At 41.0% G+C, this 67,609-nt stretch overlaps 2 protein-coding genes and 1 pseudogene across 3 annotated transcripts; all 3 read left to right on the top strand.

The window, feature by feature from the left end:
- The first annotated feature begins 8,502 nt into the window (after positions 1-8,502).
- Positions 8,503-13,173, top strand: LOC119062533 (small nuclear ribonucleoprotein F-like; annotated as a pseudogene).
- Positions 13,174-18,557: 5,384 nt separating this feature from the next.
- Positions 18,558-33,914, top strand: PRIM1 (DNA primase subunit 1). 2 transcript variants are annotated; one of them, XM_053662258.1, is made up of 13 exons: positions 18,558-18,727; positions 19,403-19,560; positions 22,272-22,378; positions 22,451-22,524; positions 23,338-23,474; positions 23,895-23,953; positions 25,459-25,568; positions 25,982-26,064; positions 26,245-26,386; positions 28,000-28,069; positions 28,953-29,044; positions 29,709-29,807; positions 31,476-33,914. In XM_053662258.1, the coding sequence occupies exons 1-13, from the start codon at positions 18,625-18,627 to the stop codon at positions 31,493-31,495; spliced, it is 1,254 nt and encodes a 417-aa protein (XP_053518233.1). In that variant the 5' UTR covers positions 18,558-18,624; the 3' UTR covers positions 31,496-33,914. The 2 variants fall into 2 exon arrangements, with proteins under 2 accessions (XP_053518233.1, XP_053518234.1); XM_053662259.1 differs by lacking the exons at positions 28,000-28,069; positions 28,953-29,044; positions 29,709-29,807; positions 31,476-33,914 and adding an exon at positions 27,361-27,745.
- A 357-nt stretch (positions 33,915-34,271) lies between these two features.
- On the top strand, positions 34,272-46,506 carry NACA (nascent polypeptide associated complex subunit alpha). The gene is made up of 8 exons (XM_037163539.2): positions 34,272-34,369; positions 35,212-35,283; positions 44,279-44,364; positions 44,537-44,614; positions 45,083-45,229; positions 45,718-45,846; positions 46,070-46,192; positions 46,378-46,506. The coding sequence occupies exons 2-8, from the start codon at positions 35,214-35,216 to the stop codon at positions 46,390-46,392; spliced, it is 648 nt and encodes a 215-aa protein (XP_037019434.1). The 5' UTR covers positions 34,272-34,369; positions 35,212-35,213; the 3' UTR covers positions 46,393-46,506.
- Positions 46,507-67,609: the final 21,103 nt, after the last annotated feature.

Raw genomic sequence — 67,609 nt, 5'->3', positions numbered from 1 at the left:
ATTGGACCCAAGGAGGAACACACTAAAGTACATCATCATTACATTAGCCAAGATTAAAATGGAGAGAATTCTAGAAGCAGCAAGGGATAAGGGGACAGTAACCTACAAAGGGGTTCCCATCAGACCATCAGCTGATTTCTCAAAAGAGACCTTATAGGCAAGAGGCTGGAAAGAAGTATTCCAAGTTATGAAAGGCAAGGAACTACATCCAAGGTTGCTCTATCCAGCAAAGCTTTCATTTAGAATGGAAGGGCAAATAAAGTGCTTCTCAGATAAGGTCAAGTTCAAGGAGTTCATCATCACCAAGCCCTTATTATATGAAATGTTAAAGGGACTTATTTGCCCTGGCTGGTGTAGCTCAGTGGATTGAGCATGGGCCTGTGAACCAGAGGATCGCAGTTCAATTCCCAGTCAGGGCACATGCCTGGGATGCAGGCCAGTTCCCAGCAGGGGACACACTAGAGGCAACCACACATTGATATTTCTTTACCTCTCTCCTTTCCTTACCCTCTAAAGATAAATAAATAAAATATTTTAAAGGGATTTAGCTAAGAAAAAGAAGATATAAATATGAACAGTGAAAGGACAGCAAACTTACAGTTACCAACAACCACACCTAAAACAAAAGCAAACTAAGTGGACAGCTAGATCAGGAGCGGAACCACAGAAATGGAGATCACTTGGAGGGTTAGCAATAGGGGAGTGGGAGGAAGAGAAGGGGGAAGAAGGTACAGAGAGTAAGTAGCATAGACGGTAAGTATAAAATAGACAGAGGGCGGGTAAGAATAGTAGGGGAAATATAGAATGTAAAGAACTTTAGACATGTGGACATGAACTAAAGGGGAGTAATGGGGGGCAGGGGTGTGCAGGGTGGAGGGGAATGAAGGGGGGAAATGGGACAACTATAATGGCATAATCAATAAAATATATTAAAAAAAAAGAGATTGCAAATATAAATAAAGAACATGTCTATTGAGTTTTCTGTCCATTTTGAATTGATTTGTTTTTCTTGCAATTAAGATATAAGTGTTCTAGCCCTTACCAGGGTGGCTCAGTGTGTTGGGCATTGTCTTCCAAAGCAAAAGGTCACTGGTTCAACTGGTCCCTGGTCACTGGTCCCTGTCAGGGCACATTCCTAGATTTCAGGCCAGTCTGGTTGGGGAGCATGCAAAAGGCAACTGATGGATGTTTCTCTGACACATCAATGCTTCTCTCCCTCTCTTTCTCCCTCCTTTCCCCTCTCTTTAAAAATAAATAAATAAAAACTTTTTAAAAAAGATATAAGCATTCTTTGTATGTTCTAGATACAGTCTTTTATCAAACATTTTTTAAATATTTTTTAATATTTAAATCTCAGAGCTCACCACAGATCTAGCAGCCAGTTCTCAAGGTCTTTTATTTATCCTCTTCAGACCTCACTGCAATAGTTATCATTTTCTTTTTTTTTTTTTTGCCTTTTTATTAGCTTCCATATTTTCTTTTTTTAAAATTTTAATTGAAAACAGAAAACTGTACTTGAACAGCATTTCTTATTTTAAGTGACTTTATCTGATTATCAGATTCCAACTTGGCCTTGGGTAGAGAAAAAGATTGCTTTCAGATTGTGCCATGCCTTTACTGGAACCAGTCCATGGCTCCCTGTCACCCATAAGACAAAATCAAAACTCCTCAGCTTGCTACGTAATAATAGTGAACAGCAATGCAGGACTTAGCTTGTGCCAGGCACTGTTCAAAGCAACACGTATATACACATGTGATCCTCACACAACAACCTCTTGGGGTATGTACAATTATTATGTCCATTTTCAAATGAGGAAACTGAAGCATAAATTAAGGTAAAAATTAAGTGAATTGTCCAAGGTCAAATAGATAGCAAGTAGTAAAGGCAGGATCAAATCTAGAGTATCTCCCTAAAGAAGCCTCTGTCTAAACACAGCACCAAACTACTTCCCCTGGAAGACCTTGTACGGGCTGACCCTGGCCTACTTTTCCCACCTTGGCTCCTGCCTCTCCCAGTCAGAAGCCACCATTTGATACTTCTGACTTCCCAATTTGGGAACATCTTCTGTTGAGGTCAAGGAAATTGAGAACATAGTCTGAGCACAGCAAAACAGGAATAAGGAACAGCTGCTGTGGCCAACAGGAACTGAGAAAGGATGTAGAGTGCAAACAAAGACTGAGCAAAAATCCTGCATTATGTGAGTGCCCTACTTAGAGCAAAATAGGCAGACTGTAATCTGTTTAGTTTTGAATTTTGAAATTTTCTACTTAGCTGTTAAGTTAGACCCCACCCCGTTCCCACTCGCGGTCTCTGTAAGCAAACAGCTAACTGCCACGTCTGCTTCTGTTTAACGCTTGCTTGCTTGCCCCTATATAAGGACTTAGCTATAAGTGCTCGGCGGCGCGACTCTCATCTGCAGCCCTTTTGGGCACTGTGCCTCTGGACACCGCAAGAGTTCTCCCCTGTGCAGGTTAAGCTTGGCCAATAAAATAAGATCAAAACCCTGAAAGGTCTTCGAAAATTATTCTCGCGTCCAGTGGATATAACACTTCCTCCCTTGACTTCTGAGATACTCTATTCTCCTGCTTCTGCTTCTGTCACAGGCCTTTCCCTTTCTCCCCCTCCACTCCTCCTTTCCCTCCTATACCCTACAGGCAACATTCTGTCCCAGAATCCTCCCTGCCTGCTCTACCCTCGCCAATCTCATCCCCTGTTAAGGCTTCAACTCTCACCTCCACATAGCTACCCAAATCTATACCTCTGACCTGACCATTTTCTAAGGCTGTCTCCTACATTTCAAATTTCCTTAAGTATTCTCCAGCCAGATGTTTAGCCAGATATTTAACATATGCAGGACAGAACCCATCATCTTCTCTCTTAAAACTGCTTCTCCTCTAGTATTCCCAATTTCTATTTGTATTACTTTTTAATATGAAGGCTGTGACATTTTTCTTCCTTGCCCCATTCATTCCCTCAGGAGGCAAGGCTGGAAAGTCTAGCTCTCTAGTATCTGGAGCACCTATCCCCTCCTCTTCATTCCTACGGCCACATGCAGATTTCAAGCCTTTAACACTCAGTACCTCTTGCCTGACCTGTCATGGACCCCCTCAATACCTCCTCAGTGGCAGTCTCTTGCCCTCAACACAGTCTTGTTAATTTTCCCAAAGCACAGCTCTGTTGATGTCACTACCTGAAAAGCATCTAACTTACTAAATAAAATCTAACTCTGAAACATTAGTTCTTCTTGGGTATATGTGACCCTCCATGATCAGGCCTCAACCTCATCTCCCCCGCTCCGCCCACTCACACAGCTTATGTTACAGCGAAATCAAACAGCTTGGTGCTTTCCATTTATTTGTGTTCTGCTCTTCGCACGCTCCACGTCTGTGCTCTCACTATTCCCTTTGACTTAAATGCCCTTTTGCTCATCTGCGCAAGTCAGATACTACCTGTCCTGCAAGGCTTGGCCAATCACATTTCCTCCATATAAATTCTCTGAATCATCAACTAGCAAGTCTGTTTTCCCATAACAATCTATTCATATCTCTCCCATGTAACTCATTCCTCCAACTGGACTGGTATCCCTGGGGCAGTTCTGTGATTGATTCATTTTTATAACTGACACAACCTGTACTACAGGGCTTTGGTCCAGTATATAATTGAACTGAGTAAACAATGACCACTTCTGGAAGAGCCTGTTTGTTTTTAAACACATGCTCAAAAAATGATGTCATTGCATCCAAATGATTGACTACAGTTATATGTTGCAGTTTAATTATTCTCTGCATTATTTTTCTTTTTCTTGAAGGTAGGGACTACAAAACAATATATAGTGTTTTTACAGACCCTTTCCTTCTCTATAGATATTTTAAAAGTGTCTAACTTCACAATGACATATGAAAAGTCTGGACTTATTCAACCTGACCATCTTCCTGGCAAAGCCTTGACCTGCCTTTGGCTCCCCCATCTCCCTCACTCTCCATATTCAATCATTTTCCAAACCCTACAAATTCATTAATATTGTCTCTCACATCTCTTCCCTTCTTTATATTCTACCTTGACTTTTACCTAGGTTCATCTCACCTGACTTAAAGCCTCCTAACTTGTCTCCCACCTTCCAGTTCATTCTACACACCACAGCTGGATTAATTTTTTTCAAGCCCAGCCACACTCATGAAACTCCCCTTCGGCAGTTCCCAGTAGCCAAGCAGATGAGGTATAAACTTCTCACCAGATAATTCTAGGCCCTGTAACTATAGTCCAAACGCACAGATGTCAGATTGTAGTCAAGTTGGGAAACTCATTGTTTCTCAAATCTGCTTGCTATCTCCTCTGCTTATTTACTGAAATAAACATTTATTAAATACCAACTCCGTACCAAACCCTAGGTAAGTGCTGAGGATACAAAGATGAAAAGAAACTAGTACCTATCCTTGAGGAGATCACAGAAGTAGTGGGGAATATAATAATAAAAATAAATTATTAAGAACATGCAAAGTGCCTATTTTTGCCTAAGGTGTCAGGGAAGAGGTCACATTAGAGGTGAACAGACACTCGACACACTAAGCAGAAGGAAGGGAAGCACAACCCAGGCAGTAGAAATGGGAGGTGAGAAGGCCTAGAGGTTTGTAAGCCTATCAACCATGGAGCAGCGAGAGGCAACGCAGGAAAGCCCTTAGATGGCCTGCTTAAGAACGTAGACTAAGCCCTGCAATTTATTATTCACACACTCAATAAACATTATTGCACACCCACTATGTGTCAGGCACTGTGTTAGGTGCTGACCCCTTATACACTGTCAGTAGGAATATAAGAATGGTGTTGATTTGGAACCTTAAAAAAACATTATGCTCAGTGGGATTATCAACGTGAACTGTAGAGATCATCTGGCCGTCCTCCAGCCTGAGATTCTCTTCCTTCTCTCCCCACCTAGTAAGGTAGTTTTTCTCCAAGGGAAGAAAACTGGACCCTATTTTCACCACTCACAAAAATTAACTCAAAATGGATTAAAGGCCTAAATGTAAGAACTGAAACTAAACCTTCTGGAAGAAAACAAAAATAATCCAATTAAAAAATGGGCAGAGAAACTGAATAGGTATTTTTCCAAAGAAAACATATAAATGGCCAATAGGTACATAAAGAGATGCATACCACTAATCATCAGGGAAATGCATATCAAAACAACAATGAAATATCACCTCCCACCTGTTAGAATGGCTATTATCAAAAAGATAATAGTGTTGGCCACAACCTTGACGTATTGGGACGACACTCTAACCAACTGAGCTACCCAGCCAGGGCAGATATGTATCATTTAGAATGCTAATGTATTAAGTTTTGCTCAGTGGCACTATCATAGCCAATGAGGTTTATACAAGGGCAGGGAGCAGGAAATGAACCCACACCAGCAGTGCCCAGGCAGAACAACTAGACAACCTGAAAGAAGTTGGAAGAAGTAAAAGGAAAGCCTGGGGGAAGCCTCCTGGGAAAATCTTGCAGGGAGATGGGCAATGCTGAGGGCTGGGCTCTGCTTAGCAGGTGTCTTCACTCAGCCACCTCCTTGGGCTAGAAATGCTTAAGTCCAAACATCACTCTGTAAGTGCTTCCCTTGAGCCTTTTCTTTACCAACAGTGCAGTCATTGGCCCCTTTTGTCCTGAAGTTATCAGCCTGAACTACAGAGGGTCATCTGGCTGTCCTCCTGGTTGAGATTCCCTTCCTTCTATCTCCACTTAGTAGAATGAGCTCTTTTCTAAAGCAAGGTTATTTATTTTTGTGATGGGGACAATGTAAGTATGGTGGGGGGAAGAAGGATAGGCTAGGACAAGAGGAAAGGTATAAAAATAATTATATTAGCCATCATAGGCAGCATTTTTCTTCTCTCTTCTCTTTCATCACTTTGATATATATATTTTTTGTACTTCTATTTTCAAGATTTTATTTATTTATCTTTAGAGGGGAAGGGAAGGAGAGAGGGAGAGAAATATCAATGGGTGGTTGTCTCTCATGCATCCCCTGCTGGGAACTGGCCTGAAACCCAGCCATGTTCCCTGACTGGGAATCGAACCACGATCCTCTGGTTTGCAGGCCCGTGCTCAATCCACTGAGCTACACCAGCCAGGGTCTATTTTCATTTTAATAACCTTATTGTATAAGTGTCTTTACTTTAGGTTACCTCAAACTCTTTTTGAAGATACTGTATTTGTCCAAGAATAAAGTGTAACACAATCCAATTTCAGCCTCATTCTAAAAGCTGACTCAAGCCCTCTGCCAAAGGGAAAAAAAATTGCAAATATTCCAGCAGTTGATTCCTTGTACTGGCATTGTTTTTAATATCACACTTCATTTCATATCATATATAAGATTCCACAAAAAGAAAGAAAAAATGTTACCTGAGGAATTCTTGTTTGGAAATATATATCAGATTTCACACACTGCTTGTTTAATTGCCTTTGGATTTTACTTCCTCTCTGTTCTCCGCAGGATTCAAGATGTAACAACTGGAAAGAAATAATAGGACTATCAAACCATTGTTTGCTAGCCACATGTGTAAAAAAAACTCCACAGACAAAGCAAAGCAGTCCCTCCCTAGTGGGATTTACTTCTCTTTTTTTTTCTTTTGAGACTCGTTTAACCCAGGGGTAGGATATTCAATAACAAGGAGTAATATTCAGGACTTTTCCAGGAAAGTGGTGGAGACTTCTTGGAAGAGCCCCATGGCCATTTTGTGCCCTTATATGTGCCTTCCGTTTATAATCATGGTGGCAGGAATGTGTCATTTATTTTATTTTATTTTATTTTATTTATTGATTTAGAGAGAGAAGAAATGAGAGAGAGAGTGAAACATCAATTCGTTGTTCCACTTATTTGTGCATTCATTGGTTGATTCTTGCATGTGTCCTGATTGGAGACTGAACCTGTTGCTGAACAAGAGGTCCGAGGGAGGGGCAATACAATATTTGGCCCACCTAGGGATGCCCAAAACTGCTATACAACAGGGGCCCCTCTCCCCAAAAACAAAATACTAATATCTACTGGGCTCTTTTGTCCGCCGCCAATTGGAAAGACATCTCTCAATGCTAGAGATTTGTGAAAAGGAAACAAAATGTTTATTTAATGCTATTCAGGCCTAATGCCTCCACTAAAATATCAAAGTCCTTTAGGGTATACACCTACACCCACACAGCGCTCCCTTCTCCCACTGTCCCAACTCCGGGTACCGTAAATCAGGAAAAGAGCACACGTCTGTGTTGCAGGCCGCTGGCACCGTCAGCTGTGTCACCATGCAGGATCTTGAGTTAATCCAAAGTACTGTGGTACCCTCTCACGGTCCACTGGCAAGAGTTCTTTTGTACCCAGTTCCAGTCAAAGTCTCTCCTGCTTTTCAGGCCGCGTGGCCAAGGGAGCACCCCAAAGCCGCGTGGGCCTCTTCTACCAAAGCTGCAGGGGTTCACACTCCACCAATAACATGTGGCTTTCTTCTTCACCTGGCTGCAGGGATCTCCATTCTGGCAAAGCTGCGTGGTTTTTCCCTTTTACCTGGGAAAGAGGGGGTCTGCACCCTGCCAAAACCACGTGGCTCCCTCTTTCACCTCACCAAGAGGAGGTCCTCACTCTACTGAAACCGCGTGGCTCTCCCTCCATCTGGCCAAACGGGGACCCTTCATTTCTTGGAGCCAGTCTTTTCCAAGCTCCCACGCAGGTCCTTCTCACTCAGGAGTGCAGCCCCTAGTTACCTCCTGAGTCCCAGCTACTCCCTTCTCCCTGGCTCCAAACTTGGCCACTGCTATTTAACATATCTATGAAACCAGTTAAGGTTATAGATATGTTAAATAATCATTCCAGAGGTTAGCTACAAAACTATTGCTATGCAAAACAGTTCTCAATGGCCCTGCTCCATTGTCCATTCCACCTGAGGGGGAGGTGTGAGGACATCTTATATGTCTCTCCAATATTCCTATACACTTTGAATTCTGGACACCATTCCAAATCTTTTTCTTGGGGGCCCCCCTGGCTGCACCCTGTATCAAACCCACAAACTTGATGTATCGGATGATGCTCTAACCAACTAGGCTACCCATGCCAGTGTGGGAAGGTGTCACCTAGAATGCTAATGTAGTAAGTTTTGTGTAGTGGCAGTATCATAGCCATTGAGGGCTATATGAGGTGTGATTATTGCTAACAGAATGCTAATGTATTACTGTTACCAAAACACGCCCAGTGGGAAAGGGGTCGTATCACCTGTTGCCTATCAGGCAAGACTCCAGGCAAAGTTTGATGGAAAGAAAAAAGAAAGTTTTTATTTTAAGTATACAATTTGAAATAAAGATAGGCAGTTTCTGCCCCAAAACCCATTCCCTGGCAAATAAGACACAATCAGAAAAACAAACACCCTACCACCCTCTGCTAGGCCGGGCCAGCCCTAGGCTGCACTCAGAATTCCCCTTCCCCTTAGAGTACCTTTTTGGGGAAAGGTGCAGGTGGCTGAAGCATGCTTACAGTCATGGTCATGATGGGTTCAAGGCCTCTGGTGCACGGGAAAGGTGCAGAGTTCTGCCGCCCCTGCCATGTGGCATCCAGGGTCCGTGGGTCTGGGCCTCCTCCCCTTGCCTGTTTTGTTGCACTCCAGGCAGGCCCTGGAGCACAGGGTAGGGCTCCAGGAACCTCCCTAGGCTATACGGTCTCTTGACAGCCTGGGAGCCTGAGCCTCCCATGTCCAACCAGCCAGGAGCAGGGTTTTAGAGTGCACGCCATTTAGGTGTGCCATACTATTTTAAGACTTCCCCCCACAATCCGCCAGCTCAGTAGAAATGGACAGGAGGAAATGTCCCTCCACCCAATCCCCTGCTCAATTCTAGCACGCTTCTGTCTTTTTTTTCCGAATGACTCTAGTCCCTCAAGTGGGACTGGCCAGGCAGTGCACGCTTGCACAGTTCAAACCGCCCTCCCCTTTTGGGGAGAAGTGTCCCCATTACATTACAATGAGCGTATAATGAGAATAGGGGTAACCGTAAAGTGAAATTAGTTGCCCTGTTGGGTAAGCTGGTCTCTGCCAGTTCTAAGCCATTAATCTGTTGGAAATTGATTTTATTAATTCCTTGACAGTCCCCGTAGTTCCCCCATATCAATAACTGCTGTTTCACCACCTACCGTATCTCACCAGCATTAACCCAAGAAAGCTGATTTTCCCCACTGTCAAGAATCCCAGCTTACAAAGCATATCCAGGGGGTCCTATTTGTAAATAAGATCACTCCCAACTTCTAAACAATACTTTTCCAAATTCTGTTACAGATGGGGAGAAAGACACCCAAGTGAAAAGGCTCTCTCCCCTGCCTCGGGTCTTGTCTCAAATTCAAGCGAGAGACAAACATGTATAGTGGAAATGAGATGCCAAGTTTATTTATGAAATAAACAGGAGCACAAAGCTGCAAGCAGGCACTTGGCAAGTCTAAATGCCCCACGTATAGAGGAAAGAAAGTGGTTAGTAAGTTTGTTAGTAAGTTAGTGAGTTTGTTCTATACACTTGGGCAGGGGGCTACAGGTGGGTACTTAAAATGTTAACTACAGCTAGGAATGAGCAGCCAGAGGGGAAATAAAGCTAGGCCTTCACCATTACATTCTAACAAAGAACTTAATACAGGAGGCTGGAGGCAAAAGGAAGACACGTCTCACCGATTAACTCAGCAGCCCTGAGTTCGTTTTGATAAGATTGCTGCGTGTGCTGAGCATTACAAGCAAAATAGCACAGGAGGAGGGGAGAGTCCTTGAGTCAGTGCTGAGAAAAGAGGTTTCTGTAACTATCCTCCTAAGATGCTGAGTGTTCTGAACGTCACAAGCAGGAACTGCACAGGAGAAATAGGGGGGGGCTATGTTGGGAACAAGGGCCTTTGTAACAATTTCACTTAGACAAAGAACCTTTACTAACTGAGAAAGAAAGCCTTTGTAGCTGTGCATTATTCCAAGGGGAAGAAGGAGGAGGGTACCTAGAAGCCAGCTAAAATACATAACCCCCAAACCCCAATAGTCAGTAAGCTTAGTTTAGCTAAGTACCCACTCGTAGCCTCGGCTCAGGTATATAAAACAGACTTAGTAACAACTTTCTTTCCTCTGTACATGGGGCATTTAGACTAGCCAGGTGCCTGCCTGCAGCTTTGTGCTCATATGTGTTTCATAAATAAACTTGATATCTCACTTCCCCTGTTTGTCTCTCGCTTGAATTTGTGTCTTGCAAGTGAGACAAGAACCAAGGCAGGGGAGAGAGTCTCTTGACCTGGGCCTCCCTCTCCCCACCCATAACAATTCCACAGGAATTGTGAATGTCAAAAAAACAGAAAACAGTAGTGGTGAAATTTCTTTCAGGAATCAAAGTTGAAGAATCTTTTAAGAAAATAACCATAATCATGACCTCTTTCCAAACAGACCTTATTTCCTACCCAATCCAACACACACATAAATAATTTGCTTAGGAAGATTCATCTGAAGACTTGAGAGGACTTCATGCATCCCTGTTAGTCAGCATCCCCTCCTCTGTCCCATGCTGCCCACCTCCACTCCCCCATGAGGGCTCCACAGCCCCCCCACACACACACCTTCCGCACTGCTTTCAAAACACCTCCCTCTGTGTAACAGTCTGGGCTGCTCCTCCCTGGGCCAAGCTGGCAGATCTCACCAGTGTCACCCTTGCTCATCTGGATGATCAGATGTTAGAGCCGAAATAAAAAGCAGAAATGAAGAAAAGAGCCGCTCTGGCCAGCCAAAGAGTTTCCTGTGCCCTTCATCGCCCATCCCCTGATTTAAGTTGTAATACCAGCATGCAAAGTTCCTGCTGACTTGAGAAGGGGGAAAGGTAGGGTAATTCTAACAGAACCTACCCCCACTACCAACCTGAGATCAACTGCTGCAAACAGGTTCTCAACCTTAATGCTGGCACCCCTTTCCAAAGGAGCTATAGCTGCTTTGTGTCTTGAACCCTGCAGCCAGGCTTAGGGATATATATGAATATGAATGACAGCTTTATTGAGACATAATTCACATACCATGCCACACAGCCGTTGACCTTAAACAAATAGGCAGGTATTTCTGCAGCAAAATGGGTTTATTTCGGAACCACAAAGAAGTGTTATTTGGAACATGGAGGCTAATGGCAAAATGTGTACAAGTCCAGAAAAACAAGGAGGGGAACATTCTTTTATGGACTTCAGAAGGACTGTTGTAAACAAAGAGTCCATTGGCAGAAAATGAAAATGCAAAGTATAGTGACTTTTCATTGGCTGAATTATGGCAGTCTCCCATTGGCAGAGCTGTTACTAAGAAAGGAGCAATCTTCCTTCTGCTGAGGAAGGAATGCAGTAGGACTTCCTGTGGAAGTTTCTTCCTGCTGGGGTCAGTAGTGTGTGGTGGTGACAAGTGTGTGAGAGCTCTCTCTCTTCTAGATTCCCGACCCCATTTTAAATGAGATTGTTTATTAATTTTCACACAATTCACCCTTAAAAAGTGTACAGCTCAGTGGGTTTTAGTATATAAACAGACTATTTAGTTTGAGAAACTTTCATCACCCTGAAAAGAAACCCTGTACTCCTTTGCAATCACTTATCATTCTTCCCTCCCCACCCCTTGCTTCTGGCAACCACTAATCTACTCTCTGTGTCTATGGGTTTGCCTATTCTGAACATTTCACACAACTGGAATAACATAATATGTGGCCTTTTGTGGCTGGCTTTCTTTCATTTAGCATAATATATTCAAAGTTCATCCATATTGTAGCATATAACAGTATGCAATATTGTGATTTATGAGAAATATATATGTGGTCACTCAGATGACCAAAATACATTTTTCATATTTATTCACTCTTACTTCACATTGCTGTCTCATAACTTCCAAAGCCTTTGGGATTTCCTGAGGGGCAAGAGCAATGGGAGTATCTTTTGCTATGATAGTTTTCCTTGTGTCCTCAGTTTCTGAGATCATTTCAGAACCATAAAGGTGAAATGAGTGTCTTGTTATTCATAACGAGCTCTTTCTCACCACAACTGTGTTTGTGTTAATGAGGTAACTTTTGGAAAGCACTTAAGGATGAGGGCTGTTTGCCAAAGAAACCAAGTATTGATAGAGGGTTGGAATTTTGAGTCCTAACCCCAGACCTCCAGGGAAGAGAGACAGGCTAGAGATCGAAATAAAAAACCATTGGCCAATGAGATAGTCCCTCGTGCCTATGTAATGAAGCCTCCATAAAAAAAAAAAAAAAAAAAAGAAGAAAGTTCAGAGAGCTTATGGTTTGTGAACACATGGAGATTCGAGAAGAATCTGGAGAGGGCATGGAAGTTCCTCACCCCTTTCCACATACCTTGCCCTTTGTATCTCTTCATCTAGCTGTTGATTCATATCCTGTTAATGCACTTATAATCAATTGGTAGTCTAGTGAGTAAATGGGTTTCCTGAGTTCTGTGAGCTACTCTAGCAAATTAGTCAAACACAAGGAGTTGGGGGACATTTTTATGGGACTGAATCCTTAACCTGCGGAGTCTGATGCTATCTCTAGGTGGAAAGTGTCAGAATTGAGTTGAATTGTAGGACACCCAGATGTTGTCTGAAGAATTGGTTAGGATGTATGGGGAAAGGCCAGCCCCCCCGCGCACGGGAATTAGTATCAGAATCCGTCGGCACCTTTCACAACTCTTTCCTCCCTTGGCTGCTATGAAATCATTCTCTCCTAGGCTCTCCCTCCGCTTCTATTCCTATTCATTCTCATTGTCCTTGCTGGCTTCTCTTCTACCCAAATTTTTTTCTTCTGCCCAGTTTTTAAAGTTAATACACTTAAGAATTCTAGTCTGACTCTCTGCTGTAGGTACTCCAGCCAAGAGGGACAGCCGACAGCTGCCAGTGGCAAGCAGCCTGCAGCATTTGCTGTTGGTCAAGGTAAATTTGGCCCTCAATCCCAAACCTTCCCTCAGTGGACTAACAGGAAAACCAGTAACAGAGAAACTTAAGTGGGGAACGGAGTACAAAGGCTACCTGGGATCTGTAGATGGCTATATGAACATGCAGCTTGCAAACAAAATACATAGATGGAGCATTGTCTGGACATCTGCGTGAAGTTTTAATAAGGTGTAATAATGTCCTTTATATCAGGGATTTGAAGAGGAGAAAAAAGATGGGAAAATGAAAGAATAGCATCTTTTGTGGGGAATTTTTAATATATATTTATAGACAATAAAAGTTTGTTAAAAAGAGCTCCAGCCTGACCCTTCTCACTGTACACCCCTCCCTGTTTAAGACTTCGGTCACCATGAGCTTCAACCCTGATCCTAGTGCTAATGACTTGCAAATCTCTGTCTTCAGTCTAGATCTTGCTGAGATCTGGGTCCTCACATCCAACTGCCTCGTGGGCATCTTCCGCCTGGGTTCACCTATTCATTCCATAAGGACAGAGTCCCTACTGTCAGAGAGAAAGAAATTTTCCTCTACCCATCTAGGTTCTTGTGGCTGGTCTAAGAATTAAATTAGCATGTCACAGGTTAACAGGGGAAAAAATCCACTATAATTTTACACACATGAGGGTTCCACAAGAATATGGGGTGCAAGGGACACCAAGGAAAAATTGGGCAGCTGAGGCTTGTGAGCCATCTGAGCTAAGGAAAAAAGGGTAGTGGTTTGTGACTTCAAAGAGGAGGAAGGCAATTCAAATAGAGGTGAAAAAGTAAATGTTTGATAAACGAATGTTTGCTAGACCCCGCAGAGACCATGGGACACAAAGCAGGCTCTGGTCTCTAAGGTCCTTGAGTCTCCCCCACCACACCTAGCCCATATTCTTTATAGATATCTCTGGTGGTAGCTCTATTCCAGGAATAGGCCCTTTATTTAAATTCTTTTAGGCAATTAAGAAGAAGATCTATAGAACTTACTGAGTCTTCTGTTTCTTAAAAATAATCATCCTAAATTTATACTCATGCTAGAGACATATTTTGGGGTGGCAATTTTTGCTCCCCACACTACTATTTGCTAGGTGCTATACTAACTAGTTACTGTAGATACTAGAAATGAGTAAAGCAGACATGATACATGAAACCTTAGAATTTAACATTTTAGTAGGGAAAATTGACATTAAATACATATGTTCGGAAATAAATAAACAATTACACACTGTGATGAGGGCTATGGGAGAAAAGCGAAGGGCAGGTAAGGGGGTTACAGCAGTAACTTGAACTCAACTTTTCAAAAGTGAAATAATGATGAGTCACTGCAATCTGATGCTCCTCCTTATTTCCATGTTATTTCCTATTCCTACATGTATTCAATAGATACTCAACAACTTTTATGAGTACCAACTAGGTTCCAGACAAACCCCCTTCCATCCAATTGCCCAAACGTAAAACCTGGGAAATCATCTTAGACAACTTCCTCATTCCCTAACATCCAATTGATATTACTTCTCCATCAAGCAGTTATGTCTACCTAATCCACCCAGTCCCCTCCATCTCTACCTTACTGTCTTAGTTCAGGCCACGAGTATTTGTCACCTGAATTCCAGCAACAATTTCCTGCCATTACCTCTGGTTGCTCTCTCCACAGGGCTCCAGAGTTTATTTCTAAAACACAACTTTGATGATGTTTCTCCCCTACTCAAAAGCCTTCTAAGGTCCTCACTGTCTTCAAACAAATCCAAATTCCTGTGGAGGAACAAGGTTTAACGTTGTGTTCTGATGTGAATCTGCCATCCTTTATTTTAAGCAGTCTGCAAGGAGAAAGCTAGGCCCATGTTGCTTTATGACTAACAAGAGAACCTACGCAATATGTATATTGTGTAGAGAATATACACAATATGTATATTGGTAGGTTACTTATCAGAAATCTGGTCAGTTAATTGATAGATAGCTTAGGTGTAAAAATTCAGTTTCATACATCAAATTCATTATATAGATTAAAGAACAATTGCAATGTACCATAATACGTGTTTTATTTGCTTTGTGGTGATATCATTTACTGTGTAGTTACAAGAAATATTTCTAGGAGATCAAACTAAAACTTAGGCATTAAGCAAATATGATGGTGCTCTTCATTACTTTTTCAGTAGTTTATGATAACGAGAGACAAAACCTAATATAATTTAATTTAAATATGCCATGGGCCCCACCTAGATAGTCTCCATGTTTATTATGCTTTTCTATCAATAGAACTTATTCTCTAATCTTCTCTCTCTTATTGAGGAAAATAACTAGCATAAGAGTACTGCAAATTTTCAATTTCTTCTTTCAACAAGATTATTTATTCCCAAGATTTCACATCAAATATTAATATGATCAATATTTTATTTTAATTTTAACTAAAGTTGAATAAAAGTGAAAAATGAATCATTTTTATTTCCACACGCCTTAGAAATGAAATGCTTGACATGAAATGCTCTGGCCATGGCTTGCCTCTCTCTCTTGCCTGAGAGAGAAGCTGCATCTTTCACTATGCCTTCAGCTGAAGTCTGAGCTCTATCCTGAAAGGGCCATGACATTTGCACTTTTGTGACTGTGTTCCCTGTACCAATTTTACCCAAGTCTAAAGGAAAGTGCTGATGTGAATAGACTGTTGGTTTATAAATGCATCTATAACACCTCATTATACTTTTTGATTTGTGTCTATTGCCCCTACTACACTATAACTTTCTTGGAAGCAGAAATCATGCTATTAATTTTTTTCCCCAGAGCCTAGCTAAGTGCCCAACACAAGTGTTCATTAACTGTGCAATAAATGCTTGAGTTAAAGAATGACTGAATGAACTGTATATTTAAAGAATAGATCGTCCTTTTACATGCTAAAAACATCCAGAATAACCATAGGAGTTGAATGGGAAAGAAAGTCCATAAGGTAGGTGTCCAAGTCTGTGAAGAACTTGGAGAGAGGGACCTAGGGCTGATATATTACCCAAAGAGGGTGACAGTACACATAAATAATAAAAGTAAAGAGGATGGTAGAAAGTGTAAGGCTTGAAGGACAAAAGGGTTTTGTACCCATGTGGAAGCACAAAGGAAACCAACTGAATGGCAATACTGCCTCTCAGTGGCACCTGGAGTGAAAGCCTCCATAACAGAGTTCTTTCACAGAGTAAGTTTTCTTATACTGAGTAGCTCTGGACCATGAACTACGCCAGGCACATTTATTTCATTGAACCCTCACGACAACCCCTTGTTGAGAAGGCATAGCATGTAGTTTAGGGGTTGAACACAGACTCTGGAGCCAGGCTGTCTGATTCCCACTTACTGGCTGTGTGACCTTGGGCAAATTACTCAAGCTCTCTGTGTATTTTTCCATCTGTAAAATAAGGATATTTGTACATACCACACAAGGTTCTTATGAGAAATTAATTGTTTTTTAAGATTTATTTATTTATTTTTAGAAAGGGGAAGGGAGGGAGAAAGAGAGGGAGAGAAACATCAATGTGTGGTGCTCTCATGCAGCCCCCACTGGGGACCTAGCCCAAAATCCAGATTTGTGCCCTAGACTGGGAATCAAACCAGCAACCCTTTGGTTCTCAGGCCAACACTCAATCCACTGAGCCACATCAGCCAGGGTTGAGGAATAAGTTCTTAAAATGGTACTTAATGGCATAGCAAATGCTATAGCCTTTATTTTTTTCTTTTTCTGATGAGAAAGAATGTTGAATAAAGCAAGCATACAGTAGGAATTCAATAAATATAACTTCCTTTTTTTCTTCCCATATGTCTTAGCTCCTTAAGCTGCTACACTCCTTAGTGTTCTTGACATTTAAATGGATTCCCAAATAGCCCACAGAAGTCTGTTGCTAGAGGCAGTAATGAGGAAGCTGAGAAACCTCCATGTAAAAAGACCAGGAGAACATGATTCTGGAAAAAAGCACTCTACAGCAAGGGCACTCTCTTTCCTTTTATTATAGTGAAGACCTTCCCAGTAATGAAGTTCACCCTACCCAAAACAGGATGCACAGGGATTGTGAAAATCAACTAAGATTTGTGCAGGAAGCCAGGTTTCTAGGAACATTCAAGTAAATATGATCTTCCCAGACCTCTTTTTAAAAAATATTTTATTTTTTATTTTTGAAAGAGGGGAAGCAGGGAGGAAAAGGGTGAGAAACATTGATGTGAGAAAGATTGACTGCCTTACTGAACCTGCAACCTGGGCATGCACCCTAACTGGAATTGAACTGGTGACCTTTCAGTTCAAGAGACAATGTTCAAGGGACAGTGATCAACCAACTAAGCCACATTGGCCAGGGCTCAGACCCCATTTTTTTACCACACAGCTGACTGGAGCTAAGGGACCATAATCATTTTTAAGATTAGGCTAATAATAACTTACTACAGACTACTCCCTCCTTACTCTTCTACTATTATTGTAAAAATAAAATTTACGAAAATAATGGTTTTTTTAATTTTTTAAATTTATTGATAGAGAGAGGGGAAGGGAGGAGGAAAGAGAAGGAAACATTGAAATCCACTGCACACCACATCAGGGACTGAACCTAATACCCAGGCAACAGGTAGCCTTTTGATTTGCAGAACGATTTGCCCAACCAAGTCAGATCGCCCACTTCAACTCCACAGTTGCAACAAGGTGTATCTTTACCAGGTAAGACTGACGGATCTGCACATCAATAGCACACAGACTCCTTTCATACTTGTAAAATTCTCCATGATTCTGCAAGCTTTCTCTAATTCAGGTTTTAGTATTCCTGAGTGTTCTATTTGAGAGCCTGAATATGCAAACAATAGCCAGACCATATACAAGAGAACTCTGACCCACAACTTGCAGAAGCCTACCCAGGAAACCAACACTGTCATTTATAATAAATACCCAGGAAGCCAGCCTGCTATAAATCAGATGCCCTGTCTCTAGTGATAGTCCAATAAGCCAAATAATAAAACCTGTAGCATTTGGCCCAAAATCGCTAGAATCTGATTAATAACTTGTGTCTTCCCCACTTCTAACTTACAGAGGGCAACTGGCACCCCTAACCAAATCGCATAAGATGCCCCACTCCTAGTTAGTCCACCTACAGCTTCCCAAAGCAAACAGCCTTAAATCAGGGCACACCTGAAACCTCCTTTTTCTGCCCTAAAGCTTTTCCTGCCTTTGAGTCTCTGCCAAAATGCAAATGACAGTGACTGACTCCCTATCTTTATAGCAAACTCTGAATAAATAGCCTTTGCTTTTCGCATTTGGTTGAGAAATATTTCCATATGTTGGGCCTAGTAATTCTATGACAAACTAATTTCTAAACACTTTAAAAAAGTATTGGTTTACATTGGTTAAATGTGTTATTTCTATAATATGCATAAATTAGCGAACATCTTTTTTTACTTCATCATTATAACCCTAAGTCAATATGCTCAAGGGCTCACCTTTCCGCAGCCCAACTTCCTGGAATTAGAGGGTCCTCTTCTGCCAACCTGAGGACCCTTCGTCAGAGAGGATGCGCGGAGGAGACAGCGGGAGCGCCTCCCACGCCTAAGCCAAACCCCAAAGTGGGGACTACAATTCCCAGCGAGCCCTGCAGACGGCAGGCCGCGGACATTGTGCGCCTGCGCAGTGGATGAGGCTACCTTGAGAGGTTCCCGCCAATTCTTGCTGTAATTCTGCTGGGCCTGAGTACCAAGTTCCATGGAGCCGTTTGACCCCGCCGAACTACCAGAGCTGCTTAAGCTTTATTACCGGAGACTTTTCCCATACTCTCAGTACTATCGCTGGCTCAACTACGGCGGAGGTGATGGCGGCCGGGAGCGGGGTGGGTAGTGGGGTCGGGAAGGGAATGTGAAGAGGTTCAGGGAGAGTATTTTGGCGTGACAATATTAAGTCCCCTCCGCTTGCGAGTGTTGGACTAGGCACCTTCACGATTTCGTTGAGCCCTCCCCACCACCACCTCTGAAATGTAAATGGGCTGAGAGAGTATATAATGACCAGCTTGCGGCCACACAACGAAAAGTAGAGCCGCAGATCCTACCATTGCGTGGTAGGATTCGCACTGGGTGCTGGGTTTACCTGCCGCGGTTCTTGAGCCTAAGGGTTACGGGGTCGTAGTATGAAACTGCAGAGGTTTGATCTGCATCAGGGACAGAGGGACATCTCCCAGAAGAGGAGAGGTGCTTAATTCGTTCCGATTGAGTTGCCCACCGTGGAGATGGAGGTGGCCTACCAAGGTGGCGTTATAAATTTACACTGTTTCTGCATATGTTTTCATTTTAACTATTAACCATGAAATGCCGTGTGGTAAGCATCTTCAAATTAGGGACTAGGTCTTGCCTTTTTAAAATTGTTGTTTACATCTGGCGCAGTGTTGGGCACAAAGGGCTAATAAAAATATCTTATTATTGGCTAATGTTTTAAGGCCCAGAGCTGAATAAAGTACCAAATTAACTTAAAATGTACATTTATCTTGCAGTGATAAAGAATTACTTTCAACACCGTGAATTTTCATTTACGTTAAAAGATGATATTTACATTCGCTATCAGTCCTTCAACAACCAGAGTGATCTGGAAAAGGAGATGCAGAAAATGAATCCGTACAAGATCGATATAGGCGCAGTATATTCCCACAGAGTAAGATATCGGGTTTTTATGTATTTTGTTGGTTGGTTTTTTACACGAAGAATCTCCAGCGTTTTGAGATAAATTTTTAGAGTTTACTCTGAAAAGTAAATAAAACCACATTTCATTTAACTGTTTTTGCAAGTAAATTGGGGTTTTTTGTTTTTGTACTTTGGTACTCTGCATCACTGACTGGAAATTATTTGTAAGCGAATTGGTTGTGTTCTCACTAGGACAAAAAATCGAATACGTGGCTTAAAGACTAAATGTGGAAGTCAGCATGGTTTAAGGAGGGAATTAAAGAATTATACTCTCTCCCTGCATTGGAGTCATTCTTCACTCCTCTCACACACCTATATCCCTTCTATTAGGAAATCTCTACCATAATAACATGTAAAATCCCACTAGTGCTACCAGGGCTACTACCTTCATCATTATCTTTCATATGAATGACTAATGTCTTCCTAACAGTTTGCTCCCGTAGATTCTATCGTCTCAATTCAACACTCTAGAGTGATCCTTTTAAAACGAGTCGGGTCCTGTGATTCCTCTGCTCAAAACCATTCTCCGGTGGCTACCCATTTCACTTCAGAGTAAAAACCTCTCTCCCCCTCACTCATTCCCCCCCTGCCACACTGCCCTTGCTCAAGCAGCCTAGAACCCATTTCCCCAGATATCTTGGTTCTTTCCTTCACTTCATTCAAGTCCTTACTCAATAAGGCCTACTGCAACATGCAATCTCTTGTCTCCCCCTGCCACTGCTGTATTTTAAGTGCCTGAGAGAGTATACCATACATACTTGCTCAATGAATGAACATACCAAAAATTGCCCTTCTTCCTCTCCTTAAAAGTGTACACATGAGGAAAAATACACACATGGACGATAGCATTTATATGGAGGTTTTTATTTATTTATTTATTATTCTTTTTAAAAGATTTTATTTATTTATCTTCAGAGGGGAAGGGAAGGAGAGAGGGAGAGAAATATCAATGTATGGTTGCCTTTCATGAGTCCCCTGCTGGGAACTGGCCTGCAACCCAGGCATGTGCCCTGACTGGGAATTGAACCACGATATTCTGGTTCGCAGGCCCGCGATCAATCCACTGAGCTACACCAGCCAGGTCTTGGAGGTTTTTATATGTTGTATAACTTGTTTTTCATATCAATTCTCACCGTTTTGGGAGGGTTGTTTTGTTTTTGTTTTGTCTACAAAGGAGAAAACAGGCCTGGAGAACTTTAATAATTTTTTCTTAGGTTACACAATTCCTAAATGATAGTAAAGTTTTCTGACTCTAAATCCCAGGGGAAGGAAAGAAGATGGGGTAAGAGAAAGCAGGCAGGAAAAATGCTTTGGAGCAGTTCACTCCTCTTTAGAGGTGGAGATTAAAACTGGAATCTTTCTTGAAGGGCTAGGGTGTCGCTATTCTTCTCTAACACTGAAGGGGGGAAATACCTCATTTTTTTATTGGGCCACAAGGGAACCATCCATAGACCTTTTAAAAATATTTTGTTTGTGACCTTTACAGCTATATATGCACGTAATTTACAAAATCAAGTAAACTATGGAGACCATTGGTTTAAAATTTTTTTTAAAAGTCTCTTACTCCACTTGTTTCATGCTCCCCAGACGCAACCACTCTCTGTTAGCTGATTCTTATGGTATTTGTCTCCTTGTCTTTAAATAACATACTTATATTTCTTCCATTTTTACATTTTAGGCATTATCTACTGACTTTTCCACTCTGGCAGATGAGAATTTAGCTTTTTTTTTTTTACCTTAACCTGTATCCTCACTACACGTACAACATTCCCATTCCCACACTCCTAATATGTTTGTTAGATTAAAAATTAGTAGACATAAATTCAACCTGAAACTCTGCTAGTTGTCTAAATCTGATATATTCACACCCACTGGGTAGTTTGTCTATTGCAATCCTGAAGAAATTTGTCCTACAGCCTTCTGACCTCCAAATTGGACTGACTGCTCACCACACATGATGGATAAGTGTGATCTTATAATCACCTTGGTTTCTTTTCACCTCTCTCACATGTTGGATTCCCTATTGACCAGATCCCATGATCTTTCTTGTTTTGATTTACTCCCTTGTTTTGATGGAGCACATCCTCCAGGAGCTTCCTGAGAAAAAGCACATGGAAGACAATATTTCACACTTGCTATATCTGGAAAATGTCTTCATTATACATTTATGCTTAACTAATGGCTGAATATCTAAATCATTTTCCCTCAGAATTTTGAAAACATTGCTTCCTTAAGAACACCTTGCTGGGGAGAAGGGGCAGGGGGTGCTGGGATGGGAGAAATAGACAAAAAACTGTACTTGAAAAATAACTAAAATTTTTTTAATTAAAAAAAAGAACACCTTGCAATGGGGCATTAATTATATGTATTTTTCCTTATCAAAAACCTTAAGAAACTTTGTAATTTCTATTGATCAACAAATATTTATTATACAATGTTATATCAATTATCTCAGCAGAACTAGAAAAAAATTGGATGATCTTTACCAAGCCCTGTTTTATTTAAGTAGATGAAAGTTATACTATCATCAATTCTGGATGTATAGGATTAATTAATGAGCTGACATCAACTTCAAATTATATGGTTTCTTTACTTTTTGGCCACTTCTGTGTGGGTAGAAAACAAGCATATTTGGCAGCACAGCAGGTCTTATAGAAACTGATTGATATTTTATACTTGTAGCCCAGTCAACATAATACAGTGAAGCTGGGAGCTTTCCAGGCTCAGGAAAAAGAACTGGTGTTCGACATTGACATGACAGACTATGATGATGTGAGGAGCTGTTGTAGGTAAATAACTGGGTTCCTTGTTGGTAGGATGGGTAATATCATTGACAGTGAGTAATGATGTTTCTACTGCAGTTCTGCAGACATATGTTCTAAGTGCTGGACCCTCATGACGATGGCCATCCGCATCATCGACCGGGCATTGAAGGGCAAGTATCCACTATGTCTGAGTGGGGTCAAATGCAAGACTGCTTTCCTCTGAATAGTAGTCTCTACCATTTTATAATCAAATGCCTTAACATTCTAACATGTTTCCTTAAATCATATAATAAGAAAGTAAAAGATTACAACAAAGTTATAGTTGAGACTCAAATAAAGCTGTGATCAAACCAGTGCATTTTTTCTCAATTCAATCATATAATGAGCAACTGTATATGCCAGGTACTGTCCTTGGTGAGAGAAATGTGAAAGCAAACAATTCTTACCTCAAATAGGTTACACAGTCTAAGGAGACAAATAAAAAATTAAGAATCAGCTTTGTGTTAAGTAATATACACGGGATGCTATGAGGATATAAAACAGCAGGAGTGCATACAGGATTGGGAAGAGACTGGATCAGAAAAGGCTTCCTAAAAGAGGCGGTGATAAGGATGATAACAGTTGGTCTTACATAGGGGGCTTATTATGCGCCAGGTACAGTTCAAAGCACTTTAAATTTATTAACTACTTTACTGTCTTCTAGACTGAGTCTTTAAGGATAAATGACATTTGATTAGGGACAGAAATGGAAATGCTGGGGCAGGAAGAAATTCTTGGCAGAGAGACCAGGATAGATAAAGTAATGAAGACAAGAGCATGGGGGGTGAGCAGGTGCAGCGCAGGAAATTACAACTAACTTAATACAGCTCAGGTGAGTACATGTGGCTAAAAGGTAAAAAAAAAAAAGAATGAGGCTAAGGAAGTAAGCAAGAACCAGGAGTTTATAGATTTGTTTTAAAACTTACTCTGTTTCTCCTCCTCAGAGGACTTTGGATTTAAGCACCGCCTTTGGGTATATTCCGGAAGAAGAGGTGTTCATTGTTGGGTCTGTGATGAATCAGTAAGAAAATTGTCCTCTGCAGTACGGTCTGGGATAGTTGAGTATTTGAGTCTTGTAAAGGTAAGATCTTTTTTTTTAAGGTTAAGATCTTAAATGATAATTTTTTGCTAGATGTATCAAGCCAGGTATGTTCAGTAACAAAATTATACTATCTTATATAGGATCCACTTTCCAAAGTAGGTGATCTTACCGGTAGATTGATTTAAAATGATAGTAGCTATATGTTTAAAAGGTATTTCATATTTTGTTATAAGTACCCTCCTTTGTAGCAAAAGGAAGATAAGTAGTTTACTTTCCTGGTTCAATTAAGTCAACTAAAGTTAACCCAAAAAATTACAGGAATTGAGACTATAAAATAGCATATGACTTTTTATACTTTGACATAATTTAATCAGTATTTTTAGAATATATAGAAAATTTTAAAATATTTTTATGTTACATAATATACATGAAGGTCTTTCTTGATGATTTATTTTTCAGGGTGGTCAAGACGTTAAAAAGAAAGTTCACCTAAGTGAAAATATTCACCCTTTTGTCAGGTCTGTTGGAAAAGACTTCATGCAGTTCATGTCTGCCAAACCTGCATGTGCTTGTGCTTGTAGTGTTACCTTGTGTCATGAGCAAAGAAGTGTCCCTGAAAGGACTCACTCACATGACGTCTTTCCACAATGCCAGGTTCATTAGGAGAGACCTCCCAAATAAGCCAGTAGTCACAGGCAGGTTGCACACGGAGAAGGGAAGGTTACATGATAGAAGCAGAGTGAGTATACAGTGCAAAGCCCCAGTCACCAGTGGCATCTGCGGGTGGAGAGGCGGGTGTCAGTGTCAAGCTAGGTGGCTGTGCATCCAGTGGAGTGGAAGTTCAGCAGGGCTTAGAGCGTGACTTGTGATATAGCCAAGGTTGAGCATTGGGAGGTCAGAGCTCTGAGTTTTAATAGCCCACCAGGGGTAGAGGTCTCATTCATCTGTGTCCAGATGGAGTCATCCAAGTGTCCAGGCTCGTGTTTTTAGGTGTTTTGGGTCCCTAATAGAGGCATTCCTGTTACACTCCATTACCTCAGTCTTGACATAGCACTTGCCATAACTGTCATGGCTGACAGTGATTCCATATTGGATTGTCAGAGGTGTCAAAAAAGTCCACTCTACTCTTGCTCTGTACACCTTGCTACCGATCTTCTCTGCTGGGGTTGCATTTCACAATAATAAGAGCTAGAGTTAAGTAAATGTCTCTTGTATGCTACTGCTTTACAAATGTTGTCATTGGTCTTCCCAGCAACCTCTGAGGGATGTGATGATGGTACCTCCATTTGCAGATGAACAAAGTGAGATTTGGAAGATTTGTTTAATTAGTTTGGCATGAGACAAGTAATTGTTAAATTCAGATTTGTGTTCTCCTCTGCCTGTTATCAAAACCATACTTTTTCCATTGAATTCACTACTTCTCTAGGATAAAGGACAGAACAACATCTGCTCCATCTGTCTCAGAGTTGCAACAAAGATTAAATGAAACAGTAGATGTGAAGTCTATTTGCAAATTGTTAAGCACTATATAATATTTGAGATGTTAAAGCAAGCAGTTCAGAGTAGAATGAATAGGCTGTGTCCCATATTCTACTACTGATGTATTATTATGCTGTCCTGAATTGGTTGCTTTCTACCAAAAAGTAGTTTTACAGTTGCTCTTATGGGAAAAAAATGTAAGAATAAATAATGATACAAGAATAAGCTCTTTTGTGTACTCATAAACTGTAAACCTACTTTTGTTCACCCCGTATTTATGATGTTAATATTAACACTCTAAGTTGTGGAGCTTAGAAGTAAACATTTCTTGAATATCTATTATAAGTCAGGTACTATGCTAAGTTCTTTCCCCTTAAAGTTAACTCTCACAACCTGTGAAGGGATATTATTCCCATTTTACCTGGTTAAGTTCTAGAAATTCTATGAAAATAAGTCCTAGCCTCCCAAATGGCAACAGAAGCTACTGGTATATGGGGTATATGTGACTAATAGTACTGGGACTTGGTTATTGTTATTCTTACAGAAAATCTATTAACATAATAAATAAATACTTTGAAGAATATGCCTTGGTTGAGCAAGATATTCTTGGAAATAAAGAAAGCTGCGATAAGATTTTAGCTCTTGTTCCTGAGAATATCCTTTCCTAAGACCATTTCTGTGTGAGCTACTTGTATTCTGTGATGCTGTACATGTGTTCTGCCTACATATTCTCAACATTTTTGTTTATCTAGTATGGAATACAATAAGACACGAGGCCATTTCATAAGTAAATTTCTTCTTTGTGGTAGTTTATCCTCCCAGAATTAATGGCTATTTAAAGAACGCTTAATTATTTTGCCAAAATATATACAGACCAAGGGAAGGTTTTACATTAAACTGCATAGCTATTTTGGCATTCTTTTTGTCATATCATTACTGTATTTCTACAAGGTTTTTTTAGTGTTTCTTTTATTCATATTTTAGAAAACAGTAATTACTTTTTATATAAACAGATAAATTGTTTGTTGATGTGCCCTAAACAAGTATGTTCCTTAATGATCCATCACCAATTCGTGATGACCTGCAAAAAATCTTCCAAAAGCATCACAGTTCACTTCAGCGTTGGAAGCATTTGAAGGAGTATTTGAAGGTAGCCAAAATCTGATATATTCCATTGAAATCTGTATTACAGAATAATATAATTCTTAATTAAATTCTGATTGTTTTGCTTTTTAAGTTAAAGATGGTCAAACATTATTTTATAATCACTTTGAAAGAAATCCTCAAAAGTTCCTACTGATTCTCATGTTGGCCTTGCATCTGCTTTTAGAATGACATCAAAAATGACAGATGTGGACTCTGGCTTGATTGGGAGATCATGCTCCAGTACTGTTTTCCACGGCTAGATATCAATGTTAGCAAAGGAATCAATCATTTGCTGAAGAGCCCTTTTAGTGTTCATCCTAAAACAGGTATGTAAAGAAACAGGGAAAACTAAAAGAAAAATTAAAGTTATTTTTTGTTTTAGCAAGCATGTTACTGGGTGTGAATACATATGATATCTGACAATTTAAAGGTTGAAGAATTGTTCTGTCAGCTAATACCTATATTAACTTGTTTTTAAATTGTTGATTAGTAGCTACTGGGTGAGTTTCCACTATGTAAATAATTTTCAGTTGGGTTTCTGAGGTTCAGTGTTAAAAATTATAGGACAGTAGCTCCCATTGTACAGATGAGGAAATGGGGCTTATGAAGTTAAAGTGACTTGTCCACAGTGTTAAAACAAACTGTGCCACTGGGTCTAAGATGTTAGGTAACTTATTGTGTGTTGCTTTGGTTTTCTCAAGGAGATAATAACAGTACCTACACCACTGGATTATTGGGGCCATAAAATATAAAGTGCTTAGAAAATTATCACACATTCATTTCTTCCAAATTGCCTATTTCCCTGAATAACCTATAATGACTGTAGTCCATACATTTATGTAGCCCTTTTTACATACCTGTCAACTGTTTTTAGCTTCTTTTCATAGTAAGCTTAACATTTATTTTAAGATTCATTCTAAAGCTTCATTGGGTATCCCCTTATTCTAATATTCAAGGTTTAGGTAAGTGATTATGTTCATTCATAAGTGTACATTTTGATGATATCCTTTTCCTGTTGATTAGCTGCAATCTTTTTATTGTCGTTAACGACAGTAAACAATTCCCAATTTCCTTATTTACTTGTTAATCACTGGCATTTTTTAGATTCATTATCCAATTTTTGAGATATAATGAATTTTATGTAGTGCCCCAGGTGTGGATATTATAAAAGGGTAGGTAATATTTGTAATGTCTATTTTATTTCCAAAGTGCTTTCTCAAAATGCCCAACATATAAGTGTCTTTTCTTTTTTATTTTTATTTTTTAAATTCTTATGAGAGGATATATCTATTGATTTTAGAGAAAGGGAAGAGAGAGACATACATGGATTTAGAGAGGAACATCACTTGGTTGCCTCCTGTACATACCCCAACCTGGGATCCAAGTGCAAACTGGTAATGGAACTCGCAACCTTTTGGTATATGGTATGACGCTCCAACCAACTGAGCCACCTGACCAGGGCCATATAGGTGTCTGTTTTGATTTCTGCAAATAAACCCAGGTAATGAAATGAACTATTTCCATCTATTTCATTCAGTTTTCAAGACTCACTCAGTCTAGAGGGGAAATGGTAGACAACTGTACTTGAACCACAATTAAAAAAAAATTTTAAAGATTCACTCAATTTGACAGTGTTCTGTACTTAAATATAAGAGGATATTAGGAAGAGGGAGAAAAAAATAAAAGTAGAGATTAGACCAACTAGATAATAGCTCAACAGTCTTTCACACCTGTGTTTTTGGTGTTTTTTCTTTAAAAGAAATAAAAGGCACAGCTAATGTAAAGTGCTTTTCATTTTTAGTTCTGCTGCTCTTAACAAGTAAGTCTAACCCTTTTTCTAAACATTAGATTAAAATTTTAGCCAAAAGTAACTTACAGGAGACAGCCTATAATGATTTTTATTCCACAATCATCCATTTATAACTTTTGGTTCTTACAGGTCGAATTTCAGTGCCTATTGATTTACAGAAAGTGGATCAGTTTGATCCTTTTACTGTTCCGACCGTAAGGTATGTTCCAGACCATCGATCACTCCTTTTGTTTGTGATTGTTCTGAATTTGAAGTAGATTGGATTAGATCCCTTCCAGAGAGGCTGCCGCTTTGAGGCTCCTAGTGGAGCAACATTTCCTAGTGAGTTCCACAGAGCACCAGTGTTTCAGCTGCTGTTATGCAAGAAAAAGATTTTTAAGTCCAGGCACGCTCTCCCTCTCAGGAGCACACCTGCACCTTTCCCTTCCCCTCCTTCTTCTTCCCCTGACATGATTTATCTTTGCCTTTCTCCTAAGTTCCAGGGGCCTTTCTTCTGCTTTTGTAACTTGTTTTCTGAGCCTACACAGCCCAGATGGCTCCCTTCTACTACCTCTGTAACTTTAAATAATTTTGGGGGAAAGAAATTATTTTTCAAGTTCATGTAATTTTGGGAAATGCTTATTTAAATGGATTAAAAGTTCTTTACTGCAAGATTTACCAGTCTTTAATATGCTATTATGCTAGGAAAACTCTAAGAAGAGATTATAGGTTTTTTTTATTCTTTTATATTTTATTTATTTATTTTTAGAGAGAGGGGAAGGGAAGGAGAAAGAGTGGGAGAGAAACATCAATGTGCGGTTTCCTCTCATGTGTCCGCTACTGGGGACCTGGCCTGTAACCCTGGCATGTGCCCTGACTGGGAATCAAACCAGTGACTCTTTGCTTCACAGGCCTGTGCTCAATCCACTGAGCTATACCAGCCAGGGCAGATTATAGTCTTTAGAATATCCCAAATTTAATTGGCCACATAATTCACAGAAATCTTAAGATTCTGTGAATCTTAAGGGATTCATGTGCTGTGATACACTGGGTAATGTTGACCAAGAACCAACTTTAAAACTCTCTTATTCTATTATTTGTAGCTCCATCTGCCATGAATTAGATGTCATTCCCACTAATGAAGAGGAAAAAGAGGAGAACAAACCTGAATCCAATATCAAACATAGAACCAGAGGTAGGTTAATATATCGATGTTTCATTTTAACATAAGCTTTTTATATAAACATCTTTCCATCACTCCAGTAATTAATTCTTCCAGGATTCAGCCCAGAGTGAATCATTGTTTATCCTGAAACAAACTAAGTAGCAAATAATGTTATAGCAGTGTTTCCCTCCTTTCTTCAGCAATTGTCTGCCCAAAAGATGCTGTTAAATCCAATTTGTATCATCAGATGCTTTCTAAGCAATATCTAAATGCCAGGATATATATTGTACGATTAAATTGTCAACTGGTATTGATAATCGTTTGAATCTCAGTCTTAGAATCAACAGTCATTTATTAAACAACTACTGTGTATGCAGTACTTTTGCTCTTTACTTTAGTTTTGGTATATCCAGATGAGTGTTATGGTAAATATATATATCTAAATTGTGACTGAATTGTATATTCAGGAATATGAGCCCTGACCAGTGTGGTTCAGTTGGTTGGGTGTTATCCCACAAATTGAAAGGTCACCAGTTCAAATCCCGGTCAGGGCACATGTTTGGGTACGTGTTTCTCATCGTATTTCAATAAAACACTATTGTGCTAGAATTCTTACAAGAAACTTAAAAGGTATACTTTCATGTTATTCTTGCTGTTAAAATACTAATTATAATACATGGTATTTATAATTTAGATTATAAGAAGACCAGTCTAGGTCCTTACATAAAAGTTTTTGAACAGTTTCTTGAAAACCTGGATAAATCCCGAAAAGGAGAACTTCTCAAGAAGAGTGGTAAGACTTTATACCCTTCCCTTTTAGCTATGTAGATTGTAGTATGGTAGTTTAAAGCATCCAGTAAGCAAGCAGTTTTAGAGCTCTGATGATTACCCTCCCCAAAATGTTATTGATTTATCTTCCTATCCTTAGTGTTTTTCAAAATTAAGGTCCCTTGATTAAGTTCAACACATGTTCATTAAACACCTTCCAAGCATTAGGTACTATGAGGAAAATAAAGGTAAATTATAGAAAGATGAATTCCACAACATGCCTCCTGCCCTTAGGAAGTACAAAAAGTACCTAACTGGTACCAAAAAGGCTAAGAAAGAGATCTCATCTGATTGAAATAACCTGAGAAGATTTCATATTCAAAAATAAAAATAGATGTTATTGGAACTCTTTTCAGTAAGCTGCTATATGAAGTCTAACCCCCACTACCAATATACCATGTCTTGAAGTATGAGTACAATTTCCACAAGCAGAGAGTTGATGAGATCCAGATATGAGAGTGGAAAAAGGAGACAGGTTTTCATTCTTGAAGGAATATCAGGAGCAAAGGCATAGAGGTAGAAAAGCATTGGGTCATTATGGAGGTCATCAATTAGTGGAGCTAATCAGGAAAAAGCTGTGTCAGGAAGCGATGTGATAGAAATCTTAAAGAAGCAAACTAAGGAAGGAAGTGTCATGATTTGTAGTTTTATCAAGAAAAAGAAATCTATCTGGCTGGTGTAGGTCAGTGGATGGAGCACGGGCCTACGAACCAAAAGATTGCAGTTCGACTCCCAGTCAGGGCACGTGCCTGGGTTGCAGGCCAGGTCCCAGCAGAGGACACACCAGAGGCAACCATACATTGATATTTCTCTCCCTCTCTCCTTCCCTTCCTCTCTAAAGATAAATAAATAAAATCTTAAAAAAAAAAAAAGAAAGATAAATCTAGCAACAGTATATCTGGAGAGAGATAGAGGATAGAAAGAACCCAAGAGGCTACTTGGAATATTGCCATTAGGACAGTAGCATTGGAGATCTCCAACAGGTGCAATCCTTGATACTTGGTAATGATTTGGAAGTGGAGAGATGAAAGATGGAGGTGAAAGTGCCACAGAAGACAGGAGAAAGTTTCAAGATTATCAAGTATCAAGTGTAGTAGGTAACTGATAAAATATTGTTGCATATAGGAACTAAAGGGAGATGCTAAGAGGATAGCAGTGTCAAAGAAAGACTTCTTTGGATAGGAGAGATCTGAGTATATGTATAAGCCAAAAGGAAGTAAGTCAGCACTGAATATTATTTAAGAGATTGATGAATATCATAGGAAACTGGCAACATTATGGAAATATAAACTGCCTTTCTACTTCATTTTTAAATAAAATGTGTGATGGCTAAAGAGCAGTGCCTAAGATAATGCATAATAGATCCTCAAATATATGCCTATTGAATGAACAATGATGACTCTGAACTTGGAAAACCTTGTTGAAGCCGCCATTCCAACTGGCTGTATTAAGTCCTTTGTATTCTTGTTCTCTACTAGACTAGCCTATAATGTGGGCTTCAATAAATATGAAAGCAACTCTTTATGCATGATGTGAATTTAATGGACGCATTAAGCATATCAGAATGTGAAAGTAAATGGGCTTTGTTTTGTTTTCCTTTACTATCCTTTGATAAAAATCTATTCTATTATAGATTTACAGAAAGACTTCTGAAGATAACAACTGCCCTCCAACCAATATGGATAACTTCTGCTTTCAACCAAGAAGCAAATACTTCAAGAGCCATAAATATGGCAGAACCATGTATACATTTAATGCTCAAAGCAAAATTTTCTTTTCTTGAGAAATAATTATGTTGAAAAGATTCCTGAGACCACCGAAGGACAGTGTCCAAGTTCCTGGAAGGAGCAATAATGGGAGGAATAAATGCAGATAATTGTAACTTTTAATATTATACAAAGATAATTGATAATTCTAAGATTTCTGATGTAAATACTTCCATCGGTTTCCATATGTAGATGTAACTAAGCAGTAGTGTGCCCAATACTTTAATCTCAGCTCACTGGGTACAGCCTCCATATTTCTGGAGTGAATATTCTAGGTGAATGAGGGCTTTGTCCTTGTCTTAGACATTTAGGTTTATACCTTTAGTGTGTATGCAGTCACTTCATTGCTTACTGATATTTTTATAGGTCAGGCCAACACCCCACTGCCCATCTTTTACAAATCACTATCTAAACCTACCAAAACTTTAATTTAAAATATGTGAGTTACTAAATTATAATATGACCTAGTAGAGCATTGTTTACAACTGCAATTGCAGCTCCTTCTTCCCTTAGAGAACCACTGGAACCATTAGATTGGTCTACATTGTAAAGAAGCAGCTTAGAAAAAATAACCAGCTTCATCAACATAAAACTTATACTTGTCAAAACACTTCGACTTTCTATATATCCAGATACTTAAATTGTAAAGTTTTCATTTCTCCTGCATTTGATTTTGTGATAGATATAAAAGTGCCATCTTTCTTTTGTCTAGTTTTACAGCCAGTCTAAACAAAACAGCTATTCTGGTTTGCATTTTGTCTTCTGAGAAGCAAGCTATCCATCTGATACTTTCCATGGTTTATGAAAATTTTTCCTTCTTTTGTGTTTCCTTAGATATTGTTTTCTCTATAGTCACAATCTTTTTTTAAATCTTTTGGTTTATATAAAACAATATAATGTAGTCACACTGAAATGCCTTGCATTTCTTTGTTTTCTAATTTTTTAAGAATATTAAAGACAATTGCACAAAATTCCTCATTTGAACTTCTGTATACTATGTATTAGTCTTCAGTTCGGGGAAACAGTGGGTCAATTTGAAATTTCTAAATACAAAATTACTAAAAGACTCATTGGTCCACCTTAGGAACTCAGAATGAGTGGAAAGACTGGTGTTACGCTTCCAATGAGATCTTTTAAGCTTCCAATATGCCTAGCATTGAAGCATTTCAATGCTTTAATATTAAATCCCTGAGATAAAAGCTGGTATACTAGCCCATAAAATTAATTATAGAGCCTATTGTGCTCCTGGAAAATAGTAAATGTTTCATTTCTGAAGATATCGGGGGAAAATGCTGAAAGACGATTTGATTTCCCTACTGTCTGTGTTGCCGACTCTTCCATATATATACGAATTGTAGGAACAAAGGGCACAACTGGTCTCCATCTCCAAACTTGCCCGATATACAAATATACCCAAAGAAAGAAAATACAATCTTCCTTAGCCAGTCATTAACAACAAAGTTTGAAAAGTCAATGAGCTTGCTGGGAAAGAGAATGGTCAAAATGCAAGTAGTTTTGTCTAAGGAGATGATTGGCAATTGCTGGCCTTTTCTGAAGGTAAATGGACTGCATTGACAAATCCAGATCACTTTATTAGAAATTCCGTCTACAGTTTTAACAAGAAACACTTTTTAAGTAATGTGCATATTTTAACTTAATCTTCCTAACAATCCTATTTAAGTAGCTACCATCATCGTTTCTCAGGCACAAATTGATTAATTAAATGGCCTAAAATCACTATTAGGTAATTAAGCTGTGATTCAAAGTAAAGTAGTTTGGCTTCAAAGTTCGTTTTCCTAACCACAGTATTGCTTCTATCTGACCAGAATTTCAAAACTTATCATTCCTGGTAAACTCCACTACCTCATTTAATCCTAATTCACTAATTCTAATCCTCACTTCATTATGGTACAGATTTTGAAAATTTTAAAGTAGCTTTCAGAGCATTTTAAATGCTCAATGCAGTCACAATTGTCCTAAAACCATAGCTTAAGTGTTAACTTAAGTAACATACTTGTTGAGTCCTTTTGTAGGGCTGACAGTATGGGTATGGGAGTCAAGGCCTTTTCATAAAACACTCATTTTGCATTCTGCTTTTCAAATACTACTGTATGGATACTTAACGTGGGATGTTGGACCCAAATAGATAAGTTTCAGGATATCTAGTAAGTGCCTAAAATATTAGGAAAAAAAATTGTATAAGTAAGTTTTTTTTCTGTAGAGATACCTTCAACATCAATCTAAACTGTGTATTGCAAAAATAAAAAAGTTAACTTGTAGGTCACCGCTACTTACAATGGCGTGAATAAAATCTGTGGCATTCCATATTATTTAAAACCTCATATTTTCCTGCATTATTTAAGAAAGGAAAACCAAAAGTCGAAATAATGCTATGGCTATCTTGCTGACCAGAGTGCAGTGGTTGGTTTCTTATTGCATTCACCCTTCGCGTATCCACATGCTACGACCTGGGGGACAGGAAGGGGTCGGCAATCTAATGACCGCGTGTCTCGGAGCAGAGTGCCAGACCATTGCGTCCAGTACTGAACTCTTATCCTTATTTAGACTTCCACCACCCCCACTCGGGTAGGCGCGCCGAACGCAGAAGAGTCACTCTGAAGGAAGTGACAGCCTGCTAGTTCTAACCCGGAAGCGAATTCTAGCCCCTCCTCCTTTGCCAGGCTGCTTTCTGCAATAGGCGTGGGTCACGCTCTCGGTTGGTCTCTTACTGCCGCCATCTTGGTTCCGCGTTCCCTTCACAGTAAGTTGTGTTTTTGCTCCTACTATTTATCCACAGCCATCTGCCTTTCATGCGAGCTAAGCTACCCCGGGGACTGACAGCTAAGGCGAGATGGAGGCTTTGTGTAGCTACCGGGTCCCTACTCGACCCTGGGAATTGTGGTTTTGGTGTCTCCGGACAAAATGGGGTCTGCAAGTGGTGTCCTGGCAAAAGGGCTGCGGGCCGGGCCAGGAATCTGGCGCTGGTGTGATGGGAGCCCTTCGGTGTTGGGGGCGGAAGTAGAGTGCTTCTATTGGGAACGGCTTCATGGGAATCTCAAGGAGGTTAATGGGTCACGGCCTTGCAAATTGCCCTCCTAAAATAGTTCTTATTGTGATAAAAGAGTGTTTGGGAGTTAAGGCATTTTCTTTCCCCTCTTGATTCCCAAAAGTCTGCAAGCGGGAGTCCTGGAGGTCCCAGCCCCAGGCAGCGTGAACGTAGCAGCGGGGGTGGTTCAAAGTAGCGTCCCAAGTCTCCAGTGGTCGGGAGCCAGACCGGGATCCTTTCTCGGGTTGCGAACGCAGTTCTCATTGCTGCCCTTGTGGGATTTGAAGTGTGGGATAAAACGAACCGCTGGGAACTGGAAAGTCCACTCTGCGGAGTGAAGAGGAGCGGTGAAAGTAGGTGATTCGCTAGATTAGAGATCCGAGGGTCGGGTCACATTTCTCACCTATCGCCAGCTGCTTTGGGGAGGCCTGTCCCCAGACACCCTCACTATTTTCCCCTCCCCACAGACCCCCGCAGAGTGTTTAAGAATACCTGATTCTGGGTTGAGCACCAGAACGGATTCCAGTCAATTCAGGCGTCCTTTCTATTCCCTTCAGAAATGCCCGGTGAAGCCACAGAAACCGTCCCTGCTACAGAGCAGGAGTTGCCACAGCCCCAGGCTGAGACAGGTAGGTCCCCCTAGCCCCCCTTGTCGATAATTAAGATTGTGAGAGTAACCCTAAGACCATTTGGTGGGTGAAGTGGCAAAGGGAATACACTTCTGTCTTTCAGAGTTAGCTCATTAAATATAAGAAGGCTGTAGCTCTAGCACGAAATAATATTAACTGCTGTCCTGGAGGGACTCATTAAGGGGTGGGATTTTTTCTTTTTTTTTTTAAAGTACATTTAAGGTTCAGGACTCCCTGACCTGTTTTGTGGGTGTGGCAACTGCCTCAAAGGGATCTCTGCTGTGGAACCCACCTCATTCAGGAACACTGGGCAGAGCAAGGGAGGAGGGGGCTCAGTGATTCTTACCTATTAGAATTGGATGGCACACTGGCTGGCCAAAGAGACCTGAGCTTTTGTGAAGTTCCAGCCAGCAAGTTGCATCAAGGGTTTAGATACCAGGGTTTGGCATTGTGCCCTCATCACATGTCTGAGGCGTGTGCTGTGATGGATGATGCGTCCTGCTGGGACCAAGTGCCCTTTTAGGTCGGTCTACTTGTTTTGTGGATTGGTGATGAGATGTTTCTAGTATGCTGGAACAGTGCCTGTATCAAGAGTTCATCTGGAACCCAGGATTGAAATAAAGCTTTCCTTTGACTGCTGTTACGGTTAAAATACATCTCTATAAAACTTGAAAGGAAGTAGTGAAAAATATTTTTAATCAAGATCTTGCTGAGTTGTACAAAACTAAATGAAGGGAATCCTTTAGGCTGTAATCTCCTACCTTTTTTTTTTATGATGAATTCATTTTTTTTAAACTGCACCTGTCACTTAAGGGCAATTTGTGTCTCCCGGAATTAAAATGGAGTTGTTTATTGTTGAAAACATTAAGGTTCTCCCTCTCCACCTGTCTGATTTCAGCAGCTGAAGGGATTAATACAGCTGCTAGAAAAGAAGGAGGGGGTCCCTGAGCTGGGGAATGAGCTATGTGAAATCCTTGAACTATAATATAAGGCACTTAAGGGAAAGCATAAAAGACTGCTAGCACTAAAGATCCTGTAGTTTGAGTGCTAAATTAAAAAGCAGAGTCTCGTTGACAACTTGATTTTATAAATATGAAGACTGAAATTCAGATGAATTTAGAATAGTCTGGGTTCAAGCTTCAAAAGTAATGTTATTATTTCTGAAGCAATTCTTAAATAGTGCTGTTAAACTTATTCCTGAATAGTTTGAGTTTACGGAGTACATTTAATAATATTAAGGGAATACCAGTGATAATCGCTCAGAATTTTTTTTTGAAATATAATTAAATAATTAGAATACATGAGAAAACTAACTCAGGGAATTGGTTATGGTGTCTAAACGAAGTAATTGGGCCCTTATTCCATCTTGAGGTCCAGCCAGAGAGAAACATTTTAGGTTTCAAATTCCAATTATGTTTGAAAGCATTTGCACTTTAATCGAGGCGCTGACCTACCAACTCTTCAGGAAAAACTAGTTGAGCTACCTGTCTTTTCTTTGGTACCATACACTTAAGAAAATTGTGAAATTGAATGCTACAAGCTTTTTGTTTTGTTTTAAATACTCCCTTCAAGGTGTTGAGCTTTTGTTGCTGTACTCCTGTGTATGTCCTGAATAGTAAGCAAGGATTTTTCAGTCATTCAGAGAATCTTGATTAGCTTTAGTGCCAGATACTGGTCTATTTTGGCAGGATGACATACTTACCCAGATTAAGGGGTGGGGATTAATGTATCCTCGCCACTGCCATTCTTTTTCCAAAATAGAACCACAGTCTGGTTTAACAAGTTGGGTTAGTTTCATAATGCTGTCCCTACCCTTGTGACTGAGCTCTCTCCCTGGCAGTCTGATTCATCTGAGATTGATGTCTAAAGAGCTAACATTACCTGGGAAGGTCTGTAAAGAACTGTGGAGTACAATTCATTTGTGAGTGTTTTTGATTGTTTTGAGTAGTAAACTGAGGCACAGGACTACTGAGTGACCTGATTCCCCATCATCACCAGTTACTACTTTCCTTGTTCCAGTTGTCAGTATCATTTAGTTTGTTTATGGCCCTTGGGTAAATAACAGCGGAACAGCTCTTCTGATGGTGATTCTGTGGCCTATGAAAAAGACTTAGGGTTCATTTGAGGAGGGGAGGGGGGTGTGTGTTCTTAATAGATTACCGAAGCGTGTTTTGGAATGGTTGCTATTACTTGTCACCTTCGTCCAATCCTGTATGGTGATTTTCCTCAGATTATAAATTCCAGTGTTCCTTATGAAACATGTGCCGAGTTGGGCTGCATAACTCACCTTTTATTTTTTCCTTCCCTTTCCTTTTTTATCCCCCCCCCTTTTTTTTCTTTTCCTTTTTTTCTTTTCTTCTCCAGCTGTGCTTCCTGTGTCTTCAGCCTTAAGTGTCACTGCTGCCTTAGGGCAGCCTGGACCCCCCCCTCCCCCTCCTTGCTCTCTGCCCCCTGAACAGTGCTCTCTGGCAACCCCTAACCAACCTACCCCATTCCTCTCTCCCTCTACTATTGTCTCACCCCCTTTTCCCCAGTCATCCTCTGGGACAGCTCTGCCTTTGGAAACAGCCCATTTCCCCCATGACACCCCAGCTTTCCTACCAAACTTAATAGGGCCTCCCATCTCCCCAGCTGCCTTAGCCCTGGCCTCACCCATGATAACTACAACTATGAAAGGTGCCCAGTCCTCCTCAGCTCCCTTGACCCTGGTGGCCTTGGCTCCCCACTCAATTCAGAAGAGCTCTGCTTATCCACCTAACCCTCTTAGTTCACCTCCTTCAGTTGCTTTGGCTGAGTCAGGGTCATGTACACCTCTGTCAGCTCCCATTGTGTCCTCAGAACCAAAGACTTCTCCTATTCAAACGCCTTCTCAAGTAGTCCATGATCCAAAAGTTACCCCCATCCCTCCAAATACAGCCAGTGCTGGCCTTTCCCATATTGTAACTCCCCTGGCCTCTCTTCAATCTGGAGTAACCTCATGTGCTCAGACACCACCCAGTACTCCCCTAGCCATCACTTCTCCTCAGGTCAAAGGCATCCCTATTTCCTCAGCTCTGACTTCTCCACAGAACTCTGTAAGCCTCGGCCTAAAGGGACCCCTTAGTCCACCTGATGCCTTACTTCTTTCAACCCAATCTGTTCCTGTGGCTCCCACTGTCCCCCCAGTTTTCCTACCTTCTCTGGGCTCTCATCTTACACCTTTACATCAGAGTTGTCTTGGCTTTCCTGTGCAACCTGTATGTCATACAGCCCCTAATGTCCTTTCAGACCCTATAACCGATAACATTTCTGTAGATCACTCTTCTTTGGGGACTTCTTACCCTTCTCAGCAATCTGTCATTTCTCCCCTTCCTTCCAGAAACGAGACAGTTTCTGCTGCTGCGGCCGCTTTTCCAGTGGGGACTCTAGCTTCCCCTCTGGCTCGGTCTATTGACAAAGGACCCTCTACCACCACTAGTGGGTCCTCTTACAGCCCTTCTCATTTCTCAAATGCAGCTACCTCTTCCTTATCTCCTACAGCCTCTGTCAGTCTCAAAGGCTCTTCTAATGCCACTCATCAGCAGCCTTTGGTGGCCCAGATTCCTCCTGCTTCTCCAGGAAGTCCAGGCTTGAAAGAAGCCCCTGTTTGTTCTATTGGAACCACCTCACTTCCGATGACTAACCCCTCTACAATTTCTGCAACACCTACCACCTTTGAGGCAGTGAGTGCTACTTGTGTCTCTCCTCCAGTTTCGTCAAGTCCCATAAATAGTAAGAACTCAGCTTCCCATACTGCCTTGGCGATGGCACCTGTGCCTCCCAAAGAGCTTCCTTCTCCTCAGGTAACAATCACTCCTCTGTCAGTCCCTGCGGACTCCCAAAGTGTCCCTGCTTCAGTATCGGTAAAGTTCCCAACCCAAGAAGATCTTCAGACTGTACCTGCCTCTCCTATAGGAGCCCGTATTTCACCAGCCCAGGCAGGACTCCCTACCAAGAAAGACCCTACTCTGCTACCATTAACCCTGGCAACCCCTCAAAATCCCCCCTCTCCGCAAAGTACATCGTCTTCTCTGGAGATATCTCTTTGTCCTGAAGCTCCCTTTGAAAACAAAAATCTAGCAGAGCCTCTACAGGTGGTTAAGCCAGCTGCTGCTGCTACTCCCTCTCCTCTGGGTGTTATTTCCCCAGCCTCTATCATCAAGACAGATCCTTATGCGAGCCCAGACCATGCTAGTCAGCTTCTTAAAAGTTCTCTTACTACCCCAACTGTAGCTACATTTCCTTTGGAAAGTGCTGCCATTTCTGGGATAGCTCCTATAGCTGCCAAAGGAATCTCCACTCCTGCAACTATAGCCAGCTCTTTTCTAGAAGGAACAGTCTCTGTAACCCCTAAAAGCCACCCAACCAAGAAGGGTACTTCTACTCTTACTACTTTACCGTTGATTTCTCCCACCTCTGAAAGTTGCTCTGTGGCTCCAGCTATGACTTTATCCCCACAGAATCTTTCTGATCCAGCTACGGTGGCACTGGCTTCTGAAATTTCCAAATCAGAACCCTTTTCCTCTCTTCCCCTAGCTGGTACTAAAGTTGCAAAGAGAGTTCATGGTATTTCTCAGACGTCAGTATTGGCTTCCTCTCCTGAGGGATGCCCAACTGAGGACTCAGGTGCTTCTGTTACTTCATCTCCCAAAGGAACTTACCTAGCTGACTCCCCATCTCCTTTAGAGACTAATGTGTCTCCTCAGACTAAAAGACCTCCAACCAAGAAGGGTTCAGCTATTTCTACTACCTTAACTCTTGCTCCTTCTATTTCTAAAAGTGTACCTGCTATCTCTGATACTCCTGCTGGGAATCTCTCATCTCCTGTTTCTCTGACTGAAGCTTCCTTTCTTCCAGAGGTCAATTTGTCCTTTCAAGTCCCTGAGGGATTGCCAGCCAAAAAGCATTCCCCCACTCCTTCATCCCCCAAAGGGACCCCTGCTTCGCCAGCTGTGGCCACTCCCTCCCCTAAAGGGGGGCCAGCAACCCCATCCCATAAAGAGACTCCTACTCTTCCAGCTAGGAGTCCTTCCTCCCCAAAAGAAGCCCCGGCTACCCCACCTCCCAAAATGGCCTCTACTCCCTCCCGGAAAGGAGATCCAGCAACCTCATTCCCTAAAGAGACCCCCAAATCCCCAACTGTGACTCTGTCCTCACCCAAAATGGTGCCCACTCCCTCATCTACAACTCCTCCCTCTCCCAAAGGTGCCCTGGCAACACCATCCCCCAAAAGAGCCCCAGGAACTCTAGCCACCAAAGGGACCCCTACTCCCTCAGCTGTGACTCCTCCCTCCCCCAAAAGAGTCCCTGCAGCTCCATCCCCCAAAGATCCCTCAGCTACCCCAGCCCCCGAAGGGGCCCCTGCAGCTCCATCCCCCAAAGAGCCCTCAGCTATTCCAGCCCCCAAAGGGGCCCCTGCAGCTCCATCCCCCAAAGAGCCCTCAGCTATTCCAGCCCCCAAAGGGGCCTCTGCAGCTCCATCCCCCAAAGAGCCCTCAGCTACCCCAGCCCCCAAAGGGGCCTCTGCAACTCCATCCCCAGGGGCTCCATCCCCCAAAGAGCCCTCAGCTACCCCAGCCCCCAAAGGGGCCTCTGCAACTCCATCCCCCAAAGGGGCCCCTGCAGCTCCATCCCCCAAAGAGCCCTCAGCTACCCCAGCCCCCAAAGGGGCCTCTGCAACTCCATCCCCCAAAGGGGCCCCTGCAGTTCCAGCTCCCAGAGAGCCCTCAGCTACCCCAGCCCCCAAAGGGGCCTCTGCAACTCCATCCCCCAAAGGGGCCCCTGCAGCTCCATCCCCCAAAGAGCCCTCAGCTACCCCAGCCCCCCAAAGGGGCCCCTGCAACTCCATCCCCCAAAGGGGCCCCTGCAGTTCCAGCTCCCAGAGAGCCCTCAGCTACCCCAGCCCCCAAAGGGGCCCCTGCAGCTCCATCCCCCAAAGAGCCCTCAGCTACTCCAGCCCCCAAAGGGGCCTCTGCAACTCCATCCCCCAAAGGGGCCCCTGCAGTTCCAGCCCCCAAAGGGGCCCCTGCAACTCCATCCCCCAAAGAGCCCTCAGCTACCCCAGCCCCCAAAGGGGCCTCTGCAACTCCATCCCCCAAAGGGGCCCCTGCAGTTCCAGCCCCCAGAGAGCCCTCAGCTACCCCAGCCCCCAAAGGGGCCCCTGCAGCTCCATCCCCCAAAGAGCCCTCAGCTACCCCAGCCCCCAAAGGGGCCCCTGCAGCTCCATCCCCCAAAGAGCCCTCAGCTACCCCAGCCCCCAAAGGGGCCCCTGCAGCTCCAGCCCCCAAAGAGCCCTCAGTTACCCCATCCCCCAAAGAGCCCTCAGCTACCCCAGTCCCCAAAAGGGCCCCTGCAACTCCATCCCCCAAAGAGCCCTCAGCTACTCCAGCCCCCAAAGGGGCCTCTGCAACTCCATCCCCCAAAGGGACCCCTGCAACTTCTTCCCCCAAAGAGCCCTCAGCTACCCCAGCCCCGAAAGGGGCCCCTGCAGCTCCATCCCCCAAAGAGCCCTCAGCTTCCCCATCTCCCAAAGGGGCCTCTGCAGCTCCATCCCCCAAAGGGGCCCCTGCAACTTCATCCCCCAAAGACCCTTCAGCTTCCCCATCTCCTAAAGGGTCCTCTGCAACTCTATCCCCCAAAGAGCCCTCAGCTACCCCAGCCCCCAAAGGGGCCCCTGTAACTCCATCCCCTAAAAGAGCCCCAGCTAAAACTTTATCCCCAAAAAAGACCCCTACTCCCTTATCTGTGCCTTCCCCATCTCCCAAAGAGCCCTCAGCTACCCCAGCCCCCAAAGGGGCCCCTGCAACTCCATCCCCTAAAAAAGCCCCAGCTAAAACTGCGTCCCCCAAAGAGCCTTCAGCTATTCCAGCCCCCAAAAGGGCCCCAGCAACTCAATCCCTAAAAGAGCCTTCAACTACCCCAGTCCCCAAAGGGGCCTCAGCTAAAACTCTATCCCCCAAAGAGCCCTCAGCTACCCCAGCCCCCCAAGGGGCCCCAACAATTTTATCTCCCCCCAAAGTCCCAGGAACCTCATCCTCCAAAGGTGGCCCAGCATTCCCATCCATCAAAGACTCCCCTGCTTCCCCTGTTTCTGTCTCATATCCCTTGGGATCCATTGCTCCTCAGGCATCTAGAGGGCTCCCAGTAAAGGAAGGCTCCACAGTTATCAAAGCAGTACATGTTGCCCCAGCTTCTGAAAGTGCACCAGTCATCCCAGCTCCCACTCAGAAAGGCCCACCAGCCAAGAAGAGTTCACCTCCTGTGTGCCCTGATCCCTCAGCTAAAGGACCCCATTCTGCAGCGGCTCCAACCCCTCCACTGACGGTCACCACTCAGAAAGGCACTTCTCCAAAGACTCCAAAAGCCCTCCTTGTTTCTCCCTTAAAGGGCAAAGATTCTTCTCATTCTCCAAAAGGTCTCTTGGCTCCTCATCCTAAGTCTGAGACATCTACACCTTTAGCAACAGCTGCCTCTGAGAAGGTCCTTCCTAAAGGTGGGGCAGCATCTGTCTGTACAGAACCCACCCCAGCAGCCTCTCTGCCTCTTACTTCTTCCCCAGTTCCCCTTCTGCTTCCTAAACAGCAACCTCTGCCGTCCTCACCTGGGCTGGTGCTGGAATCACCCTGTAAGCCCTCAGCCCCTGCTGATGAGGATGAGCTGCCGCCTCTGGTTCCCCCGGACCCAATCTCGGGGGGAGTACCTTTCCAGTCGGTCCTCGTCAACATGCCCACCCCCAAACCTGCTGGGATCCCTGCCCCAACCCCCTCTGCCAAGCAGCCTGTTCTGAAGAAAAACAAGGGTATTTGCCTTGGTTTGCTGTGTGCATGGTGTGTCGCCCACACCCCTCCTGGGGGCTACCCACCAATACTAACCCTAGGATGCGCCACTTTTCTGCAGAATATCTGCTTGTGTTTGGACATAGAACATAGAATGATAGTTTTAATGCAAAAGCTCTAGGAATGTGAAACGGAATCTTGGTTTTCATCACTTCAGATAGTCCATCTTGTGTAATGGGGTCCAGTCCAGACTAACCTGAGTGTGCCATCATTTTACCTAACTGATGTGACTTTGAAAACCAAGACCTACTAGACCTTACATCTGCTCTAATTTCTGCCACATCACTAACCTTGTCCCTGGGCCTGGGATTTGCTAAAATACTAGGAAAGTCTTGAATATTGGGACTACTTAAATTCCTTTAAGTAATAACCAGTGCCCAGAGACTTCCTTTTCTTAAAAGACCTATTTTTCCTAGACTGAGAATGGTGCAGGTGTATGCTTTTTCCTTTCAGTAGTCTTTACTGATGCTTGGCCTTTCACTTGAGGAAAACGTGAAATGTGTTAATTATGTCTGAAAGAAATGGGAGAGGTCACAGGAAAATAACTAGTAGAGATGACTATTGGGACTATAGGTTGGCATCATGGAGAATCTTTGAACTATGTTGATTAGATCAAATTGCTAGGGTGAGTGGTTTGAAAATAAGGCTAAATGTGTGTATATAACTGCTTCTGGCCTCCCCCAACCCAGTTTAAAGGATGAGGGGAAAGTGCCCCCTCATCCTGGTCTGCTGCCACAATGTGATTTTGTTTTTTACTTCAGTGTATCTGTGGACACCTTGTCTGCTAGAACCTTTCTGGGATGGTTGGGCTATTGGGTAGGGTTTGGAGTTACATAGGTCATTGGAGTTTGCTTATGCCAAGAAGTGAAGACCTTGAGGGAAAAGAAGCAGTTATAGTATATAAACTGTTCAACTGTATCAAGTAATTACCTCTCATTTCTGGGGTTGAGTCTTTAATGAATGTATGCATACTAGTTTGTGAGTAAGTGGGGGGCTTGACATTAGACAAGTCAGCTGATTTAACATTTTACTTGGCAAGGTTTAGCATAAGCCAGTGACCTCTAGTCCAGGCAGGGTGTGGTAAAGTGCCTCCTTTTTATGATCTCTACTATAAAATAGTGAAAGTTATTTCTTTATTTTAGGGTCTGGAACAGAATCTGACAGTGATGAATCAGTACCAGAGCTCGAGGAACAAGATTCCACACAGGCAACCACACAGCAAGCCCAGGTGGGTCTTCTCTTACTCACTGATTATAAGTACTTAGGTCAAGGAAGCATTGGAAAATCAGGGTTGATCAGAAAAGATGAACTTACATATTTGGAGCTATAAACCTTCATAAAGGGTTTACAAGTCTCTGTGGAATCCAAGTCTCACATTCTGGCATACTGTTTTATTTTAGCTGGCGGCAGCAGCTGAAATTGATGAAGAACCAGTCAGTAAAGCAAAACAGAGTCGGAGTGAAAAAAAGGCACGGAAGGTAAGATTTTAACAAACAAGGATTAAACCTTCTGATGAAGCAGCCTGAGAGGGGAAGAACTGTAGTGGAACTCTTGGTGGTAGTAGAATCGTGATTAGTTAAAATAACAGAAATTACTATGGGAAAAAAAAAAGTCCTGGAAACCAATTGTATATTCTAATAGAAACTTTTCTTAGCCCAGAAAATGGCTTTGTTTTTCATATGGTGTTACTATGGTCCTTACTTCCGAAATTGCTTCTAAAAAAGTTGAAACTGCCCTGACTGGTGGTGGCTTAATTGGGTGCCATCCTACAAAACACATACCTGGGTTGCAGGTTCAGTTCCTGGTCTGAGCATGTACAAGAGGCAACCCAGTCAGTGTTTCTCCCTGTCTCTTTCTGCTTCCAATCCCCTCTCTCTAAAAATAAATAAATAAAATCTTTAAAAAATAATAAAGTTGTAAAGCTGGTATTCTTTTATGTTCCTTAGGCTATGTCCAAACTGGGTCTTCGACAGGTTACAGGAGTTACTAGGGTCACTATCCGGAAATCTAAGAATATCCTCTTTGTCATCACAAAACCAGATGTCTACAAGAGCCCAGCTTCAGATACCTACATAGTGTTTGGGGAAGCCAAGGTAAGAAAAGTTTTCATGGGAGTTGCTCTAGAACAGGGTTTTTCAATCTCAGCACAGTTGACATTTGGGGCCAGTAATTCTTTGCTGTGGAAGGGCTGCCCTATGCATTAAAGATGTTTCACGGTATCACATCCAGTTGTGATAACCCAAGATAAAGCTCCAGTTATTTGATTGATGTCCCCTGGGAGACAAAGTCCTCCCACCACAAAGTTGAGAATCACTGCTTTAAATCTAAGCTACTTCTACAGTGATAACTAATCTGAGCAAGGGCAAGCAATTTCAAGTTATATAGCATGTTAATCTGCAGTGGGTTTAGAGTGAAAGTTTGGGAAAGATGTAAATGGGGCGGGGCTGGGGGTGGGAGAAATAGACCAAAAAACTGTACTTGAAAAATAACTAAATAAAATTTTTTTTAAAAGATGTGAATGATTTCTTTCATTTACTGCAGACTGTTCCACTCACATGAATGTCTGTTTTCTGCTCTACAGATTGAGGATTTATCTCAGCAGGCACAGCTAGCAGCTGCTGAGAAATTCAAAGTTCAAGGTGAAGCTGTATCAAACATTCAAGAAAACACACAAACTCCAACCGTACAAGAGGAAAGTGAAGAGGAAGAGGTATACAAGGAAATCCTTTGTGCTTTTCATCTTCTCCAAATAGTCATATATTTGTATTAATGGGTAGATTCTATATTGTTTTAATCTCATGAATTTCATTGAGTGAAGTAGTTTTTGAGTTAAATTAAGAACTATACTCAAAAGACTCCTGACTTGCAACAAACTATACTGAAGTTGTTCTTGTCTCGTTTATTATATATACAATATTTTCCTTCTTTCTTAGGTTGATGAAACAGGTGTGGAAGTTAAGGACATAGAATTGGTCATGTCACAAGCAAATGTGTCGAGAGCAAAGGCAGTCCGAGCCCTGAAGAACAACAGTAATGATATTGTAAATGCTATTATGGTAAGTGTCCAGTCCTTTATTCCTTGGTTTTCAGTGAGCCAACCAATTATGGGTGGGTTTATTTTCTGTGCTTACCAGCCAATTAGGAGGCCTCATTCCAAAGCCCATCCTGAGTTGCCTTAAGTTTTGGTGACCTGAATTCTCTCCATTTGCCTATACCTCTGATGGTCTCTTTTCTTTTACAGGAATTAACGATGTAACCATCTAAAAAGGAAGACTTTTTTTTTCCTTGGTGTTTCAAGAGTTACTGCAGCTTGGTTTGAAATTTGTACTGTTTCTATCATTAATAAAGTTATGGCTTCTTGTGGGATGAATTCAGTGGGTGCTTAATCTCTTCCCCTATCCCCCACCTTCAGAAAGCATGAACACTCTCGAAATGAGATTACATTTATTACTTTTAATACCTCAGTTTCAATTGAAAAGATTTAATACCACAGATTGATTTACCCCTTAAAATCTCAGCCTTTTCACTTCTTGCAAGAAGGAAGGTATTGTGCTATGCTATTTAGGACCTTGTTTTCAGAAAATACAACTTAATTGTAAAGTTTCTCATTTCCAGTTTCTTTCTCAGATGTTAACCATTAGCAAATGCTGATTATTTAATAATCAACCCCTTCTGTAACCTATAATCTTTCTGAACACATTGGGCCTCATCTTTCTTCTGTGAGAAGCAGTTCACATTGGTTACATTTTGACTGTAAGAGCTTGGTAGAGAGTTGGAGAGTGTGCATGGTGGGTGTAGATGAAAAGAGAGCACTTTGAGCCCTGGCTGGTGTGGCTCAGAGGATTGAGCACCACTAGCCTGTGAACCAAAAGGTACACTGGTTTGATTCCTAGTCAGGGCACATACCTGGGTTGTGGGCCAGGTCCATGGTTAGGGACGTGTGAAAGGCATCTGATCCATGTGGTCTCACACACGTTGACACATCAGTATTTCTCTCCCTACCTTCCCTACCCTCTAAAAATAAGTAAAATCTTTTTTAAAAAAGAAAAGATGGCACTTCGTATAACATCAAAAGGTACTTCGTGAAGGAGTGGATTTTGACTATTAACATATAGTGCAGAAGCTTATAAATATACATAGTGCTATAGGAAGTCCTAAGAAGAGTAAAGTTTTTTAGTTTGGGTTAGACTATATAGTCTGAGGGAAAGCAGAAGACTAAGTTTTGGTAATAGGAAGATTACAAGTAACTTAGAAGCAAGAATTTTAAAATAAGGGAGTGATACTATCTAGAAGGAATGTTAGAATGGAAAACGAGGTTAATATCAGCAATGTCTTTTGAGAAAAAAGTTTATAGACGTTTTTATTATTCAGTCCTCAATTCCTGTGAGAGGAGGTACTACTTTAGCAATGTGAGTGAAAGCTGAGAACCAGAGATTAAATGACTTGCCAAAGACAGTTACTGAAGAGCAGGGCCTCTTTATGGCAGGCTATCCTGGATATGCACAAGAATAAATTTAGGGATATTAAGTCATAATTTCTTCAATTTTATGTACAGTTAACTGCCAATTATATTAATTTTTGAGAGAGCAAAAGGGAAACAGATGTGAGAACCATCAATCAGCTGCTTTCTGTACATGTGAGGATCAAACCCACAATCTTTTTGTATTCAGGGATGATGCTCCAATCAACTGAGCTACCCAGCCAGGCCATACTTCTTTTCTACCATTCCTTTCCCTCAACCATTTTTCCGACCATCCTTGAAATGTACAACTAACTTATTCTGTCACACAATAAGTAGGGAGTGTATAGCTTAAACAGGAATTAATGTCTACATTCAAATACTCAGCAGACCATTTAACGATATCTTAACCTCTGGCTTCATCTGTAGAAATAGACCTACTACAAAACAGGGCTGCTAAAAGCATTTTCTAAAAATCAAACCAGCACAGGTTATTAACTAAATGACCATTATTTCTAAAGGAAAAAATCTAGTAGACCAGTTTTGTTAACTATACTCTCACCATGCTTCTACCATTCACTTAAAAATTGATTTTTTTAAATTGTGAAATACTTAAAGCATATAGATAAAAGGCTGTATGCCCAGTTTTTAAGTACACATTACGGATATAGCTGGGGACCCCTGTATACCCTTCCTCAAGGGTAACCACTGTCATGAATTGGTGCTTTTATAATTTCTTTACCCAAAGAAGTTAGCATTCTGCACTCTAGCTTGTGTGACTCAGTGTATTGAGCACCAGACTGAAAAGCAAAGGGTCATTGGTTCAATTCTCAGGGCACATGTGTGGGTTGCAGGCCAGATCCCAGCAGGGGATGCTTGAGAGGCAACCATACATTGGTATTGCCCTCTCTCCCTTCCCCCTCTGAAAATATTTTTTTTCTTTTTTAGATTTTGTTTATCTTTAGAGGGGAAGGGAAGGAGAGAGGGAGAGAAACATCAATGTATGGTTGCCTCTCGTGCTTTTCCTGCAGGGGACTGGCCTGCAGGGAATCAGCCTGGAACCTAGGCATGTTCCCTGACTGGGAATTGAACCACGATTGTCTGGTTCGCAGGCCTGCGGTCAATCCACTGAGCTACACCAGCCAGGGCTAAATAGAATTAAAAAAAAAAAAAAGGAAATGAGTAAAAAAGGCAGCCCTCAGATTGGGAGAAAATATTTGCAGATAACATCTAATAGTGGGTTAATATCTAGAATAACAACAAGAAATGAGTAAAATATTTTTCCAAATATGTTCTAAGAAATGGCCAACAAGCACATGAAAAGATGTTCAACATCACTAATTAGGAAAATGAAAATCCAAATTACAACAGTACTACTCACAAGCATTAGAATGGCTACTATCAAAAAATGAGTTGGCAGAAAGACATACCACATGACCTCACCTATAAATGGAACCTAATCAACAAAACAAGAGAGCAAAATAGACCCAGGGACATGGAAATAAACTGACAGTGGCCTGTGGGAAGGGGAATAATGGGAAGAAAGGGAAGGGTCAAATCAAGGAACATGTATAAAGGACCCATGGACAAATACCATGGAGGGTGGGAGGGAGGATTAACAGGGGAAGGTGGGGGGTGGGTAGGGCAGGGGAGAATAATGGGGGCAATTGTAATTGAACAACTGAAAAATGAGTGTTGGCAAGGATGTGAAGAAATTAGACCCTCTGCACTGTTGGGAATGTAAAGGGGGTGCAGCTGTTATGGAAAACAGGTAATTCTCAAAACACAATAACCATACGAGCTAGCAATTCCATTTCTGGGTATTTAATCAAAAGCCTCAGAAACATACGTACACCCAATCCGCAGTATCCACAATAGCCAAAGGGTAGAAGCAACCTAAGTGTCCCTCACAGATGAACGAAATAATGATGTATTACTCAACCTTAAAAGGAAGGAAATTCTGGCACACGCTATAACACAGATGAACCTTGAGGACATTTAAACAGTGAAATAAGCCAGTCACAAAAAAATACAAGATTCCACTTAGATTAGTCAAATTCAGAGACAAATTAGAATGGTTATGGGAGGAAGCAGGCTGGGGAAGAAGGGAAGGGAAAATTATTGTTTAATGGTGTAGAATCTCAGTTGGGGGAGATAAAGCTCTGGAGGTGGATGGTGGTGGTGATTGCAAAACTATGAACATTTAAGTAATCCCACTGAATTGTACATTTTAAGTATACTTTTTATTTTTAAAAAAAATTTTTAAAGATTTTATTTATCTTTAGAGGGGAAGGGGAGAGGGAGAGAAATATCAATGTATGGTTGGTTGCCTTTCGTGCGTCCCCCACTGGGAACTGGCCTGCAACTCAGGTATGTGCCCTGACTGGGAATCGAACCGAGATCCTCTGGTTCACAGGCTGCACTCAATTCACTGAACTACACCAGCCAGAGCATTTTTTGTTGTTGTTTTATTTTTAGAGAGAGGAGAAGGAAGGGAGAAAGTGAGAGAGAGAAACCTTGATGTGTGAGAGGAACACTGATTGGTTGCCTTTCACACAATACCACCAACTGGTAACCTGGCCCACAACCCAAGCATGTGCCCTGACTGGGAACTGAACCAGCAACCTTTCCGTTCATAGGCCGGCAGTCAATCCGCTTAGCCACACCAGCCAGGGTGAGTGTATTTGTTTAAAGAAAAGAAATTTCAGTGTTATTCTAAGCCTGTCAGTCTCCCTTTTTCATAGACATTCCCTACCAGACTTTCAAAATATGTATTTCAGCTTATCCCCCTCTGTTTATTCCTAATGCCATTGCCTTAAAGGAGAACTGGGTGAGTAGGCCATTGCTGTAGCCTCCTGTTCTACTCTCCACTCAGAATACCTCTACAAACTTGCCTTCATAAAGCGTGTTGATTATAAAATTCTTTCCCACTAAAAGCCCTACTGAATAAAGCAACAATATTCAAAGTTTAGTCATGAAATCTTTTGTTCAAATTAAGTCAGTGGGACCTGGACAAGCAAAAATGGCACCTCGCAAGGGGAAGGATAAGAAGGAAGAACAGGTCATCAGCCTCAGACCTCAGGTGGCTGAAGGAGAAAATATATTTGGCATCCACCACATCTTTGCATCCTTCAATGACACTTTTGTCCATGTCACTGATCTTTCTGGCAAGGAAACTATCTGCTGTGTGACTGGTGGGATGAAGGTAAAGTTGACAGAGATGAGTCCTCTCCATACACTGCCATGCTGGCTGCCCAGGATGTGGCCCAGAGGTGCAAGGAGAGGTGCAAGCGATACCCATATTGCTGCTCTCCACATCATCGAGCTCTGGGCCACAGGAGGCAATCGAACCAAGACCCCTGGACCAGGGGCCTAGTCAGGTCTCAGGGCACTTGCCCGCTCAGGAATGAAGATTGGACCGATTGAGGATGACACCCCCATCCCCTCCGACAGCACCTGCAGAAAGGGAGGTGGCTGTGGTTGCTGTCTGTGAACAGAAGTCCTCGAATTATTGTGTTGTTAATAAATTGCCTTTGTATCAACTAATTAATAAATAAGTCAATTAAAATTCTAACAATAGACTGGTCAAAGAACTAGGTCTACAGCCTTTCCTATTCAGTCAGCCTTGCATACTTCTCTCATTGGAATAAAGGATGAAAACAAGTGAGAGTATTAATTTACTTAATAAATTCCTTAGTCCCTACTGGGAACTAAGCACTGGGGTTCCAACAGAGAATACAACACAATATTTGCCCTCATGGAAACTACAGTATAATGAGAAAGGCAAATATGACAATTGTATAGCTTGGCCTCTGTGTATATGGCTCTACACATTTCTAAACCATTCCTTCAAGGAGCATTTATTTAGCCTGTGTTCCAGGCATTGGAACAGGCTCCAAGACCCCTTCTTTGCCATCATAACAGTCTGGTGACAGGACTAAGCAAATATACAAACAGTTGAAAATTTCAATGTATGTTATAAAGAAAGTTATTGACCTCTCAAAGCTTATGCTCCAGCCTTCACAAACACATAAAACTACTTGATTAAAGCAAGTGGTTTTATTTTTCAATCCCTTGCCTATGTTCTTACCTAATATATCAGCATACCTTGTGAAGGTTTGCTGGTATATTTTTTGCTCCTATCTACAATGGCAGTGACAGGAGCCAAAAATAGTATTTGCACTTTATTGCTTTCACACTTGGCACTTCTGGCGTGCCTCAGTGTCTGTATCTGAAACTAAGTGGAAATTTAATCCTTGCATGTATAGTTCAGTATTCAATTAAAGATTCAAGAACTCTGCATATTTCTGGACTTTATTATTTTAGAGAGGGAATCTTTAAAATCTTTAAAGATTTTATTTATTTTTAGAGAGGGGGAAGGAAGGAGAAAAAGAGAAATACATCAACTGGTTGCCTCTTACACACCCCAACTGGGGATCCAGCCCACAACCCAGGTGTGTGCCCTGGTCGGGAACTAAACCTGGGACCTTTCAGTTAACAGGCCATTCTCAGTCCACTGAGCCATGCCAGACAGACCAGACCCTATTTTTTTATTTAATTTATAACAGTTTATTGAGGTATAATTAACATAAAGTAAATGGGCCATATTTAAATTGTACAATTTGATAAGTTTTGCTATTAACCATCACCAAAATCAAAATAATAAACAATTTATCACCTCAAAACGTTTCCTTTATAATCCCTTCCTTTTCCTCACCTAAACCTTGGCACCAATCACTGATCTATTTTGCCACTAGAGATAAGTTTGTTTTTTCCAAAATTTTTAAAAGTTTAAATTAGGATACCCAATAAGGGACTTCTGCCAAGATGGAGGCGTAGTTGGAAACACTTGCTTTCTCACACAACCAAATTTAAAAACAACAAAGTTTTAGCAATAAAAACACAGCCAAACCACAAAAAATCGAACTATATGGAAGTCTGACAACAACGAATCCTTCACCCAAACCGGTAAGAGGGGCAGAGTCAACAGCAGAGCGGGGTCCGGCGGGAAAGACCCAGGCCCGCCAGCAGCTGTGGGCGGATCCCAGGTGTGGAGTAGCAGCAGGGGAACCCACTGACAAGGTCACACATTTGCACGCAGATAAACCGTAAACTGGTGAAGGAGTGAGCAGTGAGACAAACCTCGCAGGCCCCTGTGGCAGGAAGCGGCAGAGGGGACCGCTATTGTCCCTCTCTGACCCGACCCCCACATACAGTGTCACAAACCAGCGACCTGGGCAGCCCCGCCCTGGTGAACATCTAAGGCTCTGCTCCTCACAGGTAACAGGCATGAACAGATCAAAACATGGCTCAAGAACAATTCAGAGCCCCAGAGCCAATAAATCTAAGCGATGAAGAAATAGCCAAACTTTCAGATGCACAGTTCCAAACACTGGTGATCAGGATGCTCACAGAACTGGTTGATTTTAGTCACAAATTAGAGGAACATATGAAGGCTAAACTAATTGAAATGAAGAGAAATGCACAGGAAACCAATAGTAATGGAAAGGAAACTGGGGCTCAAATCAAAGTAGTGGACCAGAAAGAGGAAAAAAATGACCAAACAGAAAAGGATGAAGAAACAAGAATTCGAAAAATGAGGAGAGTCTTAGGAACCTCCAGGACATCTTTAAACACTCCAACATCCGAATTATAGGGGTACCAGAAGGGGGAAAGGCACAGCCACCAGTGGAAAACTTATTTGAACAAATAATAAAGGAGAATTTCCCCAATCTGGCAAAGGAAATAGACTTCCAGGAAATCCAGGAAGCTCAGAGAGTCCCAAAGAAATTGGACCCAAGGAGGAACACACCAAGGAACATCATCATTACATTAGCCAAAATTAAAATGAAGGAGAGAATCCTAGAAGCAGCAAGAGATAAGGGGACAGTCACCTACAAAGGAGTCCCCATCAGACTGTCAGCAGATTTCTCAAAAGAGACCTTACAGGCAAGAAGGGTCTGGAAAGAAGTATTCCAAATCATGAAAGGCAAGGACCTACATCCAAGATTGCTCTATCCAGCAAAGCTTTCATTTAGAATGGAAGGACAGATAAAGTGCTTCTCAGAGAAGATCAAATTCAAGGAGTTCATCATCACCAAGCCCTTATTATATGAAATGTCAAAGGGACTTATCTAAGAAAAAGAAGATAAAAAAGATGAAAAGTGAAAGGATAGCACACTCACAGTTATTAAGAACCACACCTAAAACAAAAGCAAACTAAGAGGACAGCTAGATCAGGATCAAACCATAGAAATGAAGATCACATGGAGGGTTAACAACAGGGGAGTGGGAGGAGAAGGAGGGAGAAGGTATAGAAAATAAGTAGCATAGACGGTAGGTAGAAAATAGATTGGGGGGAGGACAAGAATAGTAGGGGAAATATAGAATCTAAAGAACCTGAGACACATGGTCATAAACTAAAGGGTGGAATGGCCGGGGGAGGGGGTGTGCAGAGTGGAGGGGAATGAAGGGGGGAAATAGAACAACTGTAATGGCATAATCAATAAGATATATATTTTTTTAATTTTAAATTAGGATCATGCAAGATATACTTTTTTATCTGGCTTCTTTCACTCAGAATAACTCGGTTTATTCATGTTGCCATGTGAATCTATAGTTCGTTCCTGTTAAATGCTGAGTAGGTAGTAAGTTTGCTACTAACATCCCTAAAAGTACTCTTTACTGAATTCCATAAATGTTTATATTTTCATTCAGTTCAAACATTTAAAATTTTTCTTTCTGATTTCTTCTTTGACTCATCGGTTATTTAGAATTGTTTTATTTAGTTTAAAATATTTGAGGATTTTCTAGGTACCTTCTGGCTATTGGTTTCTAATTTAATTACATTGTGGCCCTTGAACATATTTTGTATGACTGAAATCTTTGTAAATTTATTGAGACTTGTATTATGGCTCAGAATATGGTCTATCTTGGTAAAAGTTCTGTGTGCATGCAAAAAGAGTATGTGTTCAGGTGAAGTTAATGGGGTGTTCTCAAATATGAATTAGGTTAAGCAGGCTGGTAATGTATTTAAATCTTCCTTATCCATACTAATATTTTTAATCTACTTACTCATCATTTATCTTAATTGTGGGTTTTCCTATTTCTCATTAAAACTATAAATTTATGTATTTTGAAGCACTAATATTTATATGAACATTTAGAATTATTATGTCATCTTACTGAATTGAGCCCTTTACCATTATTAAATGACTCTATACCTGGCAATAATTTTTGCTCTGAAAGCTACTTATACTAATATAACCACTTAAACTTAGTTTTAATTCATTTTATCATTGTATAATTTTTCCCCATCTATTTATTTTTTGACTAATTATAGACTCAGAAAATTGCAAAAACAGTACAGAGAATCACATGTATACTTCATCTAGTTTCTCCCAATGATTACATTCTACTTTACTATAGTATAATATAAAAGCAAGGAAATTCACATTGGTAGTCAATAGACATTATTCAGACTTAACCAGTTTTTATAAGCACTTGTTTGTAACATGTATGTGTCTAGTACCTTATGCAATTTTATCATATGTATAGACTCTTGTAACCATCCTGTTTATTTTTTAAGCTTTATTGAGATATAATTAATTTACTCATTTATAAACACAATTCAATGTTTTTTAGTAAGAACTGAACAACCATCACCACAATCAATTTTAGAACTTTTAATCAGCCCCCAAAGAAACCCAATACCCATTAACAGTTACTCCCCATATTTACCCAAGCTTCCCCACTCCCACCACAGTGTCCACAAATCTACTTTCTGTCTCCACAAATCTGCCTATCCTGGACATTTAATACAAACAGAATCACACAGTATGTGGTCATTTGTGTCTGGCTGTTTTCACTTAACAGAATGTCTTAAAGTTTTATCTACATATGTTGTAGTATGTACTAGCGTGTGATTTCTGTTTATGACCAAATAATATTCAATTATATGAATATACCATTTTTTTAATCCATTGATCAGTTGATAAACATTTGGGTTGTTTCCACCTTTTTGGCTATTGTGAATAATGCTGCTATGGTATTCATGTATGGACTTTTGTGTGAATATATGTTTTCATTTCTCTTCAGTATTGTATATACATAGGAATGGGATTGCAGAGTGTGTTAACTCTTTAACATGAACTCAGCATTTACAGGAACAAACTGTCGATTCACATGGCACCATGAATGAACCTCAGTTACTCTGAGTGAAAGAAGCCAAACGACATGAAAATTATTCCCAAAGTGGCTCCACTGTTTTACATGCCTACAGAAGAAGTAGGAGGGTTCTGATTTCTCCACATTCTCACTAAAATCCATTGTCTCTATTTTAGCCATCCTAATGGGTGTGAATTTGTACCTTATTGTGGTTTTTATTTGCATTTCCCTACTGACTGATGTTGAGTATATTTTCATGTGCTTATTGACCATTTTTCTATCTTTTGTGGATAAATGGCTCTTTAAATCCTTTTCCCATTTTTAAATTGTTTGTGTTTTCAATGTTGAGTTGCAATTGTCCTTTATATATTCTGGATGCCAGACCCTTACCAAATGTGTGGTTTGCAAGTATATTTTCCCATTCGGTGAGTTATCTTTTTACTTTCTGGAAAGTATCCTTAGCAGCACAAGATTTTTAAATTTTATTGAAGTCCAGTTTATATACTTTTTTCTTTGGTTGTTTGTGCATGTGGTACCAAATATAAGAAGCCGTTGTAGCATTAAAACCTTGTAATAGTGTATTTTCTATTGCTCCCTTCTTAGTCTTTGAATTCTCTTATCATATGTTTCACTTCTATATGTGATTTACTCCTATAGTTCATTGTTATTGCTTTGATTAAACAATTATCTTTTCTCAATTTTTTTATTGCAGTAAAATATACATAACATAAAATTTACCATCCTAACCATTTTTAAGTGTATAGTTCAGTGTTGTTAAATACATTCATAATGATGTGTGACTGTCACCATTATTCATCTTTAAAACTTTTTTCATTTTGCAAAATTAAAACTCTATACTGTTAAAGAAAAACTCATTCACCCCTTACCCATCCCCTGGAAGCTACCATTCCACTTTTCTGTCTCTATGATTTGACTCCTCTAAGTGTGGAGTCATACAGTGTTTGTCTTCTTGTGGCTGACACATTTCACTTAGCATAATGTCTTCAAGATTCTTCCATTTTGGTTTTTAAAAATTTTTTTATTGATTATGCTGTTACAGTTGTTCTATTCCCCCTTTCATTCCCCTCCACCCTACCCCCCCATCCCCACCATTACCCCCCCTTTAGTTTATGACCATGTGTCTCAAGTCCTTTAGATTCTATATTTCCCATGCTATTCTTGCCCCCCCCTTCTATTTTCTATCTACTGTCTATGCTACTTATTTTCTGTACCTTCTCCCCCCTTCTCCTCCTCCCACTCCCCTGTTGCTAACCCTCCTTGAGATCTTCATTTCTATGTTTCCACTCCTGATCTAGCTGTCCTTTTAGTTTGCTTTCCTTTTAGGTGTGGTTGTTAATAACTGTGAGTTTGTTGTCCTTTCACTGTTCATGTTTCTTTAACTTCTTTTTCTTAGATAAGTTCCTTTAACATTTCATATACTAAGGGCTTGGTGATGATGAACTCCTTGAATTTGATCTTATCTGAGAAGCACCTTATCTGTCCTTCCATTCTAAATGAAAGTTTTGCTGGATAGAGCAATCTTGGTTGTAGGTCTTTGGATTTCATGACTTGGAATACCTCTTTCCAGCCCCTTCTTGCCTGTAAGGTCTCTTTTGAGAAATCTGCTGACAGTCTGATGGGGACTCCTTTGTAGGTGACTGTCCCCTTATCTCTTGCTACTTCTAGGATTCTCTCCTTCATTTTAATTTTGGCTAATGTAATTATGATGTGCCTTGGTGTGTTCCTTCTTGGGTCCAATTTCTTTGGTACTCTCTGAGCTTCCTGGATTTCCTGGAAGTCTATTTCCTTTGCCAGATTGGGGAAATTCTCCTTTATTATTTGTTCAAATAGTTTTTCCACTGGTGGCTGTGCCTTTCCCCCTTCTGGTACCCCTATAATTTTGATGTTGGAGCGTTTAAAGATGTCCTGGAGGTTCCTAAGCCTCTCCTCATTTCTTTGAATTCTTGCTTCTTCACTCTTTTCTGTTTGGCCATTATTTGCTTTCTTCTGGTCCACTCCATTGATTTGAGTCCCAGTTTCCTTTTCATTGCTATTGGTGTCCCGTGCAATCCCATTCATTTCAATTAGTTTCGCCTTCATATGTTTGTCTAATTTGTGGCTATAATCAACCAGTTCTGTGAGGATCCTGATGACCAGTGTTTTAAACTGTGCGTCTGAGAGTTTTGCTATTTCTTCATCACAGATCTATGGGCTCTGGGGCTTTGAGATCTTCTTGCGACATTTTTGGTCTGTTCTAGCCCTTTAAGTGTGAGAAGCGGCGCCTTGGACTCCCAGGTTGCTGGGTTGTGATGCTGTACGTGGGGGCGTGGTCAGAGCGGGGAAATAGCGACCCCCCCTCTGCTGTTTCTCACAGCTGGGTGAGGAGCAGCGCCTTAGGTGGTTCACCTGGGCTGGGCCACTCAGAGTCGCTGGGTTATGACGCTGCATGTGGAGGTGGGGTCAGAGCAGGGAAATGGTGGCGTCCTCCATTGCCGCTTGCCGCGGGGACCTGCCGGGCCCGGTCCAACTGCCCACTCCCTCGCCTGTCCGCCCGCGCACAAATGCGTGACCACAGTCAACACGCAGCACCGCTCCCCCGCTGTCTCCTCCGCAGTCGCTGGCCTGGTCGCTCGCTCGGTCACTCACTAGGTCCAACCCTGCGCCTGGATTCCGCGCGTCTGGATTCCGCACCTGAGTCCGGCTGACCGAGACCTCCTGTGCAATCCCGCTTCACCAGCCGCTGGTTTCGCCCCTTACCGGTCAGGCTGAAGAATTTGTTGTTAACGGACTTCCGAAAAGTTCAATTTTCCGTGTTCTGGCTGTGTTTTCTGTTGCTAATATTTAGTTGTCTCTAAACTTGGTTGTGTGAGAAGGCACGGCACATCCACATCCATCTTGGCGGAAGTCAAGATTCTTCCATTTTGTAGCATATGTTAGAATTTCCTTTCTTTTAAGGCTGGATAATATTCTATTATAATATATAACACATTTTGCTTATCTAGTTAGCTGCTGATATATGCTTTGGTTGTTTCCATATTTTAGCTATTGTAAATAATGTTGCTATGAACATTAGCATACAAATATCTCTTCGAGATACTGCTTTTAATTCCTTTCACTATGTACCCAGAAGTGGAATTTCTAGAACAAATGATAATTCTATTTTTAATTTTTTAAGGAACCATTATGCAGTTTTTCACAGCATGTGTACCATTTTACAGTCCCACCTATAGTACACAAAGGTTCTAATTTCTCCACATCCTCACTAACACTTGCTATTTTCAATTTTGGGTTTGTTTTTTTTTTTTGCTTTGTTTGTTGATAGTTGCCTTCTAATGGGTGTAGATAGTCTCATTTATTATTTTTTTATTTAATCTTTATTGTATTTTCTTTTCATTACAATCCATTTAGTCCCTGTATACCACCTCTGGCTCTGAAATCACCACCCTATTGTCAATATCCATGAATCCTTTTTCCTTTTTGCTCAATTCCCCCACCCACTAACCTCCCCACCCCAGCTGTCATCCTCTCTCCATCTAGGAGTCTGACCCCATTTTCCTTGTTAGTTCAGTTTGTTCACTAAATTCCACATATGAGTGACATCATATGGTATTCATCTTTCTCTGACCAGCTTACTTCACTTAGCATAATATTCTCCAGGACTATTCATACTGTTGCAAAGTGTAAATTTTTGTTCTTTTTATGGCCAAGTAGTATTCCATTGTGTAAATATCCCATAGTTGCTTTATCCACTCATATACTGATAGACATTTGGGCTGTTACCATATCTTGCCAATTGTAAATAATGCTGCAATGAACATAGGGGTAATTATTGTCTCCCTAACTTTTGAAAGACAGTTTACTGGATATAGGAGTCTTGGTTGACAAGTTTTTTTTTTTCTTTTAGTATTTTGAATATATCAGCCCACTTCTTTCTGACCTACGAAGTTTCTGATGAGAAATTTGCTGACAGTCTTATTGAAGATCCCTTGTATGTGACAAGTTGCTTCTTCTGCCCTCAAAAGTCTCTTTCTTTGTTTTTTGGCAGTTTGATTGTAGTCTGCCTCTGTGTGGGTCTCTTTGAATTCATTCTACTTACAGTCTGTTGACTGTCTTCCATGTTTGTATTCATATTTTTCATCAAAATTGGGAAGTTTTCATCATTATTTTTTTCAAATATCTTAGCCCTTTACACCTGTCTTCTTCTGAAACTTCTACAATGCATGTTAGTTTGCTTGATGATGCCACATAAGTCCTTTTGGCTCTGTTCGCTTTTCTTCAGTCTTTTTACTTTCTTTTTCTCCGACTCAATATTTTCTATTATCCTATCTTCAGGATCACTGTTTCTTTTTTCTTCCTGCTAAATTCTGCTTTGAATCCCTCTAGGGAATTTTTAATAAATTTCAAGTATTGTACTTTTCAGCCTCAGAATTTCTTTTTTATTTCTTTTTAGGTTTTCTATCTCTTTGTTGATGTTTCTATTTTATTCCACCATAGTTTTCTTAACTTTTTCCACAGCTTCCTCTAGTTCTATGAGCATCTTTAAGATGTTTCAAAGTACTTTCTAGAATATCTGCCATTAGGTCTTTTTAAAAAATATTTAAAGGCTGCAGGTTGGATTCCCTGGTCATAGCACATATAAGAATCAACCAATGAATGCATAAATAACTGGAACAACAAATTGATGTTTCTCTCTCTCTTTCTCTCTCTTCTCCTTCCTCTCTCAAAAAAGTCAAGAACACAGGCAATATCATGAATCATCAGAGAAATACAAATTAAAACCACAATGAGATATCACCCCCAGCCTGTCAGAATAGCTATCATCAATAAATCAACAAACAAGTGTTGGCAAGGATGTGGAGAAAAGGGAACCCTCATAGACTGTTGGTGGGAATGCAGATTGGCACAGCCATTATGGAAAACAGTATAGAGTTTTCTCAAAAAATAAAAAATGGAACTGCATTAGGACCCAATGATTACACTTCTGGGAATATAATCCAATGAAACTCAAAACATTAATTCGAAAGAACATATGCACCCTTATGTTCGTTGCAGCAATATTTGCAAAGCCAAGATTTGGAAACAACCCAAGTGCCCATCAGTAGGTGAGTGGATAAAAAAGCTGTGGTACATTTACACAGTGGAATACTACTACGCCGTAAAAAGAGAAGGAAATCTTACCTTTTGTGACAGCATGGATAGACCTGGAGAATATTATGCCAAGTGAAATGAGCCAGTCAGAGAAAGACAAATATCACATGATTTCTCTTATATGTTCAATCCAATAAACAAAATAAATTAACAAAATAGAAACAGATTCATAGATACAGAGAACAGACTGATAGCTGTCAGAGGAGAGGGGATAAGGGGGCTGGGTGAAAACAATGAAAGGATTAAGAAAAAAAACTGACACAGACAACAGTGATTGCCTGATGGAAAGGGTGCAGGGGGGAGGTAGAAAAGGGCAAAGGGGCAAAGAGGGGATAAATGGTAATGGAAAGAGACTTGACTTTGGGTTGTGATCACATGATGCAGTATGCGGATGATGTATTATAGAATTGTACACTTGAAAACCTGTATGGTATTAAAAATTTTTTTCAGCTATAAGATAAAGTTTATTTAGAAAGTAACAGAGCCCTGGCTTTTGTGTCTCAGTGGATTGAGCATCAGCCTGATGCTCAAAGTTTGCCAGTTCAGTTCCCACTCAGGGCACATGCCTCCTAGCCAAGTTCCCAGTGGGGGACGTGCAGGAAACAACAGATCTATGTATCTCTCATACTTTGTTCTTTCTCTCCCTCTCTTTCTTCCTCCCTTCCCCTCTCTCTAAAAGTAAATAAATAAAAAATAGTCACGAAAGTAGAACAAGTGAGCAGTAGAACAAATGGGCTAAGGAAACAAGTTGCAGAAACAAAAGAAGGGCCCTTCGAGCTTAGAAGAGACAGGCAAGGAGAATGCACCTGGCAGAAGGGGGTGGAGAAAGGCACAGTGGTGCTTCAGAGAGAGAGAGCAGCTTAATTTTTTTTTAGTTGATTTTAGAGACAGAGAGAGAGGAAGGGAAAGAGAGGGAAGAGAGAAAGCAGAGACATCAATTTGTAGTTCTACTTATTTATGCGTTCATTGGTTCATTCTTACATGTGCCCTGACTGGGGACCAAACCCACAACATTGGCATATCCAGATGATGTTCTAACCAAGTGAGCTACATGGCCAGGACTGAAACATTTATGGTTTTTATTAAGTATTGTCACCTCAATAAGTTCAATTTAAAAAGTGCAAAAAAAATTAAAAGAACATAGGCAGGAAGGTTATCCTGAGCTTGAAGGAGGACACTTTGACTTGACAAGTTTCATTTTTCTTTTTAAACAATATTTTTACTTATTCAGTTTTAGTATACATGTAAAGTATACTATTTCTGTGTGCGAAAGTGTATTTACTAACTATATTACAGCATTTATATCTTGGGTTGGCCAAAACGTTCACTTAATTTTTAAGTAAAAGTAAGACACATTTTTCATTTTCACCAATAACTTCACTGAACATTGTGTTCACTGTTTTTTCCACTACCTTCTGCCATATTTCAGGCAACTTCATAATTCCATGTTCCCAAAACTTTTTATCTTTTTGAGCAAAGACTGTTCCAGGTGCCTTTTGAAGTCTTCCAGGGAATTGAAATTTTTTCCATTAAGAGAATTTTGTAAAGACCAAAATAAATGAAAATCCAAAAGTGCAATGTCTGTGCAATCCAAAGTGCAGATGAATCAGAATTTCCCAACCTAGCTGTAACAGTTTTTGCCTAGTCATCAAAGAAACATGCAGTCTTGTTTTATCCCGATGGAAGTTCGAGCGTTTTCCGTTGACTGCCAGTAACTCCAGATGACTTTTGCTGCTTTCAGTTAGTGTATTTGGGAGCAGCACTTGTTGGAATTAGTAGTTTGTTTTTCCAGAAGGAGGCCATAATAGAGGACTTCTTTCCAGTCTCACCATAGACGCTACATCACCTTCTTTGAATAAAGAGCAGCCTTTGGTGTTGTTAGTGGTCGTTCATTTTGCTTGCCTTACACTCTCTTCTGTTCCACATTATTGCAAAGTATCCACTTTTCATTACCCATCACATTTGTTTATAAAAACAGAACATTTTTGTTACATTAAGTAGAGAATCACACACAGTCAGGAAGGTTTTTTTCACTTAACTTATATGGAACTGAAACATAAAAGCAATGAACATAACCTAGCTGGTGCAAATTATTTTCTTTTTCTTTCTTAGATTTTATTTATTTATCTTTAGAGGGGAAGGGCAGGAGAGAGGGAGAGAAATATCAATGTATGGTTGCTTCTCATGCATCTGCTGCTGGGAACTGGCCTGCAATCCAGGCATGTGCCCTGACTGGGTATCGAACCACGATCCTTTGGTTCCCAGGCCCGCGCTCAATCCACTGAGCTACACCAGCCAGAGCCTGGTGCAAATGATTTTCAGTGCTTGATTTGGATATTTTGAGTGTGTCAGCTATCTCTCACGTGATATAACATTAACTCTTCTCAATTAATGTCTTGATATGATCACTATCAACTTCACCTGGTTACTCTACTCTGGAGGATTGTCCAGCAAGAAATCTCCAACACAAAATTTAGCAAACCACTTTCCATGTGTTCAGTCCTTCTCCATACAGTGCACAAATCTTTTTTGTCTGTTTCAATTTCATTTTTACATTTCTTGAAATAATAAAGCATAATATGCCAAAAACATTGCTTATATTCTCCATCTTCAATATTAGGATGGCTGCACAAAAATTCACCAATTTTGATAAAAATTTTTAAATGCACAGTGGTCTGACAGCTGTCACAATACAATCTAGCAAAATTATTTTGAATGAAGTTAAAGACAACTAAACACTACTAGAGCCAGCATATGAAAAAAAAACAAATAAACTTTTTGGCCAAACCAATAGTTATTTTTGGTCTAGATACTTTCACCTTGCAGTATCTAGACAAGACACTGTTTTTTAAAGCTACTTAGGGTAGTTTACATCACTCTTTGAGTGTAATTTCTAAAAAAATCCTTTTTAAAATTTTCAGTTACAGTTGACATACATGATTAGTTCCAGGTGTAAACCCCAGTGATTAGACATTACATAACTTACTAAATGATCATCCTGATAAATCTCACACCAATCTAATACCATACATAGTTATTAGAATATTATTAAGTATATTCCCTATGCTGTACTTAACATCCCTGTGACTATTCTGTAACAACCAATTTGTACTTCTCAATCCCCTCACCTATGTCACCCATCTCCCTAAGCTCCCTGCTATCTGGTAACTGTAAAAATGTTCTCTGTAACTATAAGTCTGTTTCTGTTCTGCTTGCTCATTTATTTTGTGTTTTAGATTCAATTGTTGATATATATGTATTTATTGCCATTTTACTGTTTGTATATTATCCTATATTCTTCTTGTTAAAAAAAGACCCTTTAACATTTCATATAAAACTGGTTTGGTGGTGGTGAACTCCTCTAGTTGTTTTGGGTTTTTTTTTTGTCTTTTGATTCTAAATGATAATTTTGCAGGGTAGTGTAATCTTTCTTGGTTGTATGTCCCTTGTTTTCATCACTGGATATTTTTTGCCAATCCTTATGGCCTGCAAAGTTTCTGTTGAGAAATTAGCTGACAGTCTTATGGGAGCTTCCTTGTAGGTAACTAACTGCTTTCCTCTTGCTGCTTTTAAGATTCTTCTCTCTTTGTCTTTACCTTCTGATACTTTAACTATGATGTGTCTTGTGGTGGGCCTCTTTGGGTTCATCTCGTTGGGACTTTCGGTGCTTCCTGGGACTTGTGTGTCTATTTCCTTCACCAAATTAGGGAAGTCTTCTGTCATCATTTTTTCAAATAGCTTTCAATTTCTTGCTCTCTCTCTTCTTCTTCCAGCACCCTCATGATGTACTGGAAGGTATGCTTGAAGTTGCCCAGATGCTCCTTACACTATCCTCATTTTTAAAATTCTTTTTATTTTTTGCTTTTCTGATTGGGTGTTTTTCTTTTGCTTCTTTATACAGTGGTACCTTGGTACCCATTATTAATTCATTCCAGGATTCATGACAAGTGCTGAAACAGATAAGTACCAAACTGTTCACAAGCTACCATGAGACTGACATGACAACCTGTTTCATTGTGAGAGAGGGGAGCCAAGTGGCAAGAAAGTGCAGTGCTGAAACATTTTTTTCTCATCAAAATGTGACAAGTACAGGGTTTGACAAGTTCTGAAGCTGATGAATATTGAGGTATGACTGTATTTCAAATCACTGATCTGGTTCTCAGTTTCATCTTCTCTATTGATTACCTATAAATTATTCATTTCAGTTAGTGTATCCTTCATTTCTTACTGGTACTTTTAAATAATGTTGAATTTCTCACTAAATTCATTGAGCATCCTTATAACCAGTGTTTTGAATCCTGCAATTCAAATTCCTAGTAAATTGCTTGTCTCCATTTTGTTTAGTTCCTTTTCTGGAGTTTGTTCTGTTTTCCTTTCGGACATTTCCTTCTCTCCTTATTTTGACAGCCTGCCTGTGTTTGTTTCTATGAATTAGGTAGAGCTGCTTTGTCCCCTGGGTTTGGCAGAGAGTCCTTAGTAGGTGTTCTGTAAGGTCCAGTGCCACAGACTCCCTGATCACCCAACCTGAGCACTCAAGGTGTGCCCTGCCATGTGGGCAGTGTACATCCTCCTCTTGTAGTTGAGCCTTGATTGCTGTTGGCACTCAAGGCCCAATCAGCTTCAACATGGTGTGAAGAAGCCCTCTACTGTACATGCTGGCTTGGGGGTCTCTTGGGAGGTACAGGCCAAGGTTAGCCACCATCTGTGTTCTGCCTGGGGCCCTGTAGAATGAGCTACACAGTGATCTGCAGATGGCTGCTACTTATGCTAGTGCCCAGGTGAGGTCAGCTGTGAACCAAGGCTGGCTGCTGCAAAAGCTGGGCCTGGGGTCACTTAGCAAAAGGTACGGGGTATGTGGAGGCCAGATGCTCCTTGAGAGATTTTAGGAAAATCTGAAGCATGAGCCAAGACAGGACATTTGTACGGAAAAGCCACTGGAAACAGCTTGGGTGGGCCCAAAAGCTGGGTGGAGCGAAGCCTCAGGGAACCACCAGGTCAGGGAAAACAGTATGAGCAAGGTTAATGGAATCTCAGATATGGCACCTGCCTGTCAGCTCTGTGGGTTAGGGCCTCAACCCACTGAGCCACACCAGCCAGGGACAGAGTGTCCTTTTTAAATTACGTGTTACCTGATTATACCACACACTAGCTCTTGTAATTTATTGCCTCTTCTTGTAGGTTACTTCTATTCATTCCTTTAAATTTTAGGTCCTGGCTCTCTATCACTCTCTTCAGGCACAACATCAGAATTCTTGGTAATTTCAGTATTCCTTCATTACCTTGGTATTTTAAGCCTGAGATCAGGTACCAGCATGGTTAGGCTCTGCTGAAAGCCCTCACCTAGGTTGCAGTCTGTTGACTTTTCACTGTATCCCCCCATAGTGGAATGAGGGGGAGAGTCTTCTCTGGATCCCTTCTGCAAGGGAATTAATCCCATTTATGAAGGATTCACCCTAATGACCTAATTACTTCCCAAAGGCCCTGCCTATTTACACCATCACAATGGGGGTTAGGATTTCAACCCATGAATTTTGGGGGAACACAAATATTCAGTCCACTGCACAAGTCCAAAACTGTAACATTTCAGGATTAGAATACACTACACAAGAGACCTTCCTTAAGGTCAAGGCTTGCCCTGGCTGGTTAGCTTAGTTGGTTAAGGCATCATCCTGATATGCAAAGGTTGCTGGTTTGATCTCCAGTCAGGGCACATACAAGAAGCAACCAATGAATGCAAAAATAAGTGGAACAATAAATCAATGTTTCTCTTTACCTTCCTCTAAAAAAAAAAATCAATAAATGAAAAAAAGGCAAGCCTTGAAGTGTTCTATATGTAAAAGAATTTAAAACCTATTTATATACTAGTTTAAAAGCTCAGACTCACTTTCATCCCCATCCCACTTTCTAAGCCTGCTTGCTTGCTTGCTTGCTTCCTTTCTTCTGCCTTTTGTCCTCTCCTGCCTCATGCCAGACCTTGTTCTCTCAGTTATCCCATATCCTCATTCCTAAGCAAGCCATAAAAATGAAACCCTATCCCCAACCACTTTTAAATATATACAATATTAAATTATCTCTTTCCTCCTCCATTTGTCCCTTTCATTCTCAGCTAATGACATCACATTTCATCCATTCTCCCAACTACAAACCTACTTATGTCACCTCCCTTTTCTAACAGGTCTTCAAGTTCAGAAATTTATCAAAATTTTGGTTAGCTCTTCTCTTCACTCCCACAGCTACCGCTTTAGTTCTGGGTCTACTGTCTTGCCTAAACTACCACAGTTGGTGTATCTGCAGTCTTTCTCCACTCCAGATGGCAAATTCCATAAACATTTTTAGAGCAACTACTATGTATGTGCCTGGCCCTGAAAAAACAAAGACAAATATGACACCAGTCCCTATACTCAAAAACTTATCAATTACATAAAGCATCAGTCTCATTAAAAACTTCTCTTGTTGCCAGTAAAATTACAGTAAGTTCAGTCTCCTTAAGCAGGTATATAAGGCCTTTCACCATCTGGCCCAAACTCGCCTCTCCAGCCTTCTCTCCCACTACTCTCCTTTACTCTCTTATCTCTCCTAAGCTCCAGCTACACTGTACTTTGCAGAGATCCATGAAAATTCCATTGCCTCTGCTCTATATATTCTATATTTTCTACCTGGAACACCCTCTTTTGCCTCTCACCATTGGCCTGGGAAAAAT

Source organism: Artibeus jamaicensis, unplaced genomic scaffold (genome assembly GCF_021234435.1).
Source record: "Artibeus jamaicensis isolate MK-2021 breed Jamaican fruit bat unplaced genomic scaffold, CSHL_Jam_final contig_233, whole genome shotgun sequence".
Lineage (NCBI taxonomy): Eukaryota > Metazoa > Chordata > Mammalia > Chiroptera > Phyllostomidae > Artibeus > Artibeus jamaicensis.
Note: the sequence above shows the minus strand (reverse complement) of the source record. Positions and strands in the feature narration are given on the sequence as shown.

Bases quoted from the DNA above. Each gene is read 5' to 3' on its own strand.
- PRIM1 (XM_053662258.1), top strand. From the start codon at position 18,625: ATGGAGCCGTTTGACCCCGCCGAACTACCAGAGCTGCTTAAGCTTTAT. The intron at 18,728-19,402 runs GTGATGGCGGCC...TTTATCTTGCAG, and splicing joins CTGGCTCAACTACGGCGGAG to TGATAAAGAATTACTTTCAA. The intron at 29,045-29,708 runs GTAGGTTAATAT...TTTATAATTTAG, and splicing joins TATCAAACATAGAACCAGAG to ATTATAAGAAGACCAGTCTA.
- NACA (XM_037163539.2), top strand. From the start codon at position 35,214: ATGCCCGGTGAAGCCACAGAAACCGTCCCTGCTACAGAGCAGGAGTTG. The intron at 35,284-44,278 runs GTAGGTCCCCCT...TCTTTATTTTAG, and splicing joins ACAGCCCCAGGCTGAGACAG to GGTCTGGAACAGAATCTGAC. The intron at 45,847-46,069 runs GTATACAAGGAA...CTTCTTTCTTAG, and splicing joins AGGAAAGTGAAGAGGAAGAG to GTTGATGAAACAGGTGTGGA.